We start from the raw sequence: 72089 nt of genomic DNA, 5'->3' as shown, positions 1-72089 counted from the left end.
TTTTCCCTTGAATTACTACCCAAATAATTTCCAGTAGATTATCATTCTGTAAAACTGTAATTTCTGTGGAGATGTGTTCTTTTTTAACATACAATGCAACTCCACCCCCTCTTTTATTAGTTCTATTCTTTTTGAATAAGTTGTATCCTTCCATCTGTATGTTCCAATCATGCATGTCGTTCCACCAGGTTTCTGTGATGCCGATGACGTCATAGTTTTCCTTGTGTATCATCAGCTCTAGTTCTCCTTGTTTGTTTCCCATACTTTGTGCGTTTGTGTAAAAACATTTCAGATTGTGCTCTGTTGCATCCTTTTTCGTAATTTCCTTCTGAGTATCCTGTCTTGGGTCCTCTTTACCACATCTAGTAACCTTGTTTAGTATGTCTTTTAGCTGCATGTTCTTGTCTTTCTTTTTTCTTCCCATCCCCTCTTCTTCTAGTTTAAAGCCCTTCTGATGAGTGTGGCAAGTCTTCTGGCAAATATGTTTTTCCCAGGTTTTGTGAGATGTATCCCGTCTCTAGCAAGGAGTCCATCGTAGAGGTAATTCACGCCATGGTCCAAAAATCCAAATCCTTGCTCTCGGCACCACCGTCGAAGCCAGGTGTTTACCTCTAGTATTCTATTCCATCTCCTGATGCCATGACCATCAACTGGGAGGATTGATGAGAATACTACCTGCGCATCCAGATCCTTCACTGTCTTCCCCAAATTTTCAAAGTCTTTATAGATAGTTGGTAAATCATTTTTTGCCGTGTCGTTTGTACCCACATGTATCAGTAGGAATGGGTAGTCGTCCTTGGAGCTGAGGAGGCTTGGTATCCTATTGGCCACATCCTTGATTTTTGCTCCTGGGAGGCAGCATACTTCTCGTGCGGTTAAGTCTGGCCTGCAGACAGCTGCCTCTGTGCCTCTTAGCAGTGAGTCACCCATAACCACTACTCTTCTTTTCTTCCTTGCAACACCATTTCTTGTTGCTCCTGATTGTCTCTGGGTGACTTTTGTTTCTTCTTTTGCTGATAGGTTATTTTTGTCATTTTCATCCGCCTGCATGAGAGTTTCATATCGGTTACTTAGCTGTGTGAGTGGTGATGGCCTTGTGATCCATTTGCATCCCTTGGTCACATGTGTCCAGTTTTCTGCCTCTGTAGGTTTTCTCAAGTATTCTTCCCTTACTGTATTCGGGGGACTTGCATCAGTCTCTGCAACTGTAGGCTCTCTAGCACTTTCATCCCCCACTGTGTTCTGGAGGCTTGCTTCAGCTTCATCAATGAAGACCTCACTTTCTTTGATGCTTCTCAACGTCACTATTCTTTCTTCCAACCTCTGCACTTTTTCTTCTAAAACCTACACCTACACCAGGACAAGACCTAGAGGTAGCAACTTGGTGAATCTCTACAGTGAAATTGAGATCCCTGTATAGGGGTAACAGGATAAAAACCAGGACAACACCTAGAGAATACCTTAAGGCATAGACTAAAGCCAAATGAGTTAAGTGACACAGTGGGTCCATCTACTGCTTGTTATACAGTGACTAGGGTTGAGACGATCTTGACTTTTCAGGATCGATTTTAAAATCCGATTTACGATCATTTTTCATTCGAACCCGATCTCGATCCCAATTCTGATCCCAATGCAAGTCAATGGGATTTTTTTATTAATCGGAGGTCAGATTTTAAAAGCAATCCTATTCACTATACAGCATGGAATCTAACAATTGAATGCTTTAATTGTTAGAATCCAGGCTGTGTAGTGAATCACTAAGTAGCCAGAGGATTTTTATTTTAATCCTCTGGCTACTTAGTTCCCCTGGTGTCCACTTACCTCTAGAGATAGCTGGTCCGGTGCCTTCCTTCTTCTTTGCCTCGCAGCAAGCTGCTCTTCTCCCTTCCCTGCCCCCTCCCTGCCAGGTTAGGAGAGTGTGGGCGGGTTAGGAGAGTGTGGGCGGGTACTGGGAGGGGAGACGTCACGTCTCCCCGCCATGTACCCGCCCACACTCTCCTAAGCCACAAGCCCCGCCTACCTAGCGCTTTAAACACTAACCTGGGAGGCGGGGCAGCAAGGCAAGAAGAAGGAGGGCACCGGAGCAGCCATCTCTAGAGGTAGCTGCTAGAGATGTTAGTTTAGACTCCCATTCGAATGAATGGAGGCAGCCGGCGCACAGGGGGTTAAGGCTGTGTGCCGGCTGCTTCCAGTCATGCCTATGGAACTGCAGCAGAGCCTTCACACTGAGTATACAGCGTATACTCAATGTGAAGGCTAAGCAAAGCATTGTGGGAAAAGATCATCAATCTCGATCCCACATAAAAAGATCGTGTTCGGAGTTCTGATGGCGATCGTGAAATTTTCTCGATCGCCGATCAGAATCCGATCTTTTCCGAACACGATCGCTCAACCCTGACGTGTCAGTGACGTGACTGTCAGTGACCATATCATTACTGTATGTTTGAGTGTATACATTACTCATTTCCAATAAGTACAATAGTGTGTACATTGTCAGATAACACCATGCATTTTAGCAACTCTATTACAATAATTTACAATGCACTATAAATGAAGCCACGACTATCACTTCCATGGCACAACTTGATTCAAAATTCTTCCTCATCCTAAACTACAGATCTTACCCATTTCTAGTGGCACTTTACATCCTGTAACCTAACAATGTGCCAAATATTATGACTGCTAGGGTAATATTTAGAGATGAGTGAAGTTTTAAAAAATTTAATTCGGCCGCTTCTCCGGATTCCTCCAAAATTAGATTCTATTTGAATTAATTTGCGATGAATAGCCTTAAAATCAGCTATTTCCTGGCTGCAGAGAGCCTGTATAGTGGTGTAGTACACTGTGCCTTGCAGTAATAAACATAGGAAGTCTGCTGTGGTAGTCAAACAATACAGTGAGTGAGTATGACACGCACTTAGAACTCTTAGAACCGCTGCATCACTTCACTTATTTGGCCAGATACGAGGCCAAAATTGACCAAATAAATCAAATGTGAATTCAGCCTTACACATTGATGTTAGTGCCACGTATAAATAACCATCCTGGGGCTCAAGATCCTACTGTAGTGCGAAAGAGCGCACTTCCTGACTCCCTAGTCTGCCGATTCCACACAGATGTCTACAGAACCTGTTCTAGTAAATACTTATACAAGTAGAGCCCCCTGATAGAGTGGAGAGGGCATCATAGTGACATGGCAACATAGTGTTGAGGTAGCAGCATACAGTCACCCAGTGGCAGAGTGTGGAGGTGGAAACAGCCTTAGGAGGCCATATAGTGACCTAGTGGGAGAGTGTGGAGTTTGCAGCAGCCTTATGAGGCCATACAGTGATCCAGTGGCAGAGTGAGGAGGTGGCAGCAGCGTGAGGAGGCCATACACTGACCCAGTGGCAGAGTGAGGAGGTGGCAGCAGCGTGAGGAGACCATACACTGACCCAGTGGCAGAGTGAGGAGGTGGCAGCAGCGTGAAGAGGCCATACAGTGACACAGTGACAGTGTGGAGGCGGCATAGGAGACCATGAACCCAGGAAAAAAATTCAGGACAGGTCCTATTCCTGTCCATTTTTCAGCCTGGGCTCATTAAAGAAATCTATCGGTCCATGGATGTCATGTACAGCACACAGATATCATCCATGTTCCATCTGTGCTGTTTTCTCGAAAACAAATGCATGCACAGGTTTGTGTGCATGTAGGGTTAGGCTGATGTTGGAGCTGAATAGAGCTAATGTTGAATCTGAAATCCTATTATAGCAAAAGCAACTTTATTCAAACTAGTATAGTCATCACTTTTCTATATGAAAATCCTGAATGATCCTGGGGCTGTTTCTGGGTGATAGAGGAAGTTATAGACCACATTGTTTTTACTGTGTGCAATGCACAGTAATTAGTCTAGAAGGAATTCCAAATTCCAGATACAGCATGCAGAGGAAACCACTAAATAATGCTACATTTAAGCTATATAATAACCAGAAATAGTGTTACTTCTCATTTACACATAAAAAGTAGCTAATCTTGAAAAGTCAAATGAATCGATACATACATCTAGATGATTTTCATGACTTTTGGGAATATTTCTTAATTTAGTGTGGCACATCAGAGGACAATGCCCAGAATCCAGAAACTTTGTTTTTTCTTAATAAATGCAGTAGACTTTGGGCAGAAATGCCTATAGGTTCTAAATCTGTTAACCTGGACCAGAATTCTTTTAAAGGTGTTAAGTCACTTGAACATTTTTGAAAGCTGCTCAAAACGCTGTCCATATCTAAAGGGCATGTAATGATCTATTTTTAATGTAACGTTTCACTATATAATTTTCTTAGTAAAAATATAGGTTATAGATTCACTATAATAAGTGGTAGAGAACAATCAGTAAAATATTCTAAGTCTGGATTTATATGCATTATTACTAAGTCTTGATTCACATGATCTGGTTGTCCTGTAGACCTTTCCATGCAGTTATATAAAGGGCAAAACAGGGAACTGATCCCAAATGGAGTATAAAGGAACAATAAATCCTTCTTGTTTCTTTGGAATCCATACAAGCATTTTTCTAAAAAAAAATATAACAAAAGCAGCAATTAAAACGCAGTATGTGAACTCAGTCTATTAGTTTTCCCATTTTGCAAATACCTCTGAAAAACTGTGGTTTCTTTGAAGAGAAATGGTTTTAGAGATACAACCTACAGTATTTTCTCTGGAGCTGTGGTCTGTTTCCCATTGCTATATATAGATCTTTGGCTGAGCAGACAGTTAAAGTTCTTTTTTTATCAGGCTTTCAACACAAGCTTGGATTTATATTTTATAATTGTAAAGTTTCGGGGAAATATCTCTTAAAGGATTTGTTACAGAGTTTTTGCATTTTTCACATGAGTCAAACTTGTATAACAGAAATTTGACTGAAATTAAAATCTATCATATATTAACTGTAAAAGACAAAGTGCTCTATCTAAGATTATACTAAGCTATATCTTATTGTCTAAGAGAACGTTTTGAGGCACTAATGAGAGGAGTGAACCCAAAGAGGCAGAACTACTGCAGATAGCAAGAACATTTTTCAATAAGCACAATATACTTGAAACCTTTACATAAACATTAAAATATATGTTCAGCTTGAAAACTGAACATGTGTAAATGCATATGAAATAATGACATTTCTGTGTTTTGTCTACAGCTACTGTGCAGATCTCTTTGAAACTATAGTTAAAGGGGTTCTCTTGAAATTGGCCAAAAAAGCAGACTCTCCAAAGGGAATACCGAACACCGATGTGAACCAGGCCTTAAAGGTTTTGTGTTGTTGCGCTGCAATATATTTTATTATATATTTATGATCCTGTGGGCAGCATCGGGAGCAGGTGTTAGCTATATGTGACACCTGCGCTCCGATTGGAGTTTAACCCCTTGAATGCCCCTTGAAAGTTATGGGGTTTAGAAGGAGAGGAGTCAAAAACGAAAAACGAAAATCAAAAAATGCCATTGGCGGGAAGGGGTTAATTTCTGTGACATGCTTAAAGGGTTAACAAACTTCACAAATGCTGTTTTGCATTATTTAAGATGTGCAGTTTTGAAAATGGGGTGATTTATGGGGGTTTCTAATATATAGGCCTTTATAATTTCTGTCAGAACTGAAGGGGTCCCTCAAAAAATTAGTTTGGGAAATTTTCTTATAAATCTGGAAAATCGCTGTTACACTTGTAAGCTTTATAATGTCCAAAATACATTAAAGGACAATTAAAAGATTATACCAATATAAAGCAGAGATATGGTAGACAATATTTATTCATGTATTTGTGTGATATGACTATCTGTTTGAAAAGCAGAGCATTTCACATTTTGAAAAATGTGATTTTTTTCCCCCAAATTTCCAACAAATTTTCTATTTTTTTTTAAATAAATATAAAAATATTGATCAATATTTACCACTAACATGTATCATGTGTAATGTGTCACGAGAAAACAATCTCAAAATCACTTGTATAAGTTAAAGCATCTCAAAGTTATTACCGCGTAAAGTGATGCATGTCAGATTTGAAAAATGAGGCCTGGTCATCTAGGTACTTTTAGACTTGGTCTTTCATCGGCCTATTGGGAAATTTTTCCTGTATCTTTGTAGATCCAATTTTAAAGTTTTCCAATAAAAATTGTTTTTTATTTTTTGCATATTATGCTGAGTATTGTGTTTTTCTTTTCTTCTTTTGTCTCTTTCGCTTTTTGGTCTTGAAGAGGCTAATTGGTTTAAATGCTTTAAATTGTGAAATGCAATAAAAAGCATTATAGCTATTGTCTTATTTTTATGCATACACTTGTGAAGTGTTTGGTTCTCCGGTTAATGTATTCAAACAACTTTGACAAAATCAATTTTCAAAACCATCCAACGGTAATTCTGTCTTTGTTACCCATAGCAACCAATCTGAGCTCAGCCTCCACTTGCCTGAGCAATTTAAGAAATTAAATCAGAGCTTTGATTGGTTATTATAAGCAACAAAGACTTTCATACTGTGAAACTGTTTTGATAAATGAGGCCATCCGTATACTTTAGCAATGTATTGAATTCTCTCTAATACAGCACCATGTATTAGCTGTCATCAGAATGATTCTTTTCTGTTTGCATCACTCAGGGTACTGACAGAATCCCAGAGTTAAATAAATAATACAATGTGACGTTCAATAAATCTTCTATTGAATTCCTTGCTACCTTGTTGTAATATTTGGCTTTATGTATTCTACAACTCCTCATCTTTTTTTTTTTTTTTTTTTTAGGCGCCGCCCCCTGAGAGGCTGGCTGCCTTTGATGCAGTGCTGCAAGTTGGGAGCAAACTTTTTCTTTCCTTTTTCACTCTTTTTCTCTGTATCTTCAAGAATCCGGTAACCAAGTAATCTAGCACTATGAATTTAGCAACTATAAATCGAATGGAAGACCCTGTGGAGTATTTTGTTCCTTTTGTTTTCTATTGTAAAGCATGGACTCAAGACCTGGTTCAGCTGGTTTCCACATGTGCCTGTTACCATCCCCCCAGCTAGGACAGCATGGCTCAACATGCGGCATGGAAGAGAAACCTACATGGAAATGTGGACTTCTTCGTTCAAGGAGATGATTTCTGGCGTCAATTGCTGATGTGTGAAGATGCTACAGCTGACTGGTATTTCTTTCTATTACTGTGGACACGTGGGACACTGTTACAACCTGGGAACCTACCATCACCCACCTACCCCAGGAGTTATGGAAGCTTGGCAAGAGAGCAGCACCATGTATACCTGGATGGTCTCTGACTTCCTTGGGGCAGTAGAACACTGTGGTAAGGAGGAGGAGGGCTTGTGATGAAGGACATTTGGGGCATTTTTTGTGGTTAAAAGGACAATAGTGCTGATGCAAGATACCGAACTATCAGCTGTGAGCAGGAGATCTCACTACCTACCAAAGGAACTGCCACATGTTATCATGATAGCTGCTTATGTCCCCCACCTCTGCAAAAATTTCTGCTTGTTATATCCACATGCTGTGACCCCCCTCCTCGTGTCCTACTACCAAGTCGGCTGTATTATTATTATTATTATTATTATTATTAACATCAATCTGCACAGAGAACTAAATGATCCTGCAGTGTGTCTGTGTTTCTTTCTTTTTTAGTTGCTATGATTCCTAGGATTTCTCTATCTGCCATGAGCTTCTATGTGTTTCTCTCTTGTTATATACTACTGTACCATCTATGAAACTGTATCACTGAAATTTCCCCATTGTGGGACTATTAAAGGAATATCTTATCTTATCTCTTATCTTATCTTAAACAACGCAGCAGTCATTCTGCTTTTGTCATTAAATTCTTTATTCTCGTCAAATCACTGCCTGTGATCATAACAGCTGGTTATGAATTATTTTTCCCTTATATATGGGGTATTAATCTATCATACCCGTAAATACTTTACCTTTTAGGGGCCATCACTTTTAAACATCCCTGTTGCTGTGTGAGGGACTATAAACTACATAGGATATTGGATTACTGCTTGTACCTAGTCTTCTTAAACATACACATGATTCCATTGAATTGAAGCTGTGGATGGCATGGAGTTAGAGATTGGCTGATGGACTTTTACTTGTGGTCAATTTGTGGCAAAGGGATTGCTTGAGATTGTCACCACCCTAGAGTGTGATCTGGAGCTGGCGCTAAGTTACTATGACAGCCAGGAGCCGCTGGTTTCTATTTACTGGGCTTCAGCAATATGCATTATGACTAGCATTTTACACAAAGTTTTACAAGTCTATATAACACGTCCTGAAGTTCAGAATTACTTTTTAATAAATATTGCAGACTTTTAGGTGTAGGCGTGCAACAAGTCAGACAAATAGGCACAATTTGCACATTATATTGAACTGCATTTCAACCAGAATATCAAAGGGGCGAATTTTCATTGAGGAAGAAATGAATGTCTGCCATGAGTCAGTTTACAGCATAAACTGAATTCAAATTGATGTATTTCCAACCAATTTACAAGTATATCCATGGACGCAGTAAGCAGGTTAAAGGGAAATTTCACATAAAAAAACCTTCATTTTTCAGTGAAGCAATGACATTTTCATTGATCTTCCACTGCACCTTGACTGTCACACAGAGCATGTAACTGTATGACTAAAGCCGCTATCAACTAATGAGTGCTTATCACATCAGTGAAGAATGGTAGGATCCCCAGCAGAGAAGGACTATAAGGATGAGTGGCCATTCACATGATTTTGTTCCATTTAGGACGCACAGTCCATATGATGGCCATATTTCACAGACTGACCATGGCTTAGAACTCAATACCACAGTCAGTTATGATGCAGTAAGCTCCAGAACAGTGGCTACTGTCCTAAACGGACATAAAGCTGATGGACAGAACATGGTCGTGTGCATGGTCACTTATGCCAGACGTTGTGGAAATGCAGTGATTTTGACTGATTTGTTTAGTGGGAAAAGCACTGTTTTCAAAATGGCCTCAAAATGGTATTCTTAAAATATACATGTATAGAGAGAAGAGGGTGAGGAGGAAGAGGAAGCAGCAGCTGGAAAAGTCACATTAATAGCTACAGCTACTGTACTCTGTTACTCCAGATTATAGGTAAACAAACAGACTGAGTGAAGATAAGGAAGATGAAAAGAGCAGCTTGATTAAGGGCTAGTTCACACAGGATTCTGCTTGTACACATTCTGTTGCAGCTGCTGCGACGGGATGTTGTCGCTGCTTTTCGCTCCGGATTAGGCCCAAATGAATGGGCATAGTCCGCAGGGTAGTGTCGCAAGGCGGACGCTGAGGCTGAATCAGCCGCGGAATCCGCCTGAAGAAAGGGTAGCTCGCTTCTTTTTTCGCAAGCAGGACCTAACCGCTCGCGGAAAAAGGAGATGACCAGCTCCCACGATTTCAAAGGGAGGCGGCAGGATTTTGATGCAGATTCCACGTCACAATCTTGACAATTTTGCCCCTTGTGAACTAGCCCAAAAGGAAACAGATTTCCATAATAACATACATTACAAAGTTTCTTATACTGTATTCATGTGTACTATTTATTTATGAAAAGTACTTTTGTAATTTGAGGTCCACTTTAAGGCATTTACATACGCATAGCCACCTCTCTATTCCAGGGTCTGTAAATCACGGGTTGTGAGATATGTGTAGGCTCCATCTATCAATTCTGGCATTTCCTCTGGATGGAAATGCCCATTTTAATGACAGGTACAACAGATAAATTAGATACTCTATTTTCATTCTTCTTGTCTCTTACAGAATAACCAATGTTGTCATAAATACCCAACATCATCTTAATATACTGATCTAACTCCTTGCATTGTATTAAAATGTAGAGAATAAACTCTATATCTTGATATCAGGCTCATCACTAAAATAATCCTAAATTATTAACATTGAATTTGCTAGACATATATTGCTTTGTGACATGCTGTAAATTTGATAGGCAAATAGTTTACCATGGAATGAGAACATTTCAGTCTGTTTGCTTTACAGCATGAGTTGTCTGAAAAAAAGAGTCTAGATTTAGAGCTCATCGGCTTTCTCTAATACCTATGAATTTTCAGGGCTCTACAATGAATTGAGGTACCTGAATCATCTTAGTGAATAGACATCTCAGGCTGAGAATTGGGAGCCAGGGATCTATCACTACTGTAAAGTGTGGGCTGTAAGCTTTGTGAGGGGGCGAAATATATTGTAGGTAGTATAGAGCTGTGATATAACGCTTGAAGTTTTTCCCTAGTGTGATACATTTTCATGGCAATCATACAAAAAGGAAAAATACTTTCAATCACAATAATTGTTTGTTTAGTTACCAGAAAAATGTATACGGTTAGGGAATACATAATGTGTTTGCTTAGATGCATGCAATAAACATAAAAGAAGAACGTACAAATATTACTCTGGTATCTTTAATATGACTGTTTTGTAAGTATTAATATGTGAAATAATGAAAATTGTTGCTTCTTCAAACTAAAAACATTTATAGCTTGCAAGTTAAAAAATAAAAAAATGTAATCAAATTTACTGTCCCTATTGTACATTGCCCCTATAAACAGAACCATCAGGGTGCCCTCATAACAGCGATAAACTAACCCTACTTTCCAACTCTTCCAAATTTTATGGGAGGCTCCTGAAAACTGGTAACTCCTGGACACCCATAAAAGTTGGTAAATCTTCTGGTTGCCTAAATGTCCCAGGCAGTATGTTCTTATCCCAAATAAGCAGCTACCTATAATCTAACTGTTGGACTTTAGTCAGGGCCCAGATTGCAAAGCCTAAACTCGATATGAGAAAATAAGCACAGCTGCAGAGAGATGAATCCACACCAGTAACCTAATGGTGGTGTGAGGGAGGCGAGGTCAAACTGGGAGATTGGGGATTAGTTAAAACATAACCAAAGCTATGTCAGAGTCCAAGTCATAGTTAAGTCCAGGAGGTCACAGAAATCACCAAATCAGAGAGAGAAGGGAAAACCAGAAGAACCAGCAAAATGTCAGTGTCAGGAGAACAGCAATGAGCCCAGCTGCTGAAACAATCTCAGGCAAATTACTATTGCTAAAGCCAAGTTTAAATACCCTGCCTCAAGTCAGGATTGGACAGTGAAGCAAAGTTCTTATTAGGTCTATGTCTTAGGTTCCATTCACACGAAGTAAACACGCGCTCATTTTGGCAAAATACACGTGAAAAAATACATGTGTAAAAATAAGACTCCCATTGACTTCAATGACGTTTTACACGTGTATTTTGTCGTGTTTTTGGCGTATATTTTGACATGTATTTTGATGTGCTTTTTTACATGTGTAAAAAAATGTCATTAAAGTCTATGGGAGTCTTATTTTTACATGTGTATTTTGCCAAAATGAGTGTGCGTTTACTCAGTGTGAATGGACCGTAAAACTTTTCAGTAAGGTTCTGGCCAACAGGCTTGGGGCTTGGTGCTTGGCTTCCATCTCTGATCCACAAAGACCAGGTGGGTTTTGTCCCTTGTTGTCAGGGGGAGACAACACCAGAAGGATTGGTGTTATTCTTTTAATCACATGACCGAGGCATTTACTGCGGTGTGGTTATCCTGGGGTGCATATTGTATTTTACATGATCTCTGACTCCTCCCTTCCCTTTTCCCTTTTCTCCCCCTCCTGCTTGTCTTCTTAGGGGGCGTTCACACTACCGTCTGTGTCCGACAGGTAGTGTCCACTCCTAGTGTCCGTTCAAAATCTCGCACGAACATTAGGAGCGGACACTAGCTGTGTCCGTGACACTTGTCATTCATTTAAATGGCGATCGAGAAAAACCCGACATGTAGGTTTTTTCTGTCTGCTTGAAAAGTCGGACATCTTTACAAGCGGACAGTGAAGGAAGGGCACGGAGTGCAAAAGAACACACCCAATCGCCATTTAAATGAATGACAAGTGTCACGGACACAGCTAGTGTCCGCTCCTAATGTTCGTGCGAGATTTTGAACGGACACTAGGAGCGGACACTACCTGTCAGACACAGACGGTAGCATGAACGCCCCCTTAGGCTGCATTCACACAGAGTAACGCCAGGCGTCATTTGTGTGTAATTTGTGTGTCTTTTACGGCCGTCATAAAACGTTTACATAGAGTTCTATAGGAAAAGACGGCCGTAATTTACAGCCGTCATTTACGGCCGTCATTACAATGACGGCCGTAAATGACGGCCGTAAATGACGGGCGTCTTTTCCTATAGAACTCTATGTAAACGTTTTATGACGGCCGTAAAAGACACACAAATTACACACAAATGACGCCTGGCGTTACTCTGTGTGAATGCAGCCTAAGTGTTGCCTTTGGACAACTTGTTCTTTTTCCCTGTTTATTTTGATTCTGTTACTCATATTGTTGTTATGTTGTTTATAAAAATTTTTATAAAAATTACAGTTAAAAGAAAAAAAAAAATCCAGGAAACCCCTTTTTATTTAGGGCTACTAAAAAAAACACAGCCTAACACAGAGCATGGCTTTTCAAAATATCAGTGAAATATTTTGTGGCTTGGAAAGTTGTGCAATAATAACCCGATGGTCCCTGCAATTTGAGGAGCACTATTGTTGCCTCACAACATGAGCCATACAGTAGGATGCAATGACTCTCACTCATGTTTAGTAATTGTGCCTTCGATAGTGACAGTGTTTATTGTATCAAAAGTCTCTGAAGATCAATGATAAACAATATTTTTATCTTTCCACTGGCCAATTATTTTTCTGTTCTTTCAGAAACAAATACATTTTAATAAATGGCCAGTATAAACATCATATGAGGCCAGGGCTCAACGGGATTTTTTTGTCACAGGGGCTTATGCATGGAAAGCCAACTGGAAGCTTTGGAACATTTGCAGTTTGAGTCTTATTGCCACCAAACAGAAAAACCCAGCAAGATATTATGCTTGGAATCCAGAACATAAAGGGGGTGATTTATCAAGATTAGCATTTACTACCCTGGTTTTGATAATCCCTGTACTTCTGAATAATGTGTCTCGTTAACCCCTTCCCGACATGCGCCGTAATAGTACGGCGCGTGTCGGGTCTGTAACTATGGCGACCGCCTGGGAGCCGGGCGGCCGTCATAGCCGCCGGGTGTCTACTGCTTTAAGCAGTAGACAACCGGCTCTAATGCCTCCGATCAGTCCCTGGACCGATCGGAGGCATTAACCCCTCCGGCGCTGCTGTCAAAGGCGCCAGAGGCGCCATTTTCCTGGCGGCGCATGGGCACCGCCATTTTGGCAGGGATCGCCGGCTCCTGGAGTATGCTCCAGGGCCGACGTCATGTTGCCATGACAGCCGGGAGCCTTGTTAAAGGCTCCCAGCCGGTCTGCAAATTCTCTCTTTTGCAGGCTGGTGTATGCAGCCTGCAAAAGAGATGATGATTTTTTGCAATGCATTGCAATGCATTAGCATTGTAATGCATTGCATTAGTGATCAGACCCCCTGGGGTTCAACACCCCTAGGGGGTCTATTAAATGCAAAAAAAAGTTAAAAAAAAGTAAAAAAAATATAACAAAAAATAAAAAGTATTAAAAGTTCAAATCACCCCCCTTTCCCTAGAACAAATATAAAAGTACTTAAAAACTGTGAAACATATACATGTTAGGTATCCCCGCGTCCAAAATCGCCCGCTCTACAAATCTATAAAAATATTTTTCCGGTTCGGTAAACGCCGTAGCAGGAAAAATAGTCAAAAGTGCCAAACCGCCGTTTTTTCACAGTTTTCATTCTGATAAAAATTTGAATAAAAAGTGATCAAAGCAATAGCATTTCCCGAAAATGGTAGAACTAAAAAGTACACCCGGCCCCGCAAAAAAAGACGCCCTATACATCCCCGTACACGCACGTATAAAAAAGTTACGGCTGTTGGAATATGGCGACTTTTCAAAAAATAATTTTTTAACACAGTTTTGGATTTTTTTTAAGGGGTCAAAATGTAAATAAAACCATATAAATTTGGTATCCCTGGAACCGTACCGAAACACAGAATATAGGGGACATGTCATTTTGGCTGCACAGTGAACGCCGTAAAACCAAAGCCCGTAAGAAAGTCGCAGAAATGCATTTTTTCTTCAAATCCACCCCATTCTGATTTTTTTTTCCTGCTTCCCAGTACATTATATAGAATAATTAATGGTAGCATCATCAAGAAAAATTTGTCCCGCAAAAATTAAGACCTCATATGGCTCTGGGAGCTGAGAAATAAAAAAGTTATGGGGTTTAGAAGGAGGGGAGTCAAAAACGAAAATCAAAAAATGCCATCGGCGGGAAGGGCTTAATGATATATGTATCTCATGATAAATCAGGCACATTCTCCAACAGGGCCATGTGTCTGCTCTGAAATGTATGTCAACTCATAGCTAGCATAGATTTCAGGCATCATTTATGTCAGTAAACTGGCATAACTGAATATAAATTTGGCAAGGCTGCCCAGGAAACTGGTGAGGGCAATGTAATAGAGAAAAAGTTGCAGTTTTCTGTGCAAAAGCCTGACTTCTTCAAAACTATTGCACGAGTCATGATAAATCCCACAACCAGTTTTTACCTGAAGCAACAAGTGCAATATATTTATTTCTCGTTGCCTATTTAACTCCAGGAGATTACACAGTGCTGTCATATTGTCTGACTTACTTTATCAAGTCACTGAAAAGGCGAAAAATACAGGATATTACCTTATTTATTGTCTTCAGTGGTAGCTGTCTAGTCCAATATACTAAAGCAGCCAATAGAACAAACCTGCTCCCTAAATGGAATGTATTACCACTTTATTTATATTATTAAAACCAGATAGTAAAATATATCACTTTTTTCTAATCTACCATCTTGCCAAGGTTCTCTGTTCTGTTAACAGCATTTAGTAATATGCTTCAAACATAGTCATGGCCATAGGAAGCAATAATCTGGAGCTGTCCCATTTAGGTCTATTGTGAGGTTTTAAGGAATGCTTTGTGCAGGGAGGTGTAGGAATAGGAGTAGTAAGCTGGCTGTGTCATCACCTATTATCAATAGTGTACACAATGATGGGTCATTAGTGTTACCTATACATCTGTTATCTTTTATTGTAATCCTCTGTGTGATGTAAATGATGTGTTAGAAATTTTATACAGATAATAAAATGGTCCTTTTATTTAGCTGGCAGAGACAGTAACTGTTAGACAGTGTTCACACCAGGTTATTTAGTAGTCAGTAGCCCAGAGGGCTCCGTAGGGTTTAGTTTTTTTTTTGTTTTTTTTTTAATATACCCTGCTGACCATAACACTATAGTTGAAACTATGCCCTACATACCTGCTCGGAGGCGAGAGCCAAAAGAGTTGAGCTCCAATGAAACATCCAGAGCCTTCTGTCCAACAGAGTGTAAACGAAGCCATCTTTTAAGTAATACTGCCTTATAATACGTTGCTATATCCGGCATGCCAAAGCCTCCAAACTCTTTTGGTAAAATTAATCTATCGAAAGCTAATCTAGGTTTTTTACCAATCCATAAAAAGGAAATGAAGAGTGACCTAATATTCCTAAAGTATGTTTTTGGTACGGGAATTGGTAGCATTTGAATAACGTAGAGGAATTTAGGTAATACGAAAGTGCGTAAGAGATTCTTCCTACCCATCCAAGATATTCTTGGTATAGACATAGACAGCAAGTAGGATTTAATAAAGTTGAAGAGGTGAATATAGTTGGCTTGAAAGAGGCCATTTGGATCTTTCATAATGTAAATGCCTAAATATTTCAATTTTGCGAGGTTGCCAAGTGAATGGGGAGTTGGATAACCCTTAGTTCAGGAGTGGAGAGAGAGATATTCATAGCTTCTGACATTGAATAATTAATTTTAAAGTTCGAGAGTGAAACAAATTTTTCAATTAGTTCCACTATGTATGGAAAGGTGTTTATAGGGTCTGAAACAAATAGTAGTAAATTGTCTGCAAAAGCAGCACTGTAGTGAGTAACATCTCCTACTTTGAATCCTTTGATATTCGGGTGATCTCTGATGGCCTGGAGAAGGGTTTCCATAATCAAAATAAAGAGGGTAGGGGGATAGAGGGCAACCTTGGCGGATTCCATTTTTAATGGTAAATAGGTCTGAAAGTAAGCCATTAACTCTGATCCTAGCTCGTGGACATGAGTAAAGGGAGGAGATAGCAGTGATAAAATCCACGGGAATCCCAAATCTATTTAGTGTGCAATACATATATAACCAATTAATTCTGTCGAATGCCTTCTTGGCATCAATGCCAAGAAGGACTAGGGGCAAACGATGATGTAAAGCATGCTGAGTCAATTGGAGGGTTCTACAAGAGTTGTGATTTCCCTCCCATCCAGGAACAAAGCCACACCGTTCTTGATTTATTAACTCGGGGAGGAAAGATTGGAGACGAGCAGATAAAACGTTCGCCCACTATTTTACATCCACATTAAGTAGTGAGATAGGTCTATAATTTCCACATTTGCAAGGATCCTTACCATCCTTAGGTAGGATTGTAATAGTTGCTTCCAAGGCTTGAGGCGGAAGAAATCCAGTAGTCCTGATCTCCTCACACCAGTTAGTAAGATGTGGAAGTAGAACCTGAAAAATTTTTTTTGTTATATCCCACTGGGAGACCATCAGGGCCTGGGCTTTTTCCCAATGGTAGAGTATTCAAAATTTTTTGGACCTCCTGTTGTGTTCTAGGTTGTGATAACAATGTGGCCTGTTCCTTGGAAAGGGAGGGCAACTTCAGGTCTCTCAAAAAGTCATCAATCTGGGAGATGGTTTCTGGGGAGAAGGGGTCAAGAGCAGGATTTAAGTTGTAAAGATCTTGGAAAAAGTTTTGGAATTGGGTAGCTATCTCGTCAGTGGAAACTACCGCTGGGCCAGTGTCTGGTACAATTTTCTTAATAAAGGTTGAATCCTTTCTCTTCTTAAGAAGGTGGGACATTATTTTATTACCCTTATCCCCATGGGTGTAATATTTAAATTTAGAGTATTGATAACTCTTGGCATGACGGATATTTAAGTGATCCTTCAATTGTGTGCGAAGATTTGACAATTCAGATTGGACAGAAACAGCAAGGGAACGTTTTTGAATGCATTCAAGGGAATCAATTTTAGCCAATAAGCCATTAAGTTGGGACATACATTCTCTCTTGTCCCTCCCCCTCAAAACAATCAACTCACCCCTCATGTAGGCCTTGTACATCTCCCAAATGATGGCTTGAGAAGTATCTGAGGCAGGCTTTTAAAAAAAGAAGTGTGTCAATGAGGTGGAAAGAGTTTCCACATGACTTGGAGTATCCAAAAGGGTTTCATTGAGTCTCCAAGACCAACTTCTTTGAGGGAGTTCCTGGAGAGTCAGAGACATGTTGACTGGTGTATGATCTGAAATGGTAAAAGAACCAATATTAACAGAAGACAGAATATTTACATACAATTTAGATACAAACAAGTAGTTGATTCTATGAGAGGAGGAATGCACTAGGGACCAATATGTATAGTCCTTAGAATAGGGATGGAATATTCTCCAAGAGTCAATAACAACAGTTTCTTGGAGTGCTTTTTGTAAGTTAGAGAGAGCTTTTTGAGAGTGTACCGTGGAAGGGGGTGAGGAATCTAAACCAGGATTCAATGCGATGTTGAAATCACTCCCTACCACTCATATAACTTCTGCAAAGTCTCTAAATTTAGCCAAAGTCTGTGAAATCCATATGGTTTGTTTCACATTGGGAGCATATAGGTTGCAAAAGGAAAATAATTGGTTACCTATTCAGCCTTTCACACAAAGAAAACGCCCTTCTGGGTCTGCGCACACTACCAAGGATTCAAAGGGAACCGTTTTTGCTATAGCAATCGACACGCCCCTCGAGGCTTTAACGTTACAACTGTGAAACCAATGCTTATAATGGGTGGTAGGCATCTTTGGCACAGAAGAAGCCTTAAAATGAGTTTCTTGTAAAAAGCAAACTTCTGAGCCAAATTTCTTCAGTAGTTAGTAATTGAGACCTCTTTTGCGGTGTATTTAGTCCACAGACATTCCAAGATGTAACCTTGATAGTCGCCATGAGTGGTCACTGTGGATTAAATATAATGGAGCAATCAGGAGATTCCATCATATACAGAATATGTTGAATACCTCTGGACCGGGGAAATAGAAAACAAATAAACCAAACACACATGAACAGATCAAAAGTAGGTATGAAGGTGAGCGGATAACTGATCTCTGGGGGGAGAGGGGTGGATGCAGAGGTAAGGTGAGACCACGTACAGAACATGATCACCTGATCGTCAGTGCTGCCTGGAAAACCACAAGGGCAATAGAAAAACTGCATAACAAACAGTACCAAGTACGAAAATGTAAGTTAACGTTAATGGACTAGTAACCAAAGAGTCCCAATAAATGCGGTTGAACACGTCCATGCTAAAAGGCAAGAGACAGTTATATAAGCAAAAAGACACAAAACATTAGACCGTTAATGATATAGCATAGGGACTTCACGAAGGGAATCTTCTGATTCTTGCTGATTTTCCCTTAGACACCTTAGACCATTGCTCCAGGGAGGGGAGTTTCGGGAATTCAAGGTGTTCATCTGTGACTGACAACCATGATGTGATACGAATAGGTGCGATGTGGAGTACTTCCGACGCAGCAGGTAAGTCACCTCGTACTCTGATGGTACAGCATCTACAGTCCTATGAAAAAGTTTGGGCACCCCTATTAATCTTAATCATTTTTTGTTCTAAATATTTTGGTGTTTGCAACAGCCATTTCAGTTTGATATATCTAATAACTGATGGACACAGTAATATTTCAGGATTGAAATGAGGTTTATTGTACTAACAGAAAATGTGCAATATGCATTAAACCAAAATTTGACCGGTGCAAAAGTATGGGCACCCTTATCATTTTATTGATTTGAATTCCCCTAACTACTTTTTACTGACTTACTGAAGCACAAAATTGGTTTTGTAACCTCAGTGAGCTTTGAACTTCATAGCCAGATGTATCCAATCATAAGAAAAGGTATTTAAGGTGGCCAATTGCAAGTTGATCTCCTATTTGAATCTCCTCTGAAGAGTGGCATCATGGGCTACTCAAAACAACTCTCAAATGATCTGAAAACAAAGATTGTTCAACATAGTTGTTCAGGGGAAGGATACAAAAAGTTGTCTCAGAGATTTAACCTGTCAGTTTCCACTGTGAGGAACATAGTAAGGAAATGGAAGACCACAGGGACAGTTCTTGTTAAGCCCAGAAGTGGCAGGCCAAGAAAAATATCAGAAAGGCAGAGAAGAAGAATGGTGAGAACAGTCAAGGACAATCCACAGACCACCTCCAAAGAGCTGCAGCATCATCTTGCTGCAGATGGTGTCACTGTGCATCGGTCAACTACACAGCGCACTTTGCACAAATAGAAGCTGTATGGGAGAGTGATGAGAAAGAAGCCGTTTCTGCACGTACGCCACAAATAGAGTTGCCTGAGGTATGAAAAAGCACATTTGGACAAGGCAGCTTCATTTTGGAAACAAAAATTGAGTTGTTTGGTTATAAAAAAAGGCGTTATGCATGGCGTCCAAAAAGAAACAGCATTCCAAGAAAAACACATGCTACCCACTGTAAAATTTGGTGGAGGTTCCATCATGCTTTGGGGCTGTGTGGCCAATGCCGGCATCGGGAATCTTGTTAAAGTTGAGAGTCGCATGGATTCCACTCAGTATCAGCAGATTCTTGAGAATAATGTTCAAGAATCAGTGACGAAGTTGAAGTTACGCCGGGGATGGATATTTCAGCAAGACAATGATCCAAAACACCGCTCCAAATCCTCAGGCATTCATGCAGAGGAACAATTACAATGTTCTGGAATGGCCATCCCAGTCCCCAGACCTGAATATCATTGAACATCTGTGGGATGATTTGAAGCGGGCTGTCCATGCTCGGCGACCATCTAACTTAACTGAACTTGAATTGTTTGTCCAAAATACCTTTATCCAGGATCCAGGAACTGATTAAAAGCTACAGGAAGCGACTAGAGGCTGTTATCTTTGCAAAAGGAGGATCTACTAAATATTAATGTCACTTTTCTGTTGAGGTGCCCATACTTTTGCACCGGTCAAATTTTGGTTTAATGCATATTGCACATTTTCTGTTAGTACAATAAACCTCATTTCAATCCTGAAATATTACTGTGTCCATCAGTTATTAGATATATCAAACTGAAATGGCTGTTGCAAACACCAAAATATTTAGAACAAAAAATGATTAAGATTAATAGGGGTGCCCAAACTTTTTCATAGGACTGTACCCTCATATTGAAACTGAATTCCAAAAGGAAAAAGCCAGCGAAATAGAATTTTCTTTTTTCTCAGGCAGGCAGTAAGTGGTTTTAGCAGACGTCTCTTATATAAAGTAGAAGGAGCTAAGTCCTGGAATAGGAAGATAGGCTTGCCGTCTAAGGTTAAATCTTTGTAGGACCTAGAGGCTTTAAATAAAGCTGCTGTATCAGTGTAGTAAAGTAAGGCGCAAATTACATCCCTTGGTTGGTCACCATTTTGTGGAGCAGGGCGTAGTGCCCTGTGAATGCGTTCAATGGAAATGGAGGCTGCTTGATCCTCACCCAGGAGTTTAGTGAAAATTTTTGCAGCTGCCTCAGGCAAGTCCTGGTGGACTTCTGGTATACCTTTAAATCTGATATTGTTACGCCTTCCCCTGTTTTCCTGGTCTTCTATTCTCTCCAAAGCAAGATTTAACGCATTAAGCTGCAGTTTGCAGTATGTTTCAGTTGCACTGCAAAAAGAAATAATGTCCGACTGCGTGGTTTCCGCCATGTCTAGACGTTCTCCCATGTGGCTGACCTCAGCTTTGATATCACTCAGTTCTTTCATTACAGGGGAGAGGGCCTGTACTAAAGCTTGAGATAAGACCTTTTTCAGGTAAGCACGGGAGATGGGAGTAGAGTCATGTGAGTCCGATACCTCCATACCGCAGCTTGAACCATCTTGGTCCGAGTCCTCTGGGCCTTCCGGGTCTTTAGCAGGGAAGTGTGTCAGCGCCATTTTGTGAAGGCACGCCGAGGACGACAAGGCCTTCTTGCGGAGGAATTTATCAAGGTCCCCTGTTCCCTTCTTGGATTTCAGGGTCTCCGGTCTGTTCCCTACCTTCTCCTTGAGCGGTTTCACCATTTCGCCAAGGTGAGAGCTAAATAGGCTGGTTTTCCAGGCGAGCAGACGGCAGCTCTAACACTAGGCGGCCATATTGTTCAGAGAAGTGAAAGCATTGGCAGTCCAGGGACTGGATGCAGCTTATAGCTACATCCAAGAACATCATGTGTCACCACTCTTAGAATGAAATAGTGAGACTTTTACCTGACTTACCACTTTAAAACGTGGTGCACGCACAAGTCTATATCTAGCTAGCTACAGTACTTACTTACGGCCTGTCCTATCCACAATCTTCAAATTATTGGCTGTAAGACATTTTTTGTTCCCAGTCTCAGTCTTTTAATTATAGTTATTTTCTTCTTGTTGTTTTGAGTTTCATATTTGTTTCAGTTGCTCGCAGCCTTCCAAACAGCCTCAAACACACATAACAATATAGCCATTCATTCTGCTCATCGTGCCAGTAATTTTCAGAGCTGTGGGTATAAATATTGAACTCGGCTGTCACTTCAAGGTGCACAAAAATTCATAAGAATCAGCCATGGTTGATGTTGTGGACATTTAACCTGTTCCTGCACAATATATTTTCCTGTATATTATTTTTGCAATTGTAAAGAAACAAATGCACTGTACAGGACAAAGAATAAAATCTGATAGACCCACAAAAAATACAGTGTATATTGTTTATTAAAAACTAAATAAACAAGATTTAGCATCATAAATACCTGTATGATGTTGGTTTAAAGCTACTGCTCTGGCTCTTCTGGTAGGTCCCAAATCCCAGTCTAACAATACCTGGTAATTAAGTGACTGCCAGCTATCCCCTGACAAGGTATAGTAGCCTTCAGATCAGTGCTGCAGAAAAACCCCCACCGGCAACACATCACAGTTTTTTCCTCAGCACTTTTCACAGAACATTCACAGAGGTTTCCTTTATACCATTATACCTATAGGGAAACCACCAATGTTTCCATAGGTATAACTGACCTGCAACGGTTTTGGAAGTTGTAGTGTGTCGGCTGTGTGTATTTTTCTGCAATGTGTGGATGGGATTCGCTAGATCTCACTTTGCAGGGACTGTAAAACACTGCGTTTTTTTCCTGCGATGTGTATGTCACGTGGGGCCTGGCCTTATAGGGCATATAATATAATATAATTGTATACATTAATAAATAAAAATAAAATGAAATAGAAGTACATGAGAATAAAAACACCACCAATGCAAAATACAAACTTTTACCAAAGCTACCTTATTCACTCAAGTCTACACGTACAGTAAAAGACATTAAAAAAACTGACACAAAATGGGGAACATGTAATAATTAGAGATGAGCGAGTAGTATTCGATCGAGTAGGTATTTGATCGAATACTACGGTATTCGAAATACTCGTACTCGATCGAACACTACTAGCTGTTCAAAGTTAGGATTCGATGCAGAACCAGCGTTGATTGGCAGAATGCTATACATTGCCAATCAACGCTGGTTCTTCTCTTACCTTTAGAAGTCTTTTCCCTGCGCAGCGTTCCTGCGTCCTCTTCCGGCTCTGAATTCACTCTGCTTAGGTATCGGGCCTGGGCAGAGCCGACTGCGCATGCCCGCGCATGCACAGTCGGCTCTGCCTAGGCCCGATGCCTAGCAGAGTGAATTCAAGGCCGGAAGAGGACGCGGGGACGCTGCGCAGGGAGAAGAATCCAGCCCGACCCTCACTCATGGACTTGGTGAGTAGAATTTGATCGAATGTTGCCTACCCCTGAAACGAGCATTTCCCCCCATAGACTATAATGGGGTTTGAAAACCGTTCGAACAGTCGAACAGTGTGCGGCTGTTTGAATCGGATTTTGAACCTTGAACATTTTAGTGTTAGCTCATCTCTAGTAATAATTTACATTGCTATCAATTTAGATGTTTAGAAAATAAAAAAGATTTATCTTTTTGTACATTTTACTTCCAAATAACCTAAAAAATTCACTAAGGCCTTATGTAGAAACACAGTTAAAAAATGCTGTTGGGAAAAAACGCTTAATTTTCATTGAGTTTTTACTGCTTTTTTTCTTCCCCTAGTAAATATATAGAGAAAACGTAGCTAAAATTTACATGTTACTTTTGTGCAACTTTTTTTTTTCCAACAAAGTGTTAATAAAATCAAACAAAATCTCATTCACTTTGCTGGTAGAATAAAAAGCAGCCGTAGCCTCAAAAAAGATGAGAAACCTTTGGGGCCTTTTTCCACATAAAATCCTGAAGGGGTGTAAATATTGTGAAATTTCAAACAATATATATGTTTACTATCACATTTGTAAGGGTGCATCATAAACACGTTAAAATTGGGGTTGAGCCGATCTTGAGATTTCAGGATCGATTTTAAAATCCAATTTCTGATCATTTTCCATCTGATCCCAATCGTGAAATTTACTCGATCGCCAATCGGAATCCGATCTTTTCCGATTCCAATCGTTCAACCCTAGTTACTTTATGTTTAAAGAGTAGGGTTGAGCCGATCTTGAGATTTCAGGATCGATTTTAAAATCCGATTTCCGATCATTTTCCATGTGATTCCGATTGTGAAATTTACTCTATCGCCGATCCCGATCACTCAACCCTAGTTAAATTGTTAAACACACTTAACGTTAAAACACGTTAAAATACTATGACCTGTCCTTGGTGGTGTGAGGAGCGTATATACAAAAAGCCATTGTACAAGCATAAAAACAGAAAAAGTTATGGTTTTTGTAATGGTGATGAAATAAAAAAATGTAGATGCTTAAAGATGAATCCTTAGAGGTTGCATACTGAAGGGGTTAAAGAAGTCAAAGTTAAAATAACACTACTTACAAAAAGAATAAACATTTTAACATTCCTTGTACAACTTTTTTAGACATTGCCATTGTCCATTTCAGTTTATGTTCTCTTTAATCCATAAATGCATATTTGGTTGAATAAATATACTATTGAAGAACTCTGCCATTGTCTCAAGTGCCCTTCGGCATACAAGCACTTCAGTTTCCGAATCCGTGACTTATACATAGAATGTGCATAGGTCAGTTATGTAACCTTTCCCTAGGTAACAGAGATTCAGTGATGCATATTTCTTGTTTATACTAAAATCCATTCTGCCTGCACATACCAAACATATCTGAAGCCTAGCGGTCCTCCAGTCTAAATATTTATTGATGCAGCACATCCACAGGAGCTGAGAGTCCGGCGGTAATACATCACATTGCTGCAATTACAGATGTTGCTGGAAGTCAGAGATTAACCTGACAAAGGCCTGCTGTTCATTATTCTTTGTAAATAAATATTTAATATACTAATGGCTTTGCATTTTTGTGTCCATTAATGACATTTTTAGAAAGAAAGTGAAGTTGAATATCATGGCTTGGGTTTTAATACATTTTTGTTTTGAGGCTTTGAGATTTTCCTATGCAGCACCCGGAGCTTAGGACTTACAAGCAGGAGCAGACGATTGAATTTACTGTTCTGTAAATGCTTAATAATGTCTAAAACCAAATTACCCGAAGCATGTGGCTAAATGCATACCGGGAAACTTCAAGTCATTTAAAATGGAGCAGTGGAACAAAAAAGTACAAAAGCTTTTAGCATCTAATGCAGCCCTTTTTGGCCCTTACCAAGAATATATTTTGGCTCCATTTTTCAGAAGATGGAAAAGTATATTTTCTATGGCATCAGATATATTGAATGTGGTTTTGCATCTTTGCAGCATTATAAAGACTTCTTTCCATAAACAATATTTATAACCTACCCACAGTATAGATGATAAAACTATTATTGTTTTGGGTTGGAGTACTAGCACCAGGGTCTTCAAGTCCCCTATGTGAATAAAGCACACTGACCACTTCACATTTCGTTTTCGAGGGACTGACTTAGTACTATAGAAGTGAACAGGGCAGTAGTCATACATGTGTACTATATCTCCATTTACTCAAGGGACTCAACAGCCAGTATTGAACTGAGTTTTTTTTAGGCTAACCAGAAAAAATGATTCTTCCCTACATCATCTCCTAGGAAAAAGACCATAGTACCCTTCAAATTAAGGTGTATACTGATGAGAGAGGACCCATCAATACGAGGGGTTGAAGTAGGAGGCTGCTCCCATTTGATATCCCTTTATGCAGACGATGTAATATTCACCTTAACCGACCCACAATCCTCACTTCCTCGCCTTATGCATTTAATTGACAGCTTCAGTTTCTTATCCTTTTAAAAACCGAACCTTTCGAAATCCCAGGCCCTATCCTTCAATATCCCTCCTGTCCCCCTCCAAGCCCTTTGACTGGCGGCAGGATTCACTCCAATATTTGAGTATACAGGTAACATCTTCTCCCAGGTTGCTCTTCAGCAGCAATTATCTTCCCTTATTTAAAACTATGATTGTGATCGGATGTCGCGTGTTGAGGTATCTTGGATAGGCCGTGTAGCTGCTTTCAAAATGCTTTTTTTGCCCAAACTTCTTTACCTGTTCCGCACGTTATCAATATCAATCCCCACGTCCTATTTTGAATCTCTACAGAGACTAATTTCCCGGTATATATGGAATGGGAAATGACCCAGAATTAGCAGAGGGCCGTTATCTAAACATAAATTGGTAGGTGGATTGGGTACCCCAATAATCCGCAATTATTATTTAGCCACTTTGGTGGCTCAATGTGCTAGATGGTGGAATGCAGACGTATCTATTCCATGGGTTCACATTGAATACTCCAACATCCCACATGGGAGTCTTAAAGATTTACTATTATGTGCTTTTTGTAACACTCCCTATCCTAAAACAATATCTCCTATCATGCTAGCTTCTCTAAACGCCTGGTCACAAATGCATGCAGAAGCCTCTCCCCACTCATATTGGACTGCGTCAAACACGCCTATTTCATTACTGTCTTGGATGATGTCTGACTTAGAATTGTCTTCATGGGTGTTATCTGGAATTGAATTTCTGTCTCATCTGCAAGACTCACATGGTCGCCTACTATCTTTCGCTCAGTTACAAACGAAATTTTATATTCCTTCATCCCACTATTACAAATTTAATTGAATATCCCACCTATTGTTCAAAATATCCTTATCCCCCCCCCACTGCAACAAAATAATAGCTTGTATATCCACCAAAATTAAAGTACTACGTTTTCTGTATGATTTATTAAGTGACACGACTGTTTTTCACAAATCTCCACCATTTTGATATTGGGAACGGGATCTCCAGTTAACTGTCTCTTCGGATGAATGGTGTCAGGCTTTTCGCTTGATCCATAAATCCCTATTATGTAGCTCCCGTATTGAAACAGCCATGAAACTGACTTTACGTTGGTACTACACACCTTCGGCACTGCAACTTATGTATCCATCTGCCTCTGCCATGTGTTGGAGAAACTGTGGCGACATTGGGACAATGTTCCATATAGTATGGCAGTGTCCATTTCTTGTCCCCTATTGGTCAGCTGTATTTGCATTGATTTCGGACATATGCCACTGCACTGTTACTCCATCACCTGCAGTAGGGATTCTACTCTTAAAATTACCCATTGCACTACTTCCATACAAGTGTCTGTAAAATTCTAACTATGGCTAAGATTCTGATTTTTCAGAAATGGAAAATGAATGTGGTTTCATCCATTTCTGCACTGACTGACATGATAAATGTTACTTATATATATGAAAAGAACTTCAGCGTTAGGTGGATTCTCCTACAACTCCTTTGTGCACACGTTGGAAGTTTGGTCAGTCTCTGTACTGTAAATGATAGGATGGGGTCTCCAGTTAACACCTTCTACATTCTGAACCTCATGACCTCTGTACCAGCAATCCTCCTCCTCCCCTCTCCATTCCATGTACTCTGACAAATATAGATTTACATGCTGTTCTTATGAGAATGTCTGCATTTTTGTTTTTCTGTTCTTAAGTGCCATTTATTCTGACTCTGTTATGTTTGGGCATGTTACCCTCAATGTCTTAGACACCAGCTTTTTTTTTTCCTTTTTGTATTATCGATATGTCATATTCTTATAACTATCCTCTCCATTGCAATGCCTTTTGAGTATGACCTGTACATGTTATTTCCTTTTTACTTGTATAAAAACTAGAGATGAGCGAACAGTGTTCTATCGAACACATGTTCGATCGGATATCAGGGTGTTCGCCATGTTCGAATCGAATCGAACACCGCGTGGTAAAGTGCGCCAAAATTCGATTCCCCTCCCACCTTCCCTGGCGCCTTTTTTGCACCAATAACAGCGCAGGGGAGGTGGGACAGGAACTACGACACTGGGGGCATTGAAAAAAATTGGAAAAAGTCATTGGCTGCCGAAATCAGGTGACCTCCATTTTAGACGAATAGTGGATTTCAAATCCGGGTCATATGAGAATGTGAACTTTGTGACTATGAGACAGGGATAGCTGTACAGGCAGGGATAGCTAGGGATAACCTTTATTTAGGGGGGAATGTTATTAAAAATAACTTTTTGGGGCTCTATCGGGTGTGTAATTGTGATTTTTGTGAGATAAACTTTTTCCCATAGGGATGCATTGGCCAGCGCTGATTGGCCGAATTCCGTACTCTGGCCAATCAGTGCTGGCCAATGCATTCTATTAGCTTGATGAAGCAGAGTGTGCACAAGGGTTCAAGCGCACCCTCGGCTCTGATGTAGCAGAGCTGAGGCTGCACAAGGGTTCAAGCGCACCCTCGGCTCTGATGTAGGAGAGCCGAGGGTGCACTTGAACCCTTGTGCACCCTCGGCTCTGCTACATCAGAGCCGAGGGTGCGCTTGAACCCTTGTGCACACTCTGCTTCATCAAGCTAATAGAATGCATTGGCCAGCGCTGATTGGCCAATGCATTCTATTAGCCCGATGAAGTAGAGCTGAATGTGTGTGCTAAGCACACACATTCAGTTCTACTTCATCGGGCTAATAGAATGCATTGGCCAGCGCTGATTGGCCAGAGTACGGAATTCGGCCAATCAGCGCTGGCTCTGCTGGAGGAGGCGGAGTCTAAGATCGCTCCACACCAGTCTCCATTCAGGTCCGACCTTAGACTCCGCCTCCTCCAGCAGAGCCAGCGCTGATTGGCCGAATTCCGTACTCTGGCCAATCAGCACTGGCTAATGCATTGTATTGGCGTGATGAAGCAGTGCTGAATGTGTGTGCTTAGCACACACATTCAGCTCTACTTCATCGGGCTAATAGAATGCATTGGCCAGCGCTGATTGGCCAGAGTACGGAATTCGGCCAATCAGCGCTGGCTCTGCTGGAGGAGGCGGAGTCTAAGATCGCTCCACACCAGTCTCCATTCAGGTCCGACCTTAGACTCCGCCTCCTCCAGCAGAGCCAGCGCTGATTGGCCGAATTCCGTACTCTGGCCAATCAGCACTGGCTAATGCATTGTATTGGCGTGATGAAGCAGTGCTGAATGTGTGTGCTTAGCACACACATTCAGCTCTACTTCATCGGGCTAATAGAATGCATTGGCCAGCGCTGATTGGCCAGAGTACGGAATTCGGCCAATCAGCGCTGGCTCTGCTGGAGGAGGCGGAGTCTAAGATCGCTCCACACCATTCTCCATTCAGGTCCGACCTTAGACTCCGCCTCCTCCAGCAGAGCCAGCGCTGATTGGCCGAATTCCGTACTCTGGCCAATCAGCACTGGCTAATGCATTGTATTGGCGTGATGAAGCAGTGCTGAATGTGTGTGCTTAACACACACATTCAGCTCTACTTCATCGGGCTAATAGAATGCATTGGCCAATCAGCGCTGGCCAATGCATTCTATTAGCGTGAACTGAGTTTGCACAGGGGTTCTAGTGCACCCTCGGCTCTGCTACATCAGATTGCTACATCTGATGTAGCAGTGCCGAGTGTGCATCAGATGTGTAGTTGAGCAAAACTGACTCAGCACTGCTAAGTCTCTGCATTCGCATAGGAATGCATTGGCCAGCCTTCGGCCAATCAGCGCTGGCTCTGCCGGAGGAGGCGGAGTCTAAGGTCGGACCTGAATGGAGACTGGTGTGGAGCGATCTTAGACTCCGCCTCCTCCAGCAGAGCCAGCGCTGATTGGTCGAGTTCCGTACTCTGGCCAATCAGCACTGGCTAATGCATTGTATTGGCGTGATGAAGCAGTGCTGAATGTGTGTGCTTAACACACACATTCAGCTCTACTTCATCGGGCTAATAGAATGCATTGGCCAATCAGCGCTGGCCAATGCATTCTATTAGCGTGAACTGAGTTTGCACAGGGGTTCTAGTGCACCCTCGGCTCTGCTACATCAGATTGCTACATCTGATGTAGCAGTGCCGAGTGTGCATCAGATGTGTAGTTGAGCAAAACTGACTCAGCACTGCTAAGTCTCTGCATTCGCATAGGAATGCATTGGCCAGCCTTCGGCCAATCAGCGCTGGCTCTGCCGGAGGAGGCGGAGTCTAAGGTCGGACCTGAATGGAGACTGGTGTGGAGCGATCTTAGACTCCACCTCCTCCAGCAGAGCCAGCGCTGATTGGTCGAGTTCCGTACTCTGGCCAATCAGCACTGGCCAATGCATTTCTATGGGGAAAAGTTAGCTTGCGAAAATCGCAAACTGACAGGGATTTCCATGAAATAAAGTGACTTTTATGCCCCCAGACATGCTTCCCCTGCTATCCCAGTGTCATTCCAGGGTGTTGGCATCATTTCCTGTGGTGTCATAGTGGACTTGGTGACCCTCCAGACACGAATTTGGGTTTCCCCCTTAACGAGTTTATGTTCCCCATAGACTATAATGGGGTTCGAAACCCATTCGAACACTCGAACAGTGAGCGGCTGTTCGAATCGAATTTCGAACCTCGAACATTTTAGTGTTCGCTCATCTCTAATAAAAACTCTTCAATAAAAATTATTGAAACAAAAAAGGTGTATTCTGATGGACTATCATTGTGTTAGAGCCTGGACCTGAAGGCATGAAAGCATCATGCTCTTTTTACTTTGCTACAAAATACTTTTATTACAATAATCAATTATATACAGATCTTTGCTATAATACATCTACCCTTCCATGTATGTCACTGTAACTTATTCACTGATCCACATGTGATAATCATAATTAGTTTTGGTAAACCATAAACATGTAAAGTAAAAGATTAATCCTCTGCTTATTATTAGTAAATTACTAAATTACTCCCTGGACCCATCCTGTGCTGTTAACTATCGACCCGTCTCTAACCTCCCCTTCATCTCTAAACTCTTGGAAACCCTGGTCTATTCTCGTTTAATCCGCTATCTCTCTGCTACCTCTCTGCTTGACCCCTTACAATCTGGTTTCCACGCTCTGCACTCTACTGAAACGGCCCTCACAAAAGTCTCCAATGATCTCCTAATGGATAAATCTAATGGTGACTTCTCTCTTCTTATTCTTCTGGACCTCTCTGCAGCTGTTGACACTGTTGACCATCAACTTCTCCTCACTATGCTCCATTCAGTCGGCCTCAACGACACTGCGCTTTCCTGGTTCTCCTCTTATCTCTCAGACCGCACTTTCAGTGTATCATTTGCGGGCTCTGTTTCCTCCCCACTTTCCCTTGCTGTTGGGGTTCTTCAGGGCTCGGTCCTAGTCCCCCTGCTCTCTTCTCTCTACACAGCCCCCAATGAACAAACCAGATTTGGCTTCTGGTACCATCTTTATGCTGATGACACCCAATTATACACATCTTCCCGAGACATCACCCCTGCACTAATACAGAACACCAGTGACTGTCTCTCTGCTGTCTCTAATATCATGTCCTCACTCTATCTGAAACTAAATCTCTCTAAGAGTGAACTACTACTGTTTCCACCATCTAATAGCTCTATCCCTCATATATCCATTGCAGTCTCAGGCCTTACTATAACTCCTAGGCAGCAGGCCCGCTGCCTCAGGGTTGTGTTTGACGCAGACCTTTCCTTCACCCCTCATATTGAATCATTCGCACGCTCATGTCACCTCCACCTCAAAAACATCTCCAGAATACGCCCTTTCCTTACCAGAGATACACTAAAGACACTTATTGTCTCTCTGATTCATTCTCGCCTTGACTACTGTAACTCCTTACTAATCGGTCTTCCCCTCACTAAACTCTCCCCTCTACAATCTATTCTGAATGCAGCGGCCAGGCTCATCTATCAGGCTAGACGCTACAGCGATGCCTCCGGTCTGTGCCAGTCGCTACATTGGCTGCCTATTCAATATAGAATAAAATATAAAGTTATCACCCTCATCCATAAGGCTCTCCATAATGCCGCACCTCCCTACATTTCCTCCCTCATCTCTGTCTACCGCCCAACCCGTGCTCTCTGCTCACTCAATGACCTAACACTTACATCCTCTATTATATGAACCTCCCATGCTCATATACAAGACTTTTCCCGAGCTGCACCACTTCTCTGGAATACTCTACCCCGGACAATCAGATTAACTCCCAATTTCTACAGTTTCAAACACAAACTAAAGACACATCTTTTCAGACAGGCCTATCACAATTTCTAATGTAAACCCTTCCATACTATAATTACTATAATTTAACCCTCCACTGTCCCCGCTCCCACATTACCCCACATGATATGATGCCATTTTAGGCTAACTTTATATGTACAAGCTCCATCCACATATTAAAGGACACAACTAGTGATGACTCATAAAGTTTTATGTTTGTGTAATGACAGTAACCTCTATTACAACATTGTCTGACCTCTGTATAAGCAATGCCTCCCCTGCTACCTCTTGTGTCACCCCCTCTACCTCATAGATTGAAAGTTCTTATGAGCAGGGCCCTCAGTCCCATTGTGTGAAATGACTTTCTTTATAATGTATCTTTCTGTCTCTATTTGATCCCTACAAATTGTACAGTGCTGCGGAATATGTTGGCGCTATGTAAATAAAATGTATTATTATTATATAAGATAGGTTGTAACTTGGATTATTTTACCCCTCACTGCTGCTTTTCTGGCTGTGGCTGCTGCTCATAGCCTTTCTCTGCCACTGTCTCCCTCTTGGTAGTTCCACTGCTCTTTTTTCACAGAATCTGGACTTGGTTACCTCCAGCCTCATGAGCTCTTCTCTAGCTTCTAGTCCTTGCAATTTAAAAGGTAAGCACATACCATCTTTCCCTGCCAATCTCCTCCTGTCCTGGGTTATTTATGGAATCCTTTCCCAATGTACTTTGCCCAAGGATTAGGTTGTATTAGCATGCTTAATGTGAAAGTGATATCTTTTGATACATTTTTCCACTCTGGTTTTGGACTGATCCCAATTCCGCTAGAATTGTGCCTGTCTTGACCTCTTGCCTGACCTTTGTACAGAAAGAACACTATCTGTTCCTGGCCTGTATGACTACACCTTCCATCTACCGTTTGGGATTGTTAATAGCTGCTTAAAGACACAAGCATGTGTGCAGAGAGCTGGGGATCCCTGCAGCAAAGTCCATATACTTGATAGTGGTTACAGGGTAACTGAGTATCTAAGATTCTTTACATTCTACTCTTGAATTTAGCCCCAAGTCAAATTACTGAAACCGAAGCAGGTAGTCATCAGATATGGTCATTTGGCAATGTTGGCAACCACTAAAGATTTCCCATCAAACTGTTAGGAAATCTTATTGCACAATTCTTTGTTGAATGCCTGGCATATATAGACAGGTCCTAATTTGTGTAATTCGATGCATCTTTTTGTTACATAGAAGGCTCGCTTCCTGTGAAATGCTAAATTAAGCACAGGCTAAATACTTGTTACAATTAATTTTGCAGCTTGAGCGAACAAATGCCAGGTCAGTTACACAACATGTGAACTGTTACTAGAGGTCAGCTGAGGGACACTGCAATAGGGTAAATTCCTTTTTACTGTCCCTGGGAGTAGACAGGACATCTTTCGGTAGTAAGTATTGCATATAAAGGTATGCTGGGTTAAGTATTTCAGTTTCATTTTTAAAGCTGGGTTTATGGCTCAGCGTGGTAAGAAGTCGGTGCACATTTCACTCGAGCAGCTGTGTGCCCAGTCTAGATAATTAAAGCCAGCTGCCTGGGCAACGATTCAACAGCTTAACCACAGCTAGTGAGCGGCAGCCAGAGACCTGATTAGTAACTCTGGACTCTCTCAGCTGTTACACTTGCTGTATCATACATTGTCATTCATCAGTGTTTGCAGACAGCTAAGCGTGTTGCAACCTATATACCATAAAATTGAAAACATTTACAGAAATCACACTTCGAGTAGCTGGCACACCTATAGCCAAAGCTGGAACATTAAGCACATTCTGATGTCTGTCCAAAATGGCAGAGCTATTTCACTAAAAATAAAATTGTCAAGTTGTAAAACTAAATAATAATATAATGCTGTGGACACACAGTGCAAACATCCTGCAAGATTTCCAACAGGGAAACAGTTACTGCACAATTCAGACCCCCAGAAATCAGTGGAAATCACTATTACGTTCCCTATGGGTTCTGTCTGGATTTTGGTTCCCAGTTTCAGGCTGGTCCACCAGAATACCAGAGGATCCTCCAGTGGCTCCAAGTTCTAACATAATAATGGTTCAGAAGAAGACATCCAAACTGGAGAGTATCATGTTTTATTTCCTAAGGGGTGTTGGACAGTGGATTCTGAGAATCATTTTATCTAGTGGACCCAAGAAATCTCAAACGAACACTGTTGGTTCCTGGCACCAGGTATACAGGTAGAATGCCTTCAGGACAGGGATGCAGAATAAACAGGTAGATCAAGTCAGAGCTGAAAGCACTGGAAGACAGAAACAGCTCCACGAGATATTGTTATTGGGTTAGTGTAGGCTAACCTAAGGTGCTCAACCTAAGATAGTTTTTGTTCTTCACAAACGAAGCAGTGGACTGCTGGTCACATACCAATGTCACAGTTTCCAGGATAGTCCCCACAGATGATCAGGCATCTGTCAAGCAACCTCTGTTTCCTATCACTGAACCAGTTGTGAACCCAAATGCATATGTTTTTCCCCAGTCCCAACATCCTCATTTTGCATAGCAACCTTTTTTTATGGTACAGTATCAAAAGCCTTTGAATAGTCCAGATACACAACATCCACTGCATTATCCATGTCCAGTTTAGAACTGACTTTCTCATAGAAGCTGATCAGATTAGTCTGACAGGACCAATTCCTCATAAACCTGTGCTGATTAGGTGTTATAAGATTATTTACATTGAGATACGCCAGGATAGAATGTCTTAGAAAACATTCAAATTTTTTACCCAGCACTGAAGACATACTATCTATAGTTTCTGTGATCACTGTTAGACCCTTTTTGAATATTGGAAGCACATTTGCAATGCACCAATCCTGTGGCACAGACCCAGTCATTATTGAATCGTTAAGTATTAGATATAAGGGTGTGTCTATAACTGTGCGTAATTTCCTCAGAACGCCTGGGTGTATGTCATGTGGACCCAGAAAATGGTCTATTTTAGTATTTTGAAAGAGGCAAACACTTCCTCCTGGGTTAACCCTGGTTCACATTAGCGTATGTATTCCATCCGGTTAGAGTCCGCATGGAGACCCCCGGACGGAATACAATTGCATGTGCTGTGCTGTAAAAGCACACGGACCCCATAGACTATAATGGGGTCCGTGTGCTTGCCGTGCACTGCCCACACAAATGACTCGTGCGGGCACTGCGCGGCTAGCACGCAATTATAGTCTATGAGGTCTGTGTGCTTTTACAGCACAGCACTTGCAATTGTATTCCACCCAGGGTGTCTCTATGCAGACTCTAACCGGAGGGAATATATACCCTAATGTGAACCAACCCTTAAACAGGTGACATTTAATCATGTCTTTGGCCATTGGATTTTCTTGTGTAAATATAGTAGAGATGAAGTTTAATAGATCTGCCTTTTCCTTATCCTGCTCCCCCATAACACCCAGATTATTTTTGAGAAGGCCCACCATGTCAGTTTCTATTTTGTTATTACTTGTGTAGTTGTGGAATAATTTTGTAGTTGTGGAATAATCTTTTGGCAATTATTCTCTGTGCTTCAATCTGTGCTTCCTTTACTTTTCTTTTAAACAATGTATTTTTCTATTTATCATTTTTTTAATGCCATGCCCCTACCTTCTTGTTTTACTACTTACTTTTTATCTCCCACTGCACTCTTTACAATTTTTTGTTAGCCACGTTGGTTTTCTAACCCGCTTATTCCCATGAAGTACATATTTTTCACTGGCGCAATTGTGGATGTTTTTGAAAATGTCTCACTTACCTTGTGTTCCCTTCATTTTGAGGATATTGTCACAGTTTATGCGTTTTTAAAGAGGACCTTTCTCCATCTGGGGCACATGGGGTTTAATACACAGAAAGCCAACAGTGCGATGAATTCAGCGCACTATCGGCTTTCCTGTTCTGTGCCCCCAGTGAGGAGCTATCAGTGCCGGTACCGTAGATCTTCACTGTCATAAGGGCCTTTCTGACAGTCAGTCAGGAACGCCCTTCCTCGCATGAGCATCTATAGTGCTGTACTGTGAGAGCGGTCGTTGCTTACTGCCCAGTGTATGGACGAGTACTATCAGGAGGGGAGGGGGCGTTCCTCAACACTCTCACAGTACAGTGCTATAGGCGCTACTGTGAGGAAGGGTATTCCTGACTGACTGTCAGAAACGCCCTTCTGACGGTGAAGAGCTACGGTACCGGCACCGATAGCTCTTCACTGGGGTCACAGAACGGGAAAGACGACAGTGCGCTGAATTCAGCGCACTGTCGGCTTTCTAGTGTTGTATTAAACCGCATGTGCCCCAGATGGTGAAAGGTCCTCTTTAAGCTCCTCTCTCAGCTGGTAAAAAATGGAAGGTTAGTGTTTTTGTACCAATCTACTAGCATCTGTTTAAAGTGTACAAGAAAACTTATTATGTTGTGGTCTCTACACAGATGTGCTCCGACCTCCACTTTTGAAAATCTGACAGGTTCATTTGTCAAAATTAGGTCTAAAAGTGTATCGCCTCTTGATGGGTCCTGTAATAGTTGTGAAAAGTAATTGACTTTTATTACTGACAAAAACCTGTTCCCTTTGTTAGACCTGCAAGTTTCTGTCTCCCAGTTTATATCTGGGTTACTGCAATCCCTCCTAATAATGACTTTATTATGTTTTGTGCCCTTATCTGTCTTATTAGTAGATTTTCTGCTTTTTCCATTATATTTGGGTATGTGTATCAATCCCCTAACAGTATTTTATTATCCTTTATTCCTCCCCTTGTTTCCACCAATAACAACTCAATGTATTAATTTTCCTCCCAGATGTTATCACACAGGACAGCCATAAGGCAGGATTTTATGTACTAGCAAACTCCTCTTCCTTTCCCATTTGTATGCTCTTTCCTAAATATAATGTCCAGTCATAGCTCATTTATACACTTATGTCATATTTTTCTTCCAACATTATTATGCCCTGTTCACATCTGCTTTTGTATTCCGTCCGAGGAGAGTCCGCATGGAGACCCCCCGAATGGAATACAAATGCAATTGCAAGCGCTGTGCTGTAAAAGCACATGGACCCCATAAACTATAATGAGGTCTGTGTACTTACGACGCACTGCCACACGAATCATGCAGACATGATGAGAATGAACCCTTACTTAGTTCTTCCATTTATTTTTGTGAGACTTATATCATTAGTATGCATGCATTTTCTGTGTTTTTCCCTATCCGTACTCTTCCCCTGTCACTGACTGTTCTCACTCCACCCCCCTCACTACACCCTCAGTTACATTAATTAGCCCTGGTTCCATGTTTATGCTATATTTCTTTCTAATTTATTGCCCTACCCCTTGTCTAACCATCTAGCGATTTTGTACACCAATACAGCTGCACTCTCCCCATTGAGGTGTTAAAGACCTATCATAGAATCTCTAGCAGTTCTTCAAGAACCTAAAACTCTCCTTTCTACACCAGCTCTTGAGCCATTTGGGGGGGGGGGGCTAGTCGAGGTCTTCGGTGTCGGTCAGGGGGGGACCCTCATGTCGAAAGTTCACCATGGGACCCCGCCATTCCTAGTTACGCCACTGACCATCAACAAATATTTATCACTATCTAGTGGATAAATGAGAAATGTACAATCCCTGGGGTCTGACTGCTGGGACCTCCAACTATTATAGTACAGGATCTTCAAGTCTCCAGTATCACTGGAGTGATACATGCAAGACCACCACTCTTGTCACTTATATGACAGAGACAGGTACATTTAGCTCTCAGTCATTTACATAGATGCAAATGAAATGGACGTTAAAGGGGGTTATCCAATTTTAGCTAATGATTGCATAATGAAAAGATACATGAAATTTTCCAGTATACTTACTGTATAACTTTTCATGGCTTTCTGCATCTCTGCTTGCTGTTTACTTCTAGTGTATAAACATCAGACAGATCTTTATCCACTGGAAGTAAAAAGAAAATGAATTATAGCAAGCATGGTTCTAAAAAAATCATGAGTAAATGATACAGAAAGTACATTGGAAAATTGTATAACTTTACATTATACAATCAATAACATTCATTTGCTGAAACTGGTCATCCCCTTTAAGCATGTGCATTTAAACTTCTGCTCCATTTACAAAGAAGAAGTAGAGACCCCAGTGGTGAGACCACCAGCACTCAGGCGCTTATAACCTATTCTGTGGATAGATGATTAATGTCCCTTGTGGAAGAGATGCTTTACATTTTTGACAGCCATGATATTTATATAAGAATGAGAATACACCTGTAAGAGACTTATGGGAATATTGGATACATGAGACAGGTTTTACATCTTGGAATGCCAGGGGATAATTCTGTGGATAATGTTATGATATTAAAACTGCGTCTCAGGAAAGGATCACCAATATTTGCAAAAATTAAATTTGGAATTTGTTATGTTACTTGATAGAACAGGACAGCTCAAAGGTTTTTGGTAAATTTTGAACTGTTAGGTGACAACACTCACGATGATTAAATATTTAGTGCAACCAACTGTATCTAAGTCACATTAGTGTTTAATAAGACTTTGCATGGGGCATTTTTACAGTAGAAGCAGGGAAACAGAAGCTTGGTCTGACTTGGGGTTTGGCATACAGCTTTTTGTCTACAGGAGCCATCTGTCTAGAGTCAAAGATGGGCAACCAAGTGGAGATTAACCATAAGGACAGAGGAACGGATGGCCTCGTTCATTGTATTCAGTATACAGTACATGTACCAGTGATTAGTGTTAAATGATAAAATAACAATTCACATTTTCTAAAGCAAATTTGAGATTCCTGTAAATTTCTAAAATAAGGTTGTTTCTCTAAATCTGCGACTTCAAACACATCATGTCTTATGTCATTGTAAGAGCCCTCTATTGTAAGACTGTGTGCTATCATTGAGAGCTGCAAAGAACACACTCAAGGAGAAATGTGGAGAGAATGTGGACCCTGCTTGTGTCTGAGACTGAATGCTGCAAGCTTTTCTGCACTGTAATGTATCCTTGGTAAAGTAGTGCTGCAGTCAATAAATTTACTGACTGGAAACTACGGCCCTGAATTTTAAACAAGGGGGAGGAGTCATTCATGCCTGTGGTTCCTATCCTAAACGCCAAAAATGACGCTGTAAATCAGGATAAAGCTTTGCCAGCACTATAGTGAAGTAGATGATATATTATGATTATTTCTTTGCCTTTACAACTGCAGATCTCTACGGTGTTTTACACAAAGGTCTATGTAATAATCTGCTGGACTTGTTGCTTTGTCTCACAATGAAAACGGAAAACAGCAAAGATGGCTGTGACGGATAAAACAGACCTAGACTTTTGTGTCAAAAACAATGTAATGGAATAGTTAGGTCATATTGTCCATCCGGATGGTATGAATGAAGCGCCAGGCTAGAGCAATTTTCCCTTGTAATCCTTATGTTCCACATGCTACTAAACTGTTCTCTGTCAGATCCTATCTGCTTGAATTACATTGTTTACATGGCTCTGTATTCAGTCAGATCTCCAGCTTGTTGTCTGTGTTTTATGGGAATTCTCTGTTCACATTCATAGATCCTATCTACTGCATTCCTAATCAATTGTTATTATGCAGAAACACAATTTACTTTTTTTTATGAAAAAATACAGTTTTTGTTGTTTTTAACAAATCTGTATTTTGAATTTTTTACTTTTTTTTTTTTTTTTTTTTTACAGTGTTCAGAATATTTCTCATGCGATGCAAGCATTTGCAAAATAAAAGGCTGATGTTTTGTGGTGAATGAGGCAAACTGGTTCTCCCCAATTGGCAAAGAAACAAAGAACTGAGCATGTTATATTTCAACATTCCCCTTTATTCCCATGGGAGAGGTACCTGGCAGTGCCCCTTTATTCCCATGGGAGAGGTACCTGGCAGTGCCCCTTTGTTCCCATTCCTCAAGGAAATAAACATGTATATTTGGCTAATGTAACTGAAAAACCCAGGCAAAGGGCTGGGGGGGAAAAAACTAAAAATGCCTACCCCCAGTCCTCTGTTTAGGTAGCATATTCCCCAGGTGCCTGCACAAGCCGGGATGGAAGCAAAGAGGTTCAGGTGGCCCCTATGGCCAATCACTGGATTTAGTAGTCACATGTAGGGTATCGGTGATATCACTGCTGTTACGTCATGAATACCCAACATATGATATTGAGATCAGTGATTGGCATATTGGTCACCTGACCATCTTCACTTCTAGCTCATCAGTGCTGGCACAAGAGTGAAAGAGGGACCTGCTGTCCAAATTGAACAACAAGGGTAGGCGAGTGTCACTTTAGTCACTTTATTTTTTTTACCTTTTTTATTTCTCAGCCAGCATCAGCCACTGGGATAAATCCAGCACATTTTAAAAAACTATCTAGTCTAATTATACACTAATAGGCTCCGTTCCCACGGAGTAACGTGCCGCTCATTCTGACACGTAAACATGTGTCAAGAGTCAGGCGCTGCAAAACAGATCCCATTGACTTCAATGGGTGCCAGCTTACGCGCGCTACCCATTGAAGTCAATGGGAGGCTTTTTTTTAACCTATTGCTTTCAATGTGATACACGCATTTCTGCCACAGGCAAAGCACTGCATTTTCACAGTGTGAGGCCCCAGCCTCAGACAGTATTAGTAAATCTCCTCCCCTTCCATTTTCTTCTTGTCTGATTTGATCAGTATGCAGCCTGCCTTTATAACCTCTTCCCTCCCTATTTGGATAGAAGGAGTAAGGGTGTATTTAATCTTTTACACACTGTTTTTATATTTTGGCTTAGTTTTTTGTTAAAGAGGATTTTCCATCATTAAGATACATTTCAAGATCAGCAGGATTCTAAAACTACCCCCCCCCCCCCGCTTAACCCCTCCCCGCCGATGGCATTTTTTGATTTTCGTTTTTCGTTTTTGACTCCCCTCCTTCTAAGCCCCATAACTTTTTTATTTCTCCGCTCCCAGAGCCATATGAGGTCTTAATTTTTGCGGGATAAATTTTTCTTCATGATGCCACCATTAATTATTCTATATAATGTACTGGGAAGCAGGAAAAAAATTCAGAATGGGGTGGATTTGAAGAAAAAATGCATTTCTGCGACTTTCTTACGGGCTTTGGTTTTACGGTGTTCACTGTGCAGCCAAAATGACATGTCCCCTATATTCTGTGTTTCGGTACAGTTCCAGGGATACCAAATTTATATGGTTTTATTTACATTTTGACCCTTAAAAAAAATCCAAAACTGTGTTAAAAAATTTTTTTTCTAAAAATCGCCATATTCCAATGCCCGTAACTTTTTTATACGTAAGTGTACGGGGATGTATAGGGCGTCTTTTTTTGCAGGGCCGGGTATACTTTTTATTTCTACCATTTTCGGGAAATGTTATTGCTTTGATCACTTTTTATTCAAATTTTTATCAGAAACAGTGAAAAAACGGAGGTTTGGCACTTTTGACTATTTTTCCCGCTACGGTGTTTACCGAACAGGAAAAATATTTTTATAGATTTGTAGAGCAGGCGATTTCGGACGCGGGGATACCTAACACAGTTTTTAACTACTTTTATATGTGTTCTAGGGAAAGGGCGGTGATTTGAACTTTTAATACTTTTTATATTTTTTTATATTTTTTTTAATTTTTTTTAATTTTTTTTTTTGCATTTATTAGACCCCCTAGGGGTGCTGAACCCCAGGGGGTCTGATCACTAATGCAATTCATTACAATGCTAATGCATTGCAATGCATTGCAAAAAATCATCCTCTCTTTTGCAGGCTGCATAGACCAGCCTGCAAAAGAGAGAATTTGCAGACAAGCCTGGGAGCCTTGTACAGGCTCCCGGCTGTCATGGCAACATGACGTCGGCCCTGGAGCATGCTCCAGGAGCCGGCGATCCCGGGCAAAATGGCAGCGCCAATGCGCCGCCGGGAAAATGGCGCCTCCGGCGCCTTTGACCGCGGCGCCGGAGGGGTTAATGCTCCCGGGCGGTCGCCATAGTTACAGACCCAACATGCGCCGTACTATTACGCCGCATGTCGGGAAGGGGTTAATCATCAGATGTTTTAAGAGACCACAGTATGTCCCCTACATACAGTAGTATAGCCCCCCACCCCACCTCTCTCCACCCATCTCCCACTTCCCTCCCGGCTGCTAATTTTCTCACCCATCCATGCTCCTGTCCAGGCTGGCTCCATTGTTACCTCCGATGCAAGCTGTATCCGACACTGAAGAACACAAAGCTCCTGGACATGGCATCCTGGCATTCTTCAGTGCTGTGATTCCAGTGCAGCACCACATGGAGGCGGTAGCAAAGGACGGCCTGGACAGAAGCTTGGATAGGGAAGTAAATTATCTGCCGCTACCTACTACAATAATACACTATGTAGTGGCCAATTAAAAAGACTGCTGCCATCCAGGTTTATGCCAGGAGGCAGCACCTGAGGCCATCACCTCAAGTAACCTCATGTAAGATATGGCTCTGCTCCTCACAAAAAACAAGGACAGCACCATTTGGCACTGCAGCCCAGTCTCATTCACTTGAATAGGGTTGAAATACAAACAAGCGTCGTGAAAGATGAACATGATGTCACATGGCCAGTGAAGAGGAAGCAGTGCTCATAGTGTGCCGCTGCCACTTCAAATAGCTGATCTGCAGGGGCCAAGGTATCAGACCTCTATGAATCTTCAATCCTGAAGGATAGATCAGCAATTGATAAGCCCGGAAGACAGCCTTTAAATAAGAATAACATATTGTAATTTCTCATTTGTCATTGTTCATCTGAAGTTGTGTTTACCCAATTTTCTGGTCCAAGGACCAGATTATTTTATGTCCTAATATGTAAAACCATAGAGGGTGTATTTTCTATTTTCATAAATGTATTATATAAACTTATTTATAGATCTCTTCATTGCAAGGCACTATGTGGTTCTGACATCAATATTATCTAGTATCTGGGCACTGTATGATACTAATCATATACACCTGCCTCTATACGAGTAAAATGTATACATAATAGTCATATTAAAGTAAATACTTGCATCCAGCTTTCAGGCTCTCAGCCATACCACACAAGGAAAATATTGCTATGATTAACCAACCCAATCCTACATTTTCTTCACGACAGTGTTGATGAACGAGGCCCTTCATCTGCACCACTTTTATACATGAGACCCATTGCCCGTGGTTGGAAAAAGCATTTTGAATTATTAATACTTAAAAGAAAAATTCTGCTGGTTCCTTCTTGGAATCTGTAGTTTATCTGCACTCCACAGGCATTCGTATGGCCTAACAGCTTGGATCGAATTGTGTATCTGTCATCGGAGCTCCCACAATGCATTTCTCTCTGGTTAAAGTAATCCAGCAGAACTATAAATGTTTCATTGTGTTTGAACAGAGTATATAACACCATATAAAAATAAAGCAGTATGTGAAGCAAATATTTCCAAATATTATATGCAGATATAAACTGTGGAATATTTTAAATAAGTTGTGCAAAATTAAAGGTTCCCTTTAACCCCTTCCCGCCGATGGCACTTTTTGACTTCCTGACCAAGCTCGATTTTTCAAAACGGACATGTGTCACTTTATATGGCAATAACTTTGGAACGCTTTAACTTACCAAAGTGATTTTAAGATTGTTTTTTCGTAACACATTATACTTCATGTTAGTGGTAAATTTTGGTTGATATGTTTTGTGTTTAATTATGAAAAAATTTGAAATTTGGTGGAAATTTTGAAAAATATGCATTTTATAAAGTTTGAAATGATGTACATTACATACAGATAGTCAGACCGCCAAAATTATATCCGAAACCGGCGCGGGGGGTGCCGATCTACACTGTAACCCCGGAGGTGCCGGCGGTCATGTTGATCGCCGGCATATCAGGGGTTAACACCCGCGATCGGATCCGGTTCCGACCGCGGGTGTTACAGGGCATTGTCAGCCGTGTATTACGGCTGACACCCGCTGTGCATGGTGCGCACACAGTTTCTGTGTGCGCACCATGCATCCGCAGTAATAGTACGGCGGTTTGCGGGAAGCCCTTCCCTGCAGCGCCGTACTATTACGGCGAATGTCGGGAAGGGGTTAAAGGGCTTGGCCAATCCTTTGATATTGATGACCTATCTTTAGAATGGGTCATCAATATCAAAAGGGTGGGGGTCCAACACCTGACACCTTCACTGATCAGCTGCTGGCACTAGAACTATCCGGCAGATGAAGAAAGAAGCAAATGGCTTCATACAGTTTGTAGCTACAATGCTGGGTTACTGGAGCTAATCTACCATTGGAGTATGTTTATTTTTTTTACATGATAAATGTCAGACATGTGGTCCTGCCCTATGCTACTATAACAAGCTTTATGGTTGCATTGGTGCGATTGATAAACAATCAGAGGTCAAAGGGAACCCCAACCCTTTGTATACCATTTAGATTCTGTGGTCAATGTCAGCTATACATCACATCATAGCCAATACTTAATGTACATGGAGCTCAGCTCGTAAATCTGTTCCATATACTCCCTATGAACATGTGTTGTACATATTGATAAATTCAGAAAATCCAATATATCAAATCAGGATCAGTGATATCACTGACACCTTTAATAAAACAAACAATTGTTTTATATGTTGATGATGACTTCACAGTAGATGCCACTAAGGACCAGCTAGTACCCTGAAATGATGACAAATGGGACATAACGTTAAGTAAACCTTTTAATCTAGCTTTATTTTAATGTAAAAATGCGTTTAGTTCACCATATAATGTCAGAAATTCTGCGGTCAGCATTTATTTCTGGCACCGAAACAAAAAGATGCAGACCAGAAGCAGAAGATTTTCCCCAAAACCATCCCTCCAATACCACCCACCCACTCCACCACCACCATAGAGTCTGAAGAGAGTAATCCATTTCCTTCCAGTTCTATCCGAATAAGTTCTGACAGAACCAAAGCTCATCTTTACTGATGAACCTATGATTGGGCCTCAACAGTCACATGGAGCACCTCAACCTCAAGACTATTTGACAAAAGCAGATCTACTCTTCACCTTCAGTTTCATTGACACACAGCTTGTTTATGACAACTCTTCTTGACATCCTTATCTCACCCTTTTCATTGACAAGTTCTTTATGTCTTAATTCCTCAATTATCAATATATGTTTAAAGGGATTGTTCTGGGAATTAAGATGATCTTAACTGATCTAATGGATTATGGATGATGAACCAAGGGTTTAGTCCTGGTTCCAGCCATTGGGCCATGACATTTGAATCAGCTACTGAGTTCCGAGTTGCTCTGCCCCCTTCCTCCTCCTCTGATCCTATGGGTTCATCATCATGTGTCCAGAGTCATTTAAGGTAATCTAACGTCTCAATTGCCCGGAAAACCCCTTTAACATTCTAATGTATATTCACACTGAAATAGATTTCTTTTCTGATTATATAGGAAAATAGCTAGACATTTTATACACTGAACTACTCTAAAATATTTTAATAGATTTCTCAGACTAGGAAGTGACAGACTTGCTAATGATTCTGAAAATCTTAGTGATTCAGTGAGAGAAGCCTTTTCTGCCAGCCTAAAAGATGCGCTTAGAAATCTTTATCAGAGGTTGTTATTGATACACTGAGAAAGTTTAACAGGAACAAACGATTAATGCAATGAAAAGAAGTAAAATACTGTAGTTGTTAAGAACGTCTATCAAGTTACAAGTGATACATGCAGTATATGTGAAGGTACGATGTTATCAGCCGAATGTTCAGATACAGCAGAAGTATTTTCATCTCACTATCTCTTATCTATACCTCTAATATGAAACGTAGACATTTTGTGTTCATGGAGGAATAGTGATGAAAATTTACATCATTTTACTCCTGTACAAAAACAGAGGCTGTGTTTACACAGGTCTCTCAGCAGTGGACGGACTGTAGAGAAAGGACCCGGCACCTCCTGTCCCCTAGGAGCTGCCCAGGACTGAGGTCTTGTCAGGCTTTAGGGTAAGTTCACACGGAGATTTTTGGTCAGGATTTTGAGGCTGAGTAGTGTTAGGGCCCATGGAATCATAAGGAATGGGCCCCATGGTATTACAGGCCCTGGCACGGTGTCTTAATGATGAATTTATGTTAATTATATGGTATGGTAGTTCTGTGTGTTCTCCCTCCCTATTTTATGTTCACAGTGATTTTACCTTATGGGAGGTCATCTTCGGGTCAGCTGTCCCATGGCATGAGCAGGTTCTAGAAGTTTCTTGAAGTTTACCCAGCAGCAGGCGCATCAGTTGATTGGACAGCTGGAAGCTGTGGCAGAGGTTTTGATTGGGTCAGCTGTGTCTCTAAGGCATGAGCAGGTTATGAGGGTATTCTGCCTGGTAGCGGATACAGCAGCTGATTGGTCTATTGGTTTCAGTGGCGGGAAACTGGAGCTTTATAAGGAGCAGTTCGTGAGGGATCTGTGGCAGCTTACCCAGGATCCAGATGGAGCAGCAACCGCCCTTGAAGATCCTATTTTTCTACCTGTCGCGATGCTTTGTTAGTGGGGAATTGTCCCCCAGCTAATGCTGGGGGGACTGTGTTTAATTAATTGATTTGGTGATCATTAATTGGTTAATATTGATTTTGGTTAATTATTGGTTATTTATTATTAAATAAAATATTTATTTTATGGTTATTAATTAACTATTCATGTAACCCTTAATAAAGGCATCGAGGCCAATTTGTATCTAATGAAGAATTTGGTGTGTTTGTGATTTATTTCAGGTAATTGGTATAAATGGTAAGTAATTACTTGTGCATATGGGCCTTTGTGAAACCATGAGATGCTCATTCTTCAGGCCGTTTCGCCTCGCAATTCAGCCTGAAGACACACCCTCCTCCGGACTAGGTCCATTCATTGGGCCTAATCTGCAGCGGAGTGCGCAACTGGATGCCGTTGCAGTGCACCAGCTTTCAGTCGCGGCTGCCCGGTTTTTGGTCCGGAACTTGAGCAGGCCTCCACCTCAGGTTCCAGCCCAAAAATCTCCATGTGAACTCCATGTGAAAAATTCCTGCAGGTTTCTGTCTCCTGCCCAGTTTCGGGCAGGAAATGGAAAGTGGAAAGCGGAGACGCCGGGCGCAGATGTGAACAAGCCCCGACTCAAATTCCTCCTCCAAAAAATGCCTCACCATACAGTCCTATGGTGAGGCGTTTTTAGGAGGAGGAATTTGAGTCAGTTTCCTGACCAAATTCCTGAGCCAAACAACTCTGTGTGAACGCAGCCTTATTGTATTCTAGGGTCTCTTTGGTGCAAGGTATAGGCTGGAAGAGCCGCAAAGAGGACGCTGATGACCACAATAAGCCCAGGAAAGGTGAGTATAAGTGTTTGTTATTTTTATGCATTTCCCATAAACAGGCTTATACCATAATCATGCACATATTGCAGGAGAAAAACATGCTTAAAAACTGTGTTTTCATGTTAATTTTAGCTATGGAATTGCTAGCATTTTCCTGTGATTTTCTTTCCCTACCTATTAAATCTATAGGGAAAATTCAGCAAAAATGCCCTTTTCTGTGTTGCATTTTTATAGCTGTGTTTCGTTACATGTGACCTTAGCCTAACAAGGAATTTAGACTGTGAACTCTTCTAGAGACAGCAAGCGATGACACTTGGGCAGATTTACTAATCCAGTCTAAAGATGGTGACCACTCTGCTTCAGAGCTCAGTGAAGACCCCGAACTAATGCCTGTGTTCATAGTTCACTCTGATCGTGGGCATTTCTTTTTGCAATGCCCTCCTCAAATTATCCATGAGTGCCCCGGAGCTGGCCCCCACTGGACCACATACCTTTAATGGTGCAGGACTGCTCCAATGTGAAAAGATTGCGGGAGCCTTGCTGCTCCTATAACAATGAAGGCTCCCAGGCCTAACACAGGAATACAGCTAATTAGGCTGGTCATAGACAGTTGTATTGAGGTATACAGGACATGCAATCAAAAGATTGCAGGTTCAATCCCCCTGATGAATCTAATATAAGGGTGAATTCACACTGAGTAAACGCTAGCTTATTCTGAACGTAAAACACGTTCAGAATAAGCGGCGTCTAAAGCAGCTCCATTCATTTCTATGGGAGCGGGGATACGAGCGCTCCCCATAGAAATGAATGGGCTGCTTCTTTCACTCCGTGCAGTCCCATTGAAGTGAATGGGGAGTGCCGGCGTATACGGCAAGCTCTGCTCATGCCGGAGCGTACACGCCGGCACTCCCCATTCACTTCAATGGGACTGCACGGAGTGAAAGAAGCAGCCCATTCATTTCTATGGGGAGCGCTCGTATCCCCGCTCCCATAGAAATGAATGGAGCTGCTTTAGACGCCGCTTATTCTGAACGTGTTTTACGTTCAGAATAAGCTAGCGTTTACTCAGTGTGAATGCACCCTAATAGTTAAAAAATAAATTTAAAAAGATTTTTAAAAATTGAAACGAACTGGAGCGTCAATGCTCATGAATATTCGCAAAACAAATTAGGTTTGTCCACCTCTAGTTAAAACTGTACTCGCACCATCCTAACAGGAATCATTAGGACATGAGTTTAATGGGATTCTATCATTAAAATTGTATTTTTTCTGCCTACCACGTCGGAATAGCCTTAAGAAAGGCTATTCTTCTCCTACCTTTCGATTTCTTCTCTGGGCCGCTGTTCAGTAGAAATCCTGGTTTTGGGGTATGCGCCCCAGCGCTCAAACTGATCTCTTCACGTTTTCTTCCGGTGCTGGGTTCAAACTGCGCTTGCCCGCTGGCCACAAGAAAATGGCCATTTTCTTGTGGCTGGTGGGCATGTGCAGTCGGCTTTGCCCGAGGCCTAGAAGTTTGAACCCAGCTCCGGAAGAAGACGCAAAGAGAGGTCGTTCCAGACGAAGATGAAGGCGGTGCTGGAGAGTTCTCTCGCAGCATTGGGGACGCCTCCAGTGCTGTTTGAACGCTGGGGCTCGCCCCCAGTGCTGTAAGATATCTAATTTGCATACCAACAAAAACTGGGATTTCTACAGAACGGTGGCCTGGAGAAGACATCTAAAGGTAGGAGAAAAATAGCCTTTCTTAAGGCTATTCCGGCATAGTAGGCAGAAAAAATAAAATTTTAATGACAGAATCCCTTTAAATCTTTCCTGTCTAACAACTCCACTGTTCAAGTTGTGCTTTGTCATCACCTTACACGTACACTGTAAAGGATAGGTTTTATAAGTGACCCCCAGGCATATTAATTTTATTTAGTGTTTATCCTTTAAGGAAAATATTTCTATTTGATGTGGCTTATTTTCAATGATAAAAAAAAAAAAAAACTGAGGCAAGTAATGGTATAATTTGTAAGATTTGCACATCAGCATTTTACTAGACAAAATTTCCTTCATTTTCTTCTGTAGCACACAGCTATGCAGGGCGTTTATCATAAGTATGCCCCATAAATAGAGATTCTGCTTCTCCATATACAGGTTATATAAAAATCCAGATGGAAGTTTAATTTTCATCTGCCTTTATTTTTAGAAGCCAAATGAGCAGAAAATTATAATAAAAAACGGCTGCAGCAAATCATCCATAAGCAATAAGCAAACATTTTTAAGACCTAATTAAAAAAAAACATATAATGTGTGTGATTTACTTTTATAATTCATTTATTAGGTATAAATAACTTGCACATAAAAGCATATTCAGGTATGGATAATGCATACATTTATGATAAATGAGGGAGAGAAAATTGCAGACAGAAGAATTCACAAATAAATCATTATAACTAGGACGCCTGAGGGTAAATTGATTACAATTCTGACACATACAGTACAGAGCTCATACCTACAAGAGGAATTAAGCCCTCTGCAGAGGGGAAGAGCGAAGCAATTGTTGTACCACAATTACATTTCATGTTCATTAGTCATTCGTCTACATTTGTGCTGCACTATTTTCAAAAGTGTTGTAGAGAGAAATGATCACATCTGTCCATAACCCACTTTACAATTTAATTCCTTAATATACAAATATCAGAAAATTGTATGGGCAAGTGCTCCATGGATCTAGCTTCTCTAACCTGTGACTGTCAGCATAGGTGAGACTGGTCCATTAACTTTGTTTCTCTCTGTTCTAGCTCATAAAAGTTTCTCTGCAATGCAAATACGTTTAAAAAAATAAAAAAAGGATTTTTGCTGTTGTATATATTCCTTGACATAAAGTATACCTTCTGTAGCTTGCATGTATTTCTATTTTTTTTTTTTTCCAAGATGGCACCGCATTGAGTGGCAGCCCCGATACAGAGCTCCAAGCTGAGAGCAACCTTTATGTTTCCTTTTTCACTGTTTTTTATCTGTATCTTCAAGAAAACCTCTACTCAAGCAACCTTCTCAAGCACTATGAATTAGCAGCTATAAATCGAATGGAAGACCCAGTGGAGTATTTTTTTCCTTTTTGTTTTTATTGTTAAAGCATGGACAAGACTCAAGACCTAATTCAGCAGGAGTTTCCTGTCTGCACACGTGCCTGTTACCATCCCCCCACGAGCTAAGGACAGCATGTTTCACCATGCGGCAGAGAAAGCATGGAGAGTAACCTGCATGGAAGTGCGGACTTTGATTTTTGATGATTTTTGGCGTTTATTGCTGATGTGTGAAGATGCCTGCAGCTGACTGGTATTTCTTTCTTTTACTGTGGACACGTGGGACTCTGTTACAGCCTGGGAACCTACCATCACCCACCTACCCCATGAGTTTATGGAAGCTTGGCAAGAGAGCAGCACCCTGTCTACGTGGATGGCTTCAGACTTCTTTGGGCAGTAGAACACAGTGGTAAGAAGAAGGGAGGAGGGCTTGTGATGAAGGACAATTGGGGCATTTTTTGTGGTTAATGGACAATAGTGCTGATGCAAGAAACCTTGTCACTGACGGGTGGTTTACTCAACTTATCAATTGTATCACTGCAGGAGTAAAGAAAATTCCTAAAACGTAACTTTTAATTTACTTATTAAAATTGTCCCATTGATAATTCAAAAATATAGACTATAATAAATACTGTGAAATAACCACACTGGTAAAGGGCAATGCTTGATGATACTGCAAGTCCCTATCTGATACAATTATCCACAGTCTAATTTCCCAACTATATGTCCGTCCTTTTATTATAGTTAGGACAGACAATTAATATCCCTTGATTTCTGGGTGGTAAAGAAAATCAAGGAATACTCCAGCAGGTAGCGGCCTGTTATAAAACAAACAGACATAAAGTTCTCATAATTACCGACCTTGATGCTGCTGCTGCTCCCACTGCTGCCGCATCCTTTTCTCCTGGTAGATGTCTGTGTATCAGCGTAGGCAGCGTGATGACGTCGCCCACACTGAAACGTAGACGTGTGAACCAGCGCAAAGAGAGCGGCAGCTCTCCTGCGCTGGTTCAAACCAAAAACATTTTTAAAAATAAATAAAAAATGTCACGCGATCGACCCATACTTTCTTTGCGATCGACCGGTAGATTGCGATCGACGTATTGGGCACCACTGCCATAGATTATAATGTGGCCTGTGTGGTTTCCACACAAAACATGCAGAAAGAAAAGTCCGGCAAGCAGCACTTTTCTCTCCGCATGATTTGTGTGAAAACCGAGCAGAAACTACACGGACCCCATTATAGTTTATGGGGTCCATGTGGTTTCCTTAAGTACCCCTTTTTAATGCATTTAGGTTTCAGTTCAGGGGGTTGCCAAGTGGACTTCCCGAACAGAAAACCAAACGTAGATGTGAACCAGGCCTTAGCTTACAGAATAGTATGGTCAAATATCTTCTACATCAACTCAGAACTGTGTAGGGGAAAGATCTTCTTAGTTCACAGCTAGTACAGAGGAAAGATCATGTACCGCAGCTCATAAAACAGTGAGGTTGAAGATCATCTACATCATCTCACAGAACAGTAGAGATGAACATCTTCTACAGCGACTCACAGCAAAATGTAGGATGAAGATTGTAGCATATCGTCAGGGAAGTTCTTCTATAGCTGCTCACAAACAGTGTAGAGGGAACATCAAGTACAGCAGCTCACAGCACAGTGTAGGGGAACGATCGTCTATAACTGGTGGGCAGTGAGTATAGAGAGAAGATCATCTAAGGCAGCTCACAGAACAGTATAGAGGAAGATCATCTACAGCTCATGGTCAGCTCAGTGTACTGTAGGGGGGAGATAGTTTACAGCACTATGCAGGGAGAAGATCTTCTGTAGCTGCTCACAACTAGTATAGAGAGCAGATTGTCTACCAAAGCTCACAGAACAGTGTGGTTGTAGGTCAACTACAGCAGCTTGCAGAACAGAGGAAAGATCATCTATTGCAAGTCACAGCACAGCGTGGGGGGAAGATCATCTATGGCTGCTCATATTCAATACAGCATGAATATTGTCAAAATCAGGAGGAAATTCACGTCATACCCATGTAAAAAGCCTGGCAATTGTTATGCAGAACTGCCACTCTAAAAGGTAATAGCTGAGATAAGATGTTGCTCAAAACAAAACAGCCAGAGAAGATAATATAACCAGTGCTATGGAATACCCCAGAGCCAAAGGCTTACATGTAGAAGAGCTTACAAACTAACTATTAGGTTTAATTATAGGAATCTAATAAGAGTTGTGTTTATTGATTTCTCATGCACAAATATGTCAATAACCTTTAATAATATCTATGGAAAGAGGTTACCTTTAAACTATCTAAAAATTGGTTACAGTATATTTTGATGGCTGCAAGGATTCATATCGGCTTCAACAGGAGGAAACCTTACCTCGCATTGACTGATGTGATTCGATGAATTGACACATTCATGCTCCATGTAAAAATGAATGCCACCATATCTCTTCAATAAGATCGCCCTGGATCCATATGTCTCGTATCCTAGGTGTGCCACACTGTCTTCAGTAATAATTTATTTCTACCCACATCTCTTTCATCAGACAGGATTTCCCCCTTTTATTTTCTCCCCAGCGCTGTCCATTACCCTGTTTTACCCCCCCCCCCCCCACGCTGGTCTCTGTATTTGTAATTTTTAACTCCATATGTTTAATTATATTCATAGTGACTTTATTTGTACTAATAATTACTCTGCATTGTGCTTACTCCCCTTTGTATTTTTGCACTACTTTTTTAATGTTTTTGTATTTTTTATTACTGGTTATAGATCAATAAATACATTTGAAACTAAAACAATCATATACCTTTACATTTAGCAAACCAGGGAACACCACAGCAGCCAAATTTGATTATACTGATTCCTAATAATCTAAAATATTTAAGGGACTGTGCCTAAACTACAACTGCTTGTATATCTGCACTAGCAAGACAGCTGCTATCTCTGGCAGGCACTCTCTTTACAAAGTCCATAGCAAAATTAGGCTGGGCTCACACAGGGTTTTTTGGTCCGGAACCTGAGGCGGAGGCTGCCTCAGTTTCTGGACCAAAAAACGGGTAGCTGCAACTTAATGTCAGTGCAGTGCATCGGCATCCAGTCGCGCACTGCACTCTGGATTAGGCCCAATGAATGGGCCTTGTTGGGAGGAGGAAGTGTCTTCAGGTGGATTCCTGAGGTGAATCTGCCTGAAGTATGAGCATGTCCGTTCTTTTTTTCCGGGAGCTGGAACAAACAGCTCACGAAAAAAAGGCCTTGATTTCAATGGGAATCGTCTTTTTGGTCAGGATTTTGAGGCGAATACCAAAATATCCCACATGAACTAAGCTTTAGTGCATTTCCAAAGGACCCTGTCAGCACCACTTTTATTTCCACCTAAGGCTCTATTCACACAGAGTAACGCCAGGCGTCATTTGTGTGTAATTTGTGTGTCTTTTACGGCCGTCATAAAACGTTTACATAGAGTTCTATAGGAAAAGACGTCCGTTATTTACGGCCGTCATTTACGGCCGTCATTACAATGACGGCCGTAAATGACGTCCGTAAATGACGGCCGTCTTTTCCTATAGAACTCTATGTAAACGTTTTATGACGGCCGTAAAAGACACACAAATTACACACAAATGACGCCTGGCGTTACTCTGTGTGAATGGAGCCTTATATTGCAACAGAGAAGTATTCCCTCAGTCAATTTGTTTCTTAAGATGTCATCTCAGTTATTACCCCCTACCTTGGACTTCTAAGGATACATACAAAGTGTATACATTCCTCCCCTGATAAGAGCAGATTACCTTGCATCTACATATTTTGCAGATTTTTTCCTATTAAATTTATTCTTTCATCTTTTCCCTCATTTGCGTTTAGCATGCCCATTCAAGCAAATATTCTTTTCATGTCATATTAATTTTCCAGATCCTGTAGTATACCGTACCTTGAAATGTGTAAATCTCTCTAATCAAAAGATTGTTTGAGACACGACTAATGAGACGACACATTATCAATCTGCTTTGCCAAATTGAGAACGTTCTTACAGTATTTTCCACACGAGCATTTATTTTTACAGGAGAAAAAAAAAAAGTGTCTGTATCTTATCGCCAATCTCCTCTGTCTTAATGCACACCTTCAGATGCTCAGGGATGTAGTGATTACTCTGGTATTATATGCAATTAGCCTCTTCACATCTTCTCTCCAAGGAAAAGTCCATTCTGTGTTCTCAGTGTTAGAACAAGCTGCCCTGAAAGGCAGTCAACATCCTCTAGGCAATTCTATCCCCTATCCATGTTCCATAGTCACTGTCTCATAACTGAAATGCTGCTCCTGTGGAAAGAATTGATTCCCTTCTTATTTGCCTATCTCATATCGGAAACTTCATACAGAAGTTTCTGTGCTCTTAGTATACGATTACAGCTCTAATGAATTCATCAATCAAAATAATCAGATGGAATTGATGGCGGTGAAGGGAAGAGCAGCAAGCAGATGATAAGAATAGATTATTCCAAGATATATGAGATATCCAATTAGTGATTGACTCACTCAGCATTTCAATGAAAGCCTTTGCAGAGAGATTTACAGGCAACAAACACTATAAATTATATGATCTGCCTGAGAGCAAGAGATGGGTGTAAGCTGCTGAAATAAGACATGCAGACAGCTAGGAACAAATTTTGGCTGTGGATGAATATAATCATTTCTGTGGGAAGGGTGAGAGGATATCAGTGTACGTGAAGAATCATTGAACGGCCGACTCTTTGGAGAAGACTCCTGGTTATTAAACAATCATTTTAGTTCATGTTAATTATCGCTGACTGTCAAGTTAATTCACCACTACCAGTAATTCACGCAGAATAATACTGTAAGTCAGTAGGGCAATTCATTAAGTCACTCACTGAGACTAAATAATAAGTTACGAGGACTGAACATTCCTTCCAGCAACACTTGATGATTGTGAGAAGCGTAGAATAATTAAAGGGCCATGAATTATATTTGGGGAACTCAATCCAAAGGTATCAATTTCTGTTGAGCTCTCCTACCTACCTGACCCCAAACTAAGACACGCCATATACTAATTTGTTATAAAAAAAAAAAAAAAAAGTCATTAGAGTATGTAGCGTGAAAGTATGCAATTAAGGTATGTATATTAAGCACAGGGAATAGTACAAGATTAACCTGGCTACTTTCTTTCAGAAACAGCATCATATTTGTTTATTAGTAGAGATGAGCGAACAGTGTTCTATCGAACACATGTTCGATCGGATATCAGGGTGTTCGCCATGTTCGAATCGAATCGAACACCACGTGGTAAAGTGCGCCAAAATTCGATTCCCCTCCCACCTTCCCTGGCGCCTTTTTTGCACCAATAACAGCGCAGGGGAGGTGGGACAGGAACTACGACACCGGGGGCATTGAAAAAAATTGGAAAAAGTCATTGGCTGCCGAAATCAGGTGACCTCCATTTTAGACGAATAGTGGATTTCAAATCCGGGTCATATGAGAATGTGAACTTTGTGACTATGAGACAGGGATAGCTGTACAGGCAGGGATAGCTAGGGATAACCTTTATTTAGGGGGGAATGTTATTAAAAATAACTTTTTGGGGCTCTATCGGGTGTGTAATTGTGATTTTTGTGAGATAAACTTTTTCCCATAGGGATGCATTGGCCAGCGCTGATTGGCCGAATTCCGTACTCTGGCCAATCAGTGCTGGCCAATGCATTCTATTAGCTTGATGAAGCAGAGTGTGCACAAGGGTTCAAGCGCACCCTCGGCTCTGATGTAGCAGAGCCGAGGCTGCACAAGGGTTCAAGCGCACCCTCGGCTCTGATGTAGGAGAGCCGAGGGTGCACTTGAACCCTTGTGCACCCTCAGCTCTGCTACATCAGAGCCGAGGGTGCGCTTGAACCCTTGTGCACACTCTGCTTCATCAAGCTAATAGAATGCATTGGCCAGCGCTGATTGGCCAATGTATTCTATTAGCCTGATGAAGTAGAGCTGAATGTGTGTGCTAAGCACACACATTCAGCTCTACTTCATCGGGCTAATAGAATGCATTGGCCAGCGCTGATTGGCCAGAGTACGGAACTCGACCAATCAGCGCTGGCTCTGCTGGAGGAGGCGGAGTCTAAGATCGCTCCACACCAGTCTCCATTCAGGTCCGACCTTAGACTCCGCCTCCTCCAGCAGAGCCAGCGCTGATTGGCCGAATTCCGTACTCTGGCCAATCAGCACTGGCTAATGCATTGTATTGGCGTGATGAAGCAGTGCTGAATGTGTGTGCTTAGCACACACATTCAGCTCTACTTCATCGGGCTAATAGAATGCATTGGCCAATCAGCGCTGGCCAATGCATTCTATTAGCGTGAACTGAGTTTGCACAGGGGTTCTAGTGCACCCTCGGCTCTGCTACATCAGATTGCTACATCTGATGTAGCAGTGCCGAGTGTGCATCAGATGTGTAGTTGAGCAAAACTGACTCAGCACTGCTAAGTCTGCATTCGCATAGGAATGCATTGGCCAGCCTTCGGCCAATCAGCGCTGGCTCTGCCGGAGGAGGCGGAGTCTAAGGTCGGACCTGAATGGAGACTGGTGTGGAGCGATCTTAGACTCCGCCTCCTCCAGCAGAGCCAGCGCTGATTGGCCGAATTCCGTACTCTGGCCAATCAGCACTGGCTAATGCATTGTATTGGCGTGATGAAGCAGTGCTGAATGAGTGTGCTTAGCACACACATTCAGCTCTACTTCATCGGGCTAATAGAATGCATTGGCCAATCAGCGCTGGCCAATGCATTCTATTAGCGTGAACTGAGTTTGCACAGGGGTTCTAGTGCACCCTCGGCTCTGCTACATCAGATTGCTACATCTGATGTAGCAGTGCCGAGTGTGCATCAGATGTGTAGTTGAGCAAAACTGACTCAGCACTGCTAAGTCTGCATTCGCATAGGAATGCATTGGCCAGCCTTCGGCCAATCAGCGCTGGCTCTGCCGGAGGAGGCGGAGTCTAAGGTCGGACCTGAATGGAGACTGGTGTGGAGCTATCTTAGACTCCGCCTCCTCCAGCAGAGCCAGCGCTGATTGGTCGAGTTCCGTACTCTGGCCAATCAGCACTGGCCAATGCATTTCTATGGGGAAAAGTTAGCTTGCGAAAATCGCAAACTGACAGGGATTTCCATGAAATAAAGTGACTTTTATGCCCCCAGACATGCTTCCCCTGCTGTCCCAGTGTCATTCCAGGGTGTTGGTATCATTTCCTGGGGTGTCATAGTGGACTTGGTGACCCTCCAGACACGAATTTGGGTTTCCCCCTTAACGAGTTTATGTTCCCCATAGACTATAATGGGGTTCGAAACCCATTCGAACACTCGAACAGTGAGCGGCTGTTCGAATCGAATTTCGAACCTCGAACATTTTAGTGTTCGCTCATCTCTATTTATTAGTTGTATCTGGTATTGCAGCTCAGCGCCATTAAAGTGAGAACGATTAAGCTGCAGTACCATAAAGAACCCATAGAAAGGTGTACAGCTGTATTTGGATAAAGCAGATTCTGGGTAGCCAAGTTAATAAAAGACATAAAAAAGACAATAAAAGCAGTAATGACACTGTCAAATCGCCACATCGTGGTGTGGAGGCTAACCCTAGGTCCAATAGATGGTGATGGACTTACAGGTCTACAATAAGGCAGTCTCTGGGGCCCAGAGCAGCACCCCATGTGACATCTGGGGAAGCACACAGTTAGTTCACGTGCAAACAACAGAGAGTGGGAATATGCTGCAGGGTTTGGGATCTACGTATAGGTAGACCTAGTTCAGTTCCCAGAGACAAGCAAGAGGAACAGGCCCAAACACAGCGGTATGGATAGTAGTGATGGTCCAACAGGTGGTTGAGCAAGGTCGTACAGCAGAAGTCAGACATTTTAGAAACCAATGAGCAGAGATGGTGAAAGAAGACACAGTTGCATGTTATGCCTAGCCTCCACCTGAAAACACAGTTGCTTTTTCATTATTGCGCTCTGGGTGAGAGAAAGGACTCCCCTTTGCACCAACCAAGTGGCTCAAGAACAGATTTGCCGAGTATCGCTCCGGGTTATAAACCTGTTCAAATACATTTTAGACTTTAGTAAAGCCATCTAATTAACAACTTTGTCTTGTTTCCAATCCTACAAATGTTACATGTTGTATGCTCCATAGTTGGAATATTGCCTTTGATATTAGCTCCAACATTCTAAACATAAGAACAAACAGGTACGGCCTTTAGAGAAAATACTAACCAATGAATAAAAAAAATGGAGGTGTGAGAATGTAAAAGAGGGCCTTTCACCACCTCCGACAAGTACAGCTCTGTACATCAATTAATAGGCGCTGCTCAAATGATTCTGGCACAGTTGGATTTTTTTTCCTATATCCGCCATTGGCGGATGTAGAAAGGGGAAATCACTATTGTCATTGGTTGCTCAGCTCACATATATGAGTGTGGCTTGTACATAAGCTCTTCATAAACACACATTTCATTCTCTTGCTGTTGTGAGGAACAGTCCTCCTGACAACGATGCTAAGAAAGAATTTTTGTCTAGAATCCATCTAGATAATGGAACATGAGGAGGTCAGATAATGCTGGAAATTGCTGGTGGAGCACTGCTTGGTGTCTTGAAGAACTTGCCACATGAATATTAAAGAATAGTAGCAAACAAACATGAAATAACACATACTGGAATTGCATTAACCGATTCTTATTCTTGTTCTATTCTTCAAATAGATCATATTTTTATGAAGAAAAGATTGGATTGGGGAAAATCAGAGGCATAGAAAGTAATCATATATATAATGAAATGAAATTAAAAGTTTATGATTATTGGGTCTTGCTAATGCACATACACATTGACAACACAGTACAGAGACAACATAGTCAACATCACTGTATAGGTTTCCTCTGTACTATGACATTACTGTGTATGTTGTTTTTGTATTGTGACATTACTGTGTGTATGGTATTTCTAGTGTGACATCTCTGTGTTTATTATCTCTGTACTGTGACATTACTATGTGCAATGTTTCTGTCACAATGATGTCACAGTACACAGACTATGCACACGGTGATGTACACAGTGACTGCACAGTGTAGAGACAACATACACAGTGATGCCCCAGTACAGACACAATGTACACAATGGTGTCAGTACAATGTACATAGTGATATAACAGTACTGAGAGAATGTGTACAGATTTGTTACAGTCCAAAGGCAATGTACACAGTGATGTCATAGTACAGAGACAATGTACATACTGTTACAGTTCAGAGACCATGCACATGAGGGGGCATTCACACTTGCGCCCCTGTGCATCCTGTGTTATTCCGCCGGGTTTCCACCCTAAGCCCGGGAGAAACTGGACAGGGTGCGGCTTTCCGGCAGTCAGTTTTAAAACCCATTCATTTGAATGGATTTTAAAAGCAAACCGTTGGTGTCTGACTGCAGCCTCTCCACGGGGAAACTAAGTTTTTTTTGGTTGGACATAAAGTCCTGCATGTCCGACTTTGTGTCCAGCCAAAAAAACGGTTTCCCGGCAGAGAGGCTGCAAGTGGACATTGGCGGTTTGCTTTTAAAATTCATTGAAATGAATGACACAGGGTGCACAGGGGTGCAAGTGTGAACACTCCCTTAGCATGTCATAGTACAGCGAAAAAAGTACAGTATTGTCACCAATGTACGCAGTGATGTTACAATACAAAGATAATAAACAAGGTGATGTCACAGTACAGAGACGATGCACAAAGTGATGTTACAGTACAGAGAGAATTAGCACAGTAATGTCAGAACTGACGCAACATACACAGTGATTTTACAGTGTAGAGACAATGTACATGGTGATGTCACAGTATAGAGACAATACACACTTTTTTCTGCATGTTCCCTTTAAAAAGAATGCCTAATCTGCAAATTCAAGGACATCAATTAGTATGAGGATAAGGCTTTTGCTTATTTTCAGTGAATCTGACAGCTATTCCTCTAGACTGCCCTATAGACATGCACACTCATTTATGTTTTCTATAACAGGAGAAAACACAGCTACTATGCATTTAGAGCACAAACATGTGTATGGGGTTGTGCTCCCTCACATCATGTGCTATGGCCATGATTATGGACAATTTAACATCCATCGTATACAATCCACTGTAATAGAGGAGTTTAAGGCCAGGGCCCCAAGGGCCGGAAACGCCGCGATTTGTGAATCCCACTCCCACTTTGCAGTATAAAAACACACCGTGGACACTCTGCGATTTTCAAAACTGACGCGGTTTTGGAAATCACAGCATGTCAATTATACCAACAGAAACGCCAGCGGCGTTCACGACGCAGTTTTTCCCGCAGCACTTTAGCGCTGCAGATCGTCCCGTGGGGCCTTAGGTTAAAGATATTTATCTGCAGAGGATGATTATTATGAGTAGTTCTAAATAAAATGCATTGTGAGCACTACTGTCAGTCACTTCTATGGAAAATAATGTTGCATCTACATAGAAAACCATTATCTCTTTCTCTTGTAGTTTTATTTCAATCAAGTTTTCCTTTTTGCATTTAGTCAAGTGATTCTATAAATATATGACACATGTCTAAACAATTGTATGACACAAGCTAAGAAGGGCAGTGGAGCTTTCCATCTCCTGAGGGCCTTGTACTATGGAGGCGGGAAAGAATCATTAAATTAAATAGACCCCTGGCATTAATTGTAATTTTATTAAGTAAGACTTCATTAAAGAACAAAGCAGCACAGCAGAATATTGCAGTTCCCTTCCAGAATTCACACAGTTTTGTGGTAAAGGGGCCAAGTGCTAACACGGCTACTATGGGTTTGAATCTATTGATTATCTAAGCATATATTTAATAACCATTGTGGTTAATCAATACTGACAATGAATAAACACTGTCAATAATCATATGCTGCTTCTGTAGTCTGAATATACAAGGGAACTGCCTTTTTGGTTGCAAGACAAGTCATTCAGAGATAAATGTATTTATTGACAGGTACAAAGTGACAGTAACAAATGTGCGTTTGACTAGAGTTGGTGTATTTTTGTAACCATTTAGCAATGTACACGTGTCTTTGAGGTTAGTAGTGACAAAACAAGAATGCAAGTTAAAGAAAAGAATGGAAAGCAGGCAATTTGCTTAAATATGCTCTGGGAAAGATAAAGAAAGCGTGCGGCCTGTAAAGTAAGTCGATACATTATTTGATTCAAAGGATACAAGTAAAAAAATCCCAACAATTTGTCATCATAACCTAAGCAAAATATATGAATATATATAATAATATTGGAACAGAACTGTAACTTTCCACTTTTTTTTGCTTATGGCTGCCTAAGTAATCAAATGGGAGATCTCTCTTACCATTTGTGCCTATAGCTCTTATACTCCATAGTTAAGACTACAAACAAACCCTGCGCAGCCTGATCCCACAGTAATACTCCAAACAATTTAAGCCTATTTCTTATTAACTTATATCTCATCACCATGGTGCTGCAGCAAATAGGTTAAATAATATTCCTATAAATAGACAAAATGCCCCATTCTACTAATATTATAAATGTGAAAGTTTGTGTGTTTGGATGTTTGTACCACTATCACAGTCAAACGCCTGTATGGATTTGGCTGAGATTTCGCACATACCTAGATATTTCGGTGGAAAGAAAGATAGACCACTTCACGAGGCACACACTTCCCGGACAGCCCCGCCGGGACCGGCTAAGCAGTATTCCGGCTCTGCTGTAGGACCTCAGATGGCGTTCTCACAGGTCTGTCAGCGGCGCTCCCATTTTTGCTCCATACGTCCAAGGCACTCTGTGGGCGGGCCGCTTTACGCTCTACGACCCAGCCAACATGGCGGCTACTCAAGGCTCCGGAGTGCCGCAGCCATGCTGCCTGCTCTGCCTGGCCACACCACTCTCTCGATGGTGGCAGCAACTGTGCAAGCTCCCTCAGGACCTGATGCGGCTGCGCAGCGGCACTCAGCAAGAGACACCACCTTCATCGGCTCGCCCAGTGCAGTAAGTACACCGGGCCACTGTAGTGTGCGGGTAGAAGGAAAGGAGGGATTGCTTGGGGGGTTTAAGGTTGGGGCCGCGGGAGAGTCAGTGGGGTGCCACAGGAGAGAGGGACTGGTGAGGGGGAGCCGGGGTGCAGCAGGAGAAACTGGGGGGGCCTGCGAGGTTGGGGTCGCCACAGGGGTGCTGCGGCAGGAGGGGGCCCAGCCCATGCAAGACAAAGGAGGGACAGGGGCGCCAGGGTGGGAAGGAGCATCAGCCCCTGGAATCGAAGGGGTTAGGTCGTGGGGGGGGGGGAAGGCGTCTGGTAGGTAGAGAGACTGTGGTGCCAAGCGAGGAGCAATGGGGGTGGGGGCACGCAGGGGTTGGCACGTGTGAGCACTGCGAATCAGAAAAGACAGCGCTTGTTTACATATAAGCGACTCAGCACCACCGCCTACCCGCAGACGAAGTCGCGGGCAGATGCTAGTATGACATAAATGCGGTTTCTATCTCTGAGGCTTTTGAGAATGGCCAAGTAGGGAGGCTCGGTTATTCTTGGAAGTTCCATAGAAGTGAATGGAGAAAGCCACACAAGCATGCTGCACTTCCCACTTACCTCAGACTTGTGCCAAGGGTCAGGAAGTCCTGTCCTGCAAATAGATGTAGGCCCCACCTCTGGGACATTTAATGCGTGTGCTATAAATGTCCCAGGTGGAAATGTCCCTTTAGGCAAGTGGATGCAGTTTTACAGTCCCTACAAAATCCCATCCACACATTGCAGAAAAATACCAAAACTGTTGCGTTTTTGGAAATTGCAGCATGTCAATTATACCTACGGAAACACTGGTGGTTTCCATATACGTATAATTGAAGCAGAAGGTCCACAGAGGAAAACTCAGAAGACATTCTGTGAATAGCGCTGTGGTAAAAACTGTGATGCGTTTCTGCCACAGTATTGCCTGCGGCGCTTTTTTGCTGCGACTTGCTTTAAAATGTATTAAAGTTGATTGGCTCTTGCAAAGTTACTTGTTAGTGGCAGTTAGACAGACCCATGTCATGTCCCATATGTGGACATGAGAAGAACATGGTATACCCTCTTGGAGTTCTATAGTTTTACATAAGACAGAACAGAATAAAAATATCTGGTCCTTAGTATTAAAATTAGTTAAAGAGGACCTTTCACCATATCCGGGCACAGGCAGTTCTATATACTGCCAGAAAGCTGACAGTGCGCTGAATTCAGCGCACTGTCGGCTTTCCCGATCTGTGCCCGGTGTGAAGAGCTTACGGCCCGGTACCGTAGCTCTTCTATGGTCAGAAGGGCGTTTCTGACCATTAGCCAGAGACGTCCTTCTGCCTCGCGGCGCCAATCGCGCTGTGCTGTGGAGCGGGGAGGAACGCCCCCCTCCCTCTGCTCACACAGCTTGTCCATAGACGAGTATTATCAGGAGAGGGAGGGGGCGTTCCTCCCCGCTCCACAGCACAGCGCGATAGGCGCCGCGAGGCAGAAGGACGTCTCTGGCTAATGGTCAGAAACGCCCTTCTGACTGTAAAGCGCTACGGTACCGGGACCGATAGCGCTTTACACCGGGCACGGATCGGGAAAGCCGACAGTGCGCTGAATTCAGCACACTGTCAGCTTTCTGGCAGTATATAACACTGCCTGTGCCCAGATATGGTGAAAGGTCCTCTTTAAATACAACTTCAGATGAACAACAACATACAACAGATCCCATTGTTACATTATTTATTTAATAAAATAAAGCACAGTGGGGCCCTGTGGAGGTCAAATCATCACTTCCCGAACTTCTCCTCCAGTGGTTGCGCATAAAAATATTGATTTGATATAGGCAAAACTACAATGTGAGGAAGTGAGCTCTAATCTCAGTTTCCAGGATATGGGAGTGCAAAATAGAGCTGCATACAGGAGCGTAACTACAGGAGTAGTGGCTGCCACAGGGCCTGGGACACTAGGTGGCAGCCTCTACTGCTGATCTTTTTTTTTTTTTTTAAATAGGCCGTTACTCCAGCAGGTAACGGGCCCTATTTACTGCAGCACTGGGTGCTGCCTGAAGATGGATGCGGAGTGGAGAGGAGCGATTAATTGCTGGCTTCACTACTGTACCCAAGCAGGGGCCACTGCATGTGAGAGAGTCTGCATCCCTATTCCCCCCTTTCTCACACACAGATTGCACAACCATGTACCCCTCTTGCTCAAAGTCTGCACCTCCCATTCCCTCACTATGTGAGCAAGAGAAGGGAATGGGTGGTGCAGGCTGTGTGTGAGCAAAGAGGGTGACGTGGGGGCGCAGACTCTGTGTGAGAAAGAAGGGGGAATGGGTGGTGCAGGCTGTGGGTGGGGAAGAGTGTGGTGGAATGGGGGGTTCCCCACTCCACATCGCCCTCCTGCTCAACACCCAGCCTACACCCCCATTCCCCCCCTTGCTCGCACACATTCTGTACCCCCATTCCCCCCCGCTTGGTCGCACACATTCTGCGCCTTCATTTCCCCCTCTTGCTCGCACACAGCTTGCACCCCCATTCCCCCCTCTTGTTTGCATCCCTATTTCCCCTCTTGCTCATACACACCCTGCGCCCCATGCCACCCTCTTGTTCACATACAGCCAGCATGCCTACATACCCCTCTTGGAGGGGCCATGTCAAAAGTTCGCCACGGAGCCCCGCCATTCCAAGTTACGCCACTGGCTGCATAGTTGCCATAGTAAAATGGTGGGAAACAGAGGGTCATATTTATTAATAGTATGATCTTGTAAAAATAGGCAGTCTGAAAATGTACCAGATTTATCACAGAGGCTGATGCTGGATGATACATCTGGCATATCTTTAAACTCTTTAGTCTATGTTTATACCACCTTTTAGCTGTGTTACTTTGTGATAGAATTCTATGATACAATCTTGGCACATTCAAGCCACACCTCTTTTTTGAAAATTCACACCCATTCTGGTTACATCTCACACTGTTTAAAGGAAAGCAGTTTGGAGCAATTTTACATATTATATAACAGATCTGCACAATCAGCAAAGCCCCTAATAATATGTAATTATCAAAATTGTTCCCTTAACATACAGTTGCAGTACAGAAATAGCACTGCAGGACTGCAATTACTTCTATTCTGTCGCCCTGTAGGGGACATAAGCAGAATACAGGCTGCAGCTCATTGCATCGCACTAGTGATTAACTGATAATATAAGCCCTTAAAGAGGACCTGAAAACTCTTCTTTCATGTACTGTATATATTAGTAACTAACTGTATTCTCAATTAAAAGAAAATTCGGAAGTACTTTTTCTCACAACTCTACATTGTGTCATTCCTCTGTTTGTTCTTTCCAGAAATTTATAAATACATTTAGTAGTCTGTTACTATTCTGTTGTATAGCCTAGTACTATCAGCACTAATTAAACAGCATCAGAGTGTGCACTGGGATCACCCAGTTGTCAATTTAGCCCCACCTTTCCAGGAGGAATAACAGAAGAATTTTGATGTATGGGTATGGGTTCCACTATTCCATCAATCATCAGACCCTGTCCATCTAAGGCCGGGTTCACACTGGGTTTTTTGGTCCGGAACCTGAAGCGGAGGCCGCCTCAGGTTCCGAACCAAAAAACAGGTAGCCGAGACTCAATGCTGGTGCACTGCAGCGGCATCCAGTCGCGCACTCTGCTCCGGATTAGACCCAGTGAATGGGCCTAGTCAGGAGGAGGGAGTGTCTTCAGGCCGATTCACGAAGAATGAGCATGTCCAAATGGCTCCCGGAAAAAAGACCTGACCGGCTCCCATTGATTTCAATGGGATCTGTCTTTTTGGTCAGGATTTTGAGGCGAATACGGCAAAAAAAGAAGAAAGGATAAATGCTCCGCCACAAGAAGATAGTGTATTTATGAGCTCAGTCAGAGGAGATAAGTGTATTTTGGTCTCGTAGCCAGGGTTTCCAAATTTTTAGGAAGCGGTCGTGGGTGCCTGCTGACCAACTTAAGAGTTCTTCAAATCTCACCACCTGTGAGACCTTTTCGGTCAATTATATCATAATTTTTGCCTTTTTTTTTATTTTACAGCAGTCACTCTGCATTAAAAACAACATGACAACTCTGTCTGATGGGTCAGGGCTCGTTCACGTCTGCGCCCAGGACTCTGTTCTGCAGGTTTCCATTTCTTGCAAGAAACAGGGCAGGAGACAGAAACCTGCAGGACTCTTTCATACCCATTCATTTTAATGGGTTTGAAAAGTGTCCGGCCGTGAGCGCCCGTGAGCGTTTTATGCTCTCCGCCGCGAAACCTTTTTTTTTAACCGGACACAGAGTCAGACATTCAGTACTCTGTATCCGGTTTAAAAAAAACGGTTTCGCCACGGAGAGCGTAAAATGTTCACCGGTGCTCATGGCCGGACTCGGCATGACAGGTTTCCGTCAGTTTTTGAAAATTTTCCAGGGGTCACCTTTTTCCAATGCCTTTAAGTTTTTTTTTTACTGCTTTGTTGATAGAGATATGTAATGGCTCTTTACATACAGGGCAAGTAGTACTTTTTTTTGGCGCCAATTTTTGGTATGCATGACTTTTTGATCGACACCTAACATGTTTATTTTGTTTATGTTATTTTTTAAAATATAAATGTGTTTTTCTAATTTTTAATTATTTCTTAAACTTTATTTTTAACTTTTTGAACAAGTCCCAGAAGTCATGACATAGGCACTTGGGGCGGATCAAGAAGGGGTTAGGCTAGGGCTTCATATAGTGTAAACACCACAATTTTGCAGTGTCTGCAAAGTGTACGGGATTCTGGCTAATCCCATCCACACATTGCAGAAAAATATCCACAGCGGACATGCTGCAATTTCAAAACTATGTTCTTATTTCTATATATAAGAGTTTTAACAAAGAAAAAAAAAGAAACAACATCTTGGTTGTCTAGTACAGATCTTTTATGCCTTTTTAAATTGCCAAGAATATGGTTTATCAGTAAAATATAACAATAAAGAGGACACTTTTGGCTTTTTTATGTCAACATTTCTCTCGACACTATAGAATCAGCCTGTGAATATTACTGACTTTATGCATTCTATTTATACTGTTTCATGTGCTACACAGAGGAGTATTCTCGGTTTAATATGCAGCAGGAATTCATTTTTGTATCGACAGTCTTTTATTTTACTTCACTATAACAAGCACTGAGCAATACGCCTGTCACCCAGATGAATGAATGTAGGACTCCATGTTTCTGTGCCAACATGTGGCCATCATTAAAGCAGCAGGCGTTTGGCATTGTATTTTGCTGGTTTGTTCATTTTTTGTGATTATAAATCCATGAATGATTTAAGGTTCTAGATAACGGGAATACTAATAATTTTCTATAAACTTTTATGAAATATCACTGCAAAAAATAAGAAAATCTGATCTGTATGGTTAAAGAGAACCTTTCACCGCCTTCACCAACTCTGACTCTTTGCATTCTGTAATAGATGCCCTTTCCAGATTCCGGACACAGTTGCTATTTTTTCTCTAGCCCCCACTGTACTAGATCAATTAATGCAGTTAGTCTTGGTGCCTTACATGTTAACTAGATTCTTTAATGTCAAGTGGTTGATGTCAGGTAGGAGCAGGCAAGGGATGTGACTCAGAGCTCCAATCAGATGCCGACACCATCAGAGCTCAAAATTACTCCCTTTGGGAGCCTGCACACGGAGTTTATGCTCACTCATTCTGAACATAAAACTCGTTCATAATGAGCGGCGTAAAAAACAGATCCCATTGACTTGAATGGGTGCCGGCATACGCGCGCTCCCCATTGAAATCAATAGGAGGCTTTTTTACCTATTGCTTTCAATGTGATACGTTGTTTTTTACGCCACTCACTCTGAACGAGTTTTACGTTCAGATTGAGCGAGTGTAAACTCCGTGTGCAGGCTCCCTTTGCCTGTTCCTGATGCTTTACATAGGAGAGTCTAGTTAGCATATCAGGATCCAAAATTATTTGCCCCTCTGTCATTTTCAGTAGTATCTCTGAGTTTCTCAAATAATCCACCAATGCAGAACAAGCATGTTTGTTGCAAGGGTCTTAGAAGATTAGGAGCACAAGCACCAAGGCATAGTTTTGTCCCCTCTTTTCCCACAAAAAATAAATATATTGGATACATAATTTCTATAAGAAAACTTTTACCTAACATAGCAGCTTAAATACAACAACTTTGCTCTATGTACACTAGTTTACTTTTAGGATTGCAGTCTAAGATACAGTTCCTCAACTGCAAAATGCAGTCGCCAGTTATTGCGCACTTACATCTAGTGACAACTTCGTTGATTGTAGTGGTGGAGTGAATTCTCCTGAACAGGTCAATAGTGGATTCCATACTATGCTACCAATTTACTGTAACCTTTTTTTGTGGCAGATTTAGCTGCTTTTTTTTTTTTTTTTTTTTTTTTTTTTTTTAAAGCCAAAGCCAGGAGTGGCTACAGAACTAATTGGGAAAATAAAAGAAGCATTTATACTTCTTCCTTCTGCTAATCCACTCCTGGCTTTGGCTCAAAATACCGCAGCAAAATCTGCAACAACAAAAAAACAGCTTTCCGCCATGTGGGGCTTTAGATAAAGACAAGTCTACAAAAAGGAATTATTACATGTGATGTATGTTCATTGTTCAAGAAAACTTTGAATTGTGACACCACAGAATATATTTCCATACCCTACACCTCTATTGCACAAAATACATGAATGTCTACAATCAGAATAATGGAGGAATACAGATCACTTTTCAATATATTTTTTCTCCTTTTACATTATTCATTTGGAAGAGTTAACATAGATTTAAAACAGAACGCGGAACTATTAAATTGAAATTTCTCCTGTTCTGTGCTCCGCGTCACTTGTAAGTTTTTTATTTGCATACAAAGTTTTTTCAGGTCACTTTGTATGAGTCCTTGGAGCTTGCAGAATAGCTCACTAATTGCATGCAAGTCATTTATTTATATTATTCAAATGATCCTGATTACTGTTCTTGAGACCTGTGAGTTATATCTATCCTGCAATCATTCTGTCTGTGTACTTGTTCCTGCCAGTTTGTACCTTTCAGTATAGCGTATGGATAATTTGCTGCTTTTGATTGCTCTATGACACTGAACTGCTCTGAGACTACACTCCTAAGGACCAGAGCTATTCTTGAAGAATGAACTCATTTTAAGACTCTTTCCAGCCAAATCTGTGCACCTGCATTGCTTCTTTATATCAATAAGTATACCTAATTGTTCCTTGAGACTCGAGTATTTCACAATCCCAGCCCACTTAAGGCTTTTGGAAATATCTTTGGTAAAGCATTATGTCACTATGAGAAGACATCCGTTTTGTGTTATATGTTTTATTTTCTACTTGCTCAGTGCATGTCTTGCATGTTTAGTATGCATCTGCTCCTAGCTGATATCAGCAGAAAGAAAGTAAAGGACTTCATTACCTTAAATCCCCTCTTACTTTGTCCCATATTAAAATGGATAGAGTGCGCAGTCTGTAAGTGAATGAAGCTAATAAATATTATAGAGTACTTATTTTTAAGGGGCTAAGCTGTGATACCACAAATGCTAACTTAGCATTTATTTTTCAGTTGGTAAATAGTGCTGAGAATTTCACTTTAGCAGGCATTAAAGAGGTTTCACAGAATTAATAATTGGTGACCGATTGTCAGAATAGAATTGAAGAATGAGGGGGAGGAAGTTTGGTTCTGACACCTGGAACCCCGATGTTCAGCTGTTTGTATCCTTTAGATACAAGCTTATATTCAACTTAAGAGAGAGTCTTTAAAGGGTTATCCCACAAAGAAAAATGGCAGGACGTTTCTTCCCCTGCATATTCAGCTTGAGTGGGTGTGACTGATGGTGAACAGCGCTCCCATTCACATCAGTGGGAGCACCAGAGAAGCTAAAGTAATGCACTCGGCTATCTCTGGCACTACTTGAAGTGAATGGGAGCGATGTCCACCACCAACCATGCCCACATTCATCCAGGCTGAGCTGTAAGGTCCTGCTGTTTGTGCTTTGGGGAAAACCCCCTTTGTGGGGCATTCACACGTAGGAAGTTGGCGCTGATTCTGGCATGATAACTCGCGGCAGAATCAGTGCTGCGTTTACCGCGCAGAACCCATGGAAATCAATGGGACAAAAAGCCTCCCATTGATTTCAACGGGTTCCGTGCCGAAAACGGAACCCATTGAAGTCAATGGGAGTCTTTTTTTCCAGTGCTGATTCTGCCACGAGTTATTGTGCTAGAATCAGCGCCAACTTCCTCCGTGTGAATACCCCCTTAGGGGCCCCACGGTGCAACAATGTGTGAAATACTGCAGTAAAAACAGCAGCGTTTTGCAGTAACTGCAAAGTGGATGAGATTCTGGCTAATCCCATCCACACATTGCAAAAAGATACCTGCAGCAGAAATGCTGCAATTTCAAAAAATATTGTGTTTTTGTATATCTCAGCATGTCAATCATACCTTTGGACATGCTGGCATTTTCCATATTGGTATAATGGGGACAGAATGTCTTTGCAGCTTTCTTTGAAAAGCATTGTGAAAAAAATCACAATGCATTTCCGCAGCTCCTTTTGTCTGCAGTTCGCTATGTGGAGCCTTAGCCTTTTAAGGGAACCTGTCGTCATAAAAATGCAGTCTAATCTACAGGCAGAATGTTATAGTGCCGATGTAGTTGAGCAGATGGATATATACTTTTGTGGGAAAAGATTCTTTATAATCTACTAGCTGGTACCCGCGACTTCGTCTGCGGTGATTGTAGAAGTGGGTATAGACAGGCATGGGTAAGGTTTTCGTAGTGTGTATAAGGTATGGGATATGAAATGTAACTTTGTATCTTGTTTTGCTATAATTCAGAGAATACGTGAGACTTTTGTGTTGAAGTTAATGTGTATTTGAGCTGCTATATATATATATACGGTGTTGTGAGAAACTTTACATAGTGACTTTGGGACAGAAGTATTTGAAGTTAACCCTTTCCCGCTGATGGCATTTTTTGATTTTCGTTTTTGACTCCCCTCCTTCTAAACCCCATAACTTTTTTATTTCTCCGCTCCTAGAGCCATATGAGGTCTTAATTTTTCCTGGGACAAATTTTTCTTCATGATGCCACCATTACTTATTCTATATAATGTACTGGGAAGCAGGGAAAAAATTCAGAATGGGGTGGATTTGAAGAAAAAATGCATTTCTGCGAATTTCTTACGGGCTTTGGTTTTACGGCGTTCACTGTGCAACCAAAATGATATGTCCCCTATATTCTGTGTTTCGTTACGATTCCGAGGATACCAAATTTATATGGTTTTATTTACATTTTGACCCCTTAAAAAAAATCCAAAACTGTGTTAAAAAATTATTTTTTGAAAAGTCGCCATATTCCGACAGCCGTAACTTTTTTATACGTGCGTGTACGGGGATGTATAGGGCGTCTTTTTTGCGGGACCGGGTGTACTTTTTAGTTCTACCATTTTCGGGAAATGTTATTGCTTTGATCACTTTTTATTCAAATTTTTATCAGAATCAAAACAGTGAAAAAATGGTGGTTTGGCACTTTTGACCATTTTTACCGCTACAGCGTTTACCGAACAGGAAAAATATTTCTGTAGCTTTGTAGAGCGGGCGATTTCGGACGTGGGATACCTAATATGTATGTGTTTCACAGTTTTTAACTACTTTTATATGTGTTCTAGGGAAAGGGGGTGATTTGAATTTTTAATCCTTTTATTAGACCGCCTAGGGGTATTGACATGGGTCGGCGGTGTCGCGGATTGTCAGAGCGGTGGGGGTCGGCAAACATGGCTGCTCCGGAGTGTTAAAGAGAGCCTCCTGGAGTATCGTTAAGGTGAGGGGCAAAGTGGTAAAGTATATGTATATGTGATTGTGTGGGGTTAGGGGCTAGGCTGTAGAGTGCAATATGAATTTTGTGGCTTGCTATGGTCCAAACTGTGTGAGATTGCAGAGATGGTGGTGTGAGTTTGGGTTTTGTGGGGGTCCTGGCACAAACGTATGTGCGCTATTGTGACGAAAAGTAGCCTATTGTTTAATCGGGTGTATTAACTATTTTTGTGGAAAATTTCAGCCAAATCGGTGGAACGGT

Source organism: Leptodactylus fuscus, chromosome 10 (assembly GCF_031893055.1).
Source record: "Leptodactylus fuscus isolate aLepFus1 chromosome 10, aLepFus1.hap2, whole genome shotgun sequence".
NCBI lineage: Eukaryota > Metazoa > Chordata > Amphibia > Anura > Leptodactylidae > Leptodactylus > Leptodactylus fuscus.
This window is presented reverse-complemented; position numbering follows the sequence as displayed.